Source organism: Monodelphis domestica, chromosome 8 (assembly GCF_027887165.1).
Source record: "Monodelphis domestica isolate mMonDom1 chromosome 8, mMonDom1.pri, whole genome shotgun sequence".
Classification (NCBI taxonomy): domain Eukaryota; kingdom Metazoa; phylum Chordata; class Mammalia; order Didelphimorphia; family Didelphidae; genus Monodelphis; species Monodelphis domestica.
The window spans coordinates 232,440,544-232,501,491 of record NC_077234.1 but is presented as its reverse complement, the minus strand read 5'-3'; the positions used below and the strand labels follow the sequence as shown (position 1 = coordinate 232,501,491).

The window sequence follows — 60,948 nt, the reverse complement described above, 5'->3', positions numbered from 1 at the left end:
AATCAGGGGAAGCAGTCTCTGGAAATCTTTCACATCTCCAAGCAGGTTTCCAGCTACCTAGGACCCAGGCATTCACTGAGGACATGCCCCTAAGACCTGTGCCCACAACCTTTCCTTCCCTGTTTTCAACCCTTTTTACTTTAGCTCTTAACTACCTGGCCATAGCTATTTCTTTCCTTAAATTTTGGGTCTTCTTCTATGTTTTATTTGTAACCTTGTCATCTCTTTAGTTGCTTCTAGGGTAAAAGCACTCACGGGAGTCACCCAGATGCCAAATGCCACCATAACCTTGGCAAACATCCCAGCCTGATGCTCTGGACACAGCCTACAGTCAATACCTCTCTCTCTTAACTTTAGGCAGGGACAACTCTACGCCCATCCTCAGCTGTGAAGAAGTTACAGAAGACAGAGACCACCGTCCCTTTTCCCTTACATATTAGGAGAGGGGGGAGATGACATGGGCACTGTACCCCAGAAACCAAAGCTAACTATTATCAGGGAAACTCCCTTGCTTTGCATCCTTGTGACTTAACCTAGAAACACCCAATGACCTCACCCAGGGTCCTGAGATGTTTACCCTCTTTTGTCCTCTAGATTTAAGATGGAGGAAGAGATGAATCTTTATGCCTCCAGGCAGACCCCAGTCAGATGACCACCCCACTCCACCAAATGCCTGAGGGACTAATACTCTAGGTCATGTCCACACCAGGACATAGCATCTAAAGAGTATTAAAAACCCCAGAACTGATGTCCTCTGGGGGACAGCCTCTCCACCCATGCTGTCCCCATGGAGGAACAGCCTTTCCATTCATGCTGTCCTCCCAGGAACTGCTCCCCATCTTCCTGTTCCACCTTGCTATCCTCCTGGCCATTCTCAACATTACTTTCTAAATTAATACATTTCTCTTTTTGTTTTTAAGCTAAGTTTTGGAGTCTTGCATTCTTGCAAAAGTTTTCTTTCCCGAACCCCAAAGGTATCCCTCCCACCCATAACAAAAGGAGCAACTAAGTGGCACAGTGGATAGATCTCCTGGGTTCTAATCTGGCCTCAGACACTTCCTAGCTATATGACCTTGGTCAAGTCACTTAATCCAATTTGCCTAGCTCTTGCCTTTCTGTCTTGGAGTCTTTACTAGGTTACTAGGATAGAAAGCAAGGGTTTAAAAAAAAAAGTCATCCAAGTTGTCAACTAGGAAAAAAACACAGAACTATTAAATAGTCAAAATCACTCCTTAATCAAGGGAAAAGGGGTTAGCACTACTAGGTTGCGACAACAGAGCTGCTCCCCGAGACTGCACGGAGTCTGGACGCCCTGGTCACTGACCCCTGGGAGTGCCATTAACTCAGGATGGGAACACAAGAACTTGGGGATCCTATATACCATTTGGGGAGTCCAGGGACAGAGAAAGATGATTGACATCACTATAGCTACAAGGAAATGGGAGTGTTCAAACTACACTGACAGGAAAGAATCCTAGCTAGAGGATAGGGTGTAAGAGAAGGGGCTGATTACAATGGATACTAAAGGATGGTTCCTGCTCAGGGGTGGATCTTTCCTGGGAAAGGTTCTAATACAATAGGGGAGACTACCTAAAACAAAGAGGGTCCTTAGCATATGCTTAGTCTCTCCCAACCAGGATTGTCATTTCCCTGTGGGTCTCCCACTCAGTCTGAAACTGATAGCTTGGGATTCCCTTCAGGGTAAATTCCCATGAGAACAGGGAACAAGGACAAGCTTTGGGGTCTCCAATCTACAAGCTAAATCTGAAACTTGGGGTTCATTAGATCTCACTAGGTAACAAGTTTGGGATTCCTAAATTCCATGTTGACAAAGCCCACCAGGGAGTCATGTCATTTGGTGTCTTCAGCCAACTTCGTGGAATCAGTTGGTTCTCCTTTGTCCATCCTGCAGGAGAAGGAGTTTGGAGACCCATCAGAAGTGCTCGTCCTTCCTGGGCCTCTGGGTGACACCACAGTGCACAGAACACTGGCCCTCCCTGCCATCAGAGGTACAAATAGTCCCTGAACAGCTAAATGGCGCCCTAGTGCACAGAACACTGGCTTTCCCACAAAGGTGCTAATACTCCATGGGCTGCTAGGTGGCGCCCTAGTGCACAAAACACTGGCCCTCCCACCAGAGGTGCTAGTCCTCCTTGAGCAGCTAAGTGGCGCCCTAGTGCACAAAACCCTGGACCCTCCCACTAGAGGTGCTAATACTTCCTGGACGTCTAGGTGGCGCTCTAGTGCACTGGCTCTCACTTCCGTACAGCTGAGAAGTTGGACGACTCAGAAGACCCTTCCAGTTCTAGGTCCTCGAATTTTCTGCTACTGGTTGGAGAGGAGGGAAGCTTCATCCATTTACACAGTGTTCCACATAAGCTCTTTGTCAAAGGGTTCTATTCTTTTGAACCTGATGGGCTCAGTCAGTCGGTCAACAAGCATTTATATCACAGGCATCATTGTGCTAAGCTCTGAGTCTGGAGCCACACTCATTTTATTGCATTTTGCTTTACTGCACTTTGCAGATTTTAATTTTTTTTAATTTTTTACAAATTGAAGGTTTGTGGCCACTTCGTGTTTAGCCAGTCTACCGGCGCCATTTTCTCAATAGCTCATGCCCACATTGTGTCTCTTGGTCACACTTTCACAATGCTCGCCATTTTTGAAACCTTTTCGTTGTTATTCTATCCTTAGGGTGATCTCGGGTGAATTGCTTTGGGGCGCCACAATCCGCGCCCACAGAAGCTGCGTGTTCTCACTGCTCCCCCTACAGGATACTCGTCTCTCTCGCCTCCTGAGATGCAACAATATTTAATCGAGGCTGACTAAGGACCCAACAATGGCCTCCGAGTATTCAAGGGAAAGGAAGAGTCTATCCACGTGACACTCTTCACGGTTGTCTTATGTTAATTGCCGCAGCCTCCCCAACCTTGAGCAACTACCACCCTGGTCAGTCAGCAGCCATCAACGTGGAGGCAAGACACCGGCAAAAAACATCACTTGCTAAAGATCACGATGAGGGCTAGCATTTTTTAGAAACAAATATTTTTAAATGAAGGTATATACATTGTTTTTTTAAAGAAAATAATACTGTTGCACACTTAATAAATCACAGTAGAGTATTGGGAAATTAAACCATTCAAGACTCATTTTATCTTTTGCAATATTTACTTTATTTCTGAGTCTAGAACTGAACTGTTAATAGCTCCAGGATGCATCTGTTCAACAAAAGGGGGACTATAAGCCCTGTTCTGAAGGACCTCACATTTCTAACTGCAAGCAACTACAAGCAAGATATATGCTATGTGATAGGATGTAAATTTTTTTTTAATCCTTACAGGCTTTCTGAGAATCAATGCTAAGTATTGGTTCCAAGGCAAAAAGGCGGTAAGGGCTAGGCAGCTGGGGTTAAGTGGCTTGCCTGGTTCAAATTTGAACCCTGAACCTCTTAACTCCAGGCCACTGAGCCACCTCCTACAGCCCATGGCTCTATCTTCTATATCTTTATCATCCCTCCATCTATCCTTGTCATTTCTCTCCCCTTTCTGTCTTTTTCTCTGTATATCTATACCTTCATCATTTGTCTTCTCTCTATCCATATCAGTTTTTAATCTATGTATTATCAATCAACCTGTATTTTTATCACTCCCCCATGGAATGGGAAGCCCTCTGCTAACAGGCAAATTGGTACAGTCCTGGCAGGATCCACCTGTGAGGATCAGGAAATGCCCCATGTAGTAGGATGTAGTACTTTATTTTTATTTTTAAAACCCCTATGGGTCTGTCTTAAAATCAATACTGTGTATTGGTTCTAAGGCAGAAGAATGGTAAGGGGGAAGTGACTTGTCCAGGTAGGCAGTGCCTAAGGTCAGATTTGAACCGAGAAAGATGAATCTTTCTGACTGTAAGCCAGGCACTCAGTCCACTATGCCACCTAGGTGCTCAATGAGGAGTTTGATTAATTAAGAGGCTATTGAAATAGTCCAGGAAATTGCTGATGAAGATCTGGTTAAGGATGATCTATGTATAAGTGGAAATTTTGTATCCTTTGGACTTCACCTCCCAGAATTCTTCCCTCCTCCCAAAATTCCTTTTCCCTTTCTGTTTACATGCATCTTTTACGTTATCGTATTTAAGTTTTGGGTAACTCCTCCCTTCCCCTCTTTTTCACCTGCAAGGCTGGGTGAGCTCTCCCTGCTTCTCTAGCTTTTTAGTTTCCTTTTGCTTCAAGTTAAATATTAATAAATATTATTAAATACTTGGAGTATTGAATATTAATTTTTTTAAATTTACATCAACCAATGGAAAGGAAACAAAAGTGAGAGATGTTGAGGCATACAGGTTGAGTGTTGGCAACCAACTGGCTATGCAGGAAGAGTTAAGAGATGACAGGAAGGTGAAGACTCTGGGGGACTGGAAGGATGCTGGGATCAGTGCCAGAAATAGGGAAAGTCCCCCCAGAGAAAGAGGATGAGTTCTGTTCTGGACACGGTACCAGTGAGACAGCCATAGGCATTTGGTGTTGCAGGACACTTCCTTGCCTTACCTCTGAGGCTCCCATCCCCTAAGCCATCTCTCCAACACTTATCTAAGAGTTCTTCCATTTCCTCCCAGGTCATTTCCCCTTCTGGATAGGTTTACTCCTAGTCTCTATGGCTCAGTGAATGTCATTCTTCCCCCGTGGACTGAGATTGCTTCTTGCTACCCCTTTTGGGCTGATCCATGTCCAGCTTGTTGTTCAGTTGTTTTTTGATCCTGCCTGACTTTATGATCCCGTTTGGAGTTTTCTTGGCAAAGACACTTGGAGTGGTTTGCTATTTCCTTTTCTAGCTAAACAGGCTTAAGTGACTTGCTCAGGGTCCAATGGCTCATAAGTGTCCCAAGGTTGGATTTGAGCTCGGGAAAATGAGTCTTCCTGACTCCAAGTCCAGTACTCTCCCCAGCATACCACCCAGTAGCCCTTCGAGCCATTCTTTCTCTAAATATGACCCCAGACTGACTGATGACAGGAAACTGCTCTTGACCAGCCCTGTGGGCTTGATCCCTTCTCCACCTATGATGAAGCCACTTTGTGCTGTAGTGTTTGTACTGTTTCAGAGGACCATGGAATTCGTGTTGCATACTGTAGTGGGGCCCTGAAAAACCATCTACTCAGGGGCATTGAGGAGGCTCTGCAGATAAGAGCCTGGAAAGCAAAGGTCTGGGTTCAAATCTGCCACTTCCTAGTTGTGTGACCCTAGGAATGTCACTTAACCCCCACTGTCTAGTTCTTACTGCTCTTCTGCCTTGGGATTGGTGCTCAGTATTGATTCTAAGATTTAAGAACTATGACCAAGGCAAGGATCCACCATCCTTCCAGAGTAACAATGAAGCATGTTACCTACCTATCTTGCCGAAGATACATTTTCTATTAACATGATTAATGTTAAACTTTTTTATAAGGGCTTTTTTTCCCTTCTTTTCCATTTGTAGTGGGGGAAGATGGAATAGGATGTGGGTCCAGTGGCAGAGTTGTTTGGGAGAAAAAAGGTGTTGTTTTTTTTTTAATGCACTGAAAATAGAAGGCCAGAAGAAAACAACAATGCCGGTGATATGTACTTAATCTAGTTAGATATAGTAGAAAGTTTCAACAAAAAACCCTTTTTTTGGGTTCTGATTTTTATATAGAAATACTAATTTTATTTGGCATGTAAGGTCCAAAGTAAAAGAAAAAGAGAAAACATAACTGTTGCCTGAACTATGGCATTTTTTTTATAGTTCCTTTTCTTAGAAGTAGGACTCTGGAGGCCTGTCTTAAGTTTCAGTGATTGTTTCTGCAGAGAAGCCCAGATTTTCCTCAAACGCTGGTTGAGTTTAGTGACTGATGTATTGAGAGACTGCTGTGTTGATGAGACAAAGTGACTAATTGGGAGCCTGCATCAGGGACTCCTGTGGACACACATAATAGAGGCAGCAACTCTATGGGGATACGTTCAAAGTTGTTTTAATACCTGATTAAAATCCTCATTTTTGCCAAATTATTCTACTTCGTTACCTTTTTTTTGCTTTGAATTCAGTTTGCTTTACTTTGGATTAGTGGGTAATATTTTGGGGGGCAGCTAAGTAACACAGTGGATAGGGATACAATTTAGGGCATTGTCAGGCCCACAGTTGGAAAGACCAGGGTTCAACTCTGACCCCAGACACTTCCTAGCTGTGTGACCCTGGGTAAGCCACTTAATTCCAACTGCTTAGCTCTTTCTGCTCTTCTACCCGGGAATGGATCCATTCTAAGACAAGTTGAGGATTTAACAAAAGATTTTTTTTTAAGGAAAAAAACAAAAGGGCGCAAATAATCCATTAAAAATTAGCAGAGGTCCAAAGGGGCCCAAATTGGATAATTTTCTTACTATCCTACTAAGTTTACTATACACGTAAAGAACTACAACTACAAGGGTTTGCTGTTTTAGATGCGATTCCGTTTTTAAAATTCTTCTTTGTATATTGAGATGTTTGCGGATGTTTGTCGAGTTTGTAGTAAGTAGAAAAGAAAAAAATTTAAATACTAGTTAGGGATCCTGAGTGAAGTATTCTAGCCAGGGTTCCGGTTCATGTGAATGATTTCTCTAAAACTCAACTTGAAATGACTTGCCAGCGTCCTTATAACTACATTATATCTGGCACCAACAAGGCACTCTTGTGACTAGCACTTAACATCTGAACTTGTTTTTAAACAACTATTTATATTATGTAATACATGCTTTATTCCTATATATCAACATATAATTGTTTTGTTTCTATAATATATGGAATACTTATTTCTAGTTTGATATATAATTTTGTCATCTATATTCTATGAAACATAATATATCATTTATACAATGTATAAGCTTATTACTATAAGACAATTATTTTATGAACATGCAACATAATATATTTTAAATTTACCTTCCTAAAATATTTTTATTTCCTTTGGAGCAATGCTATGAGACCCGGAATGCTTGCTTGACCCTAACGGTCCACCTTCTTTTTCTGCCCGCTCTGCCCTATGCCTGGGAAGCTTTCCCCCTCCCCTCTGCTACCCTGGTGCTCGCATCACTCCAAGGCCTCCATGGGGTGCTGCCTCCTGCTCTAGACCCCCGGCTCGTGCAGACTTCTCCAGAGGAATGGCCAGACGAGAATGCTTCATTTCCACACCAGGAAGGCGGCTGAACAAGAGCCGAGCAAGGCTTTGAGCTGGGTCAGGCGCCGAAGACCCCGAGGGCAGCCCAATCGCCCGTGGGTGCCTCTGGAACCACCTCACTGGAGTCCCATCTAGGTGGAGGGCAAGGCTTCAGTTTGGGACTGTCAGGGGTCCTCCTGGACTGCACCCTCTGCTTATTTGGTGTTCCCGTCTTTCTGGCCTTCCCTCGGTCAAGGCCCGAGGGCAGAGGCCTGCTTTCATCTTGTATCCTCGGGGCCTAAAACACAGTGAATGGGACTGTACAGAATTGACCCTGCTGCTCTTTTGCCTTTTCTTGGGATGCCCTTCACGAGTCACATTCTCCAAGGAAGGAGGATGCCGTGGATTCTTCTTTTTAAACTCTGCCTTCTATCTTAGTAGCAACTCCAAGCAGAAGAGTGGGAAGGCCTAGGCCAGGGGTCCCCAAACTGCGGCCCCCTGCGGCCATGTATCCGCCCCCGCAGCACTTCCGGGAGGCTCTTTCACTGGTGGTCAGTGAGAGGAGCTACTTCCGGTGACATCATCCTTTGTGTGGCGCCTGGTTCTGAGAGTAACTGAACGAGAACGAGGCACCTCAAAGGATGATGTGGCTGCCCCATGGTAGACGTCGAGGTGTGACAGGCCCGTCCCAGCCAGCGCTGCAGCTTCCACTCCCAGGCAGCGGGATAGTGTCACAGGCCCAGCATCATCTCATTAGCCAAAAGCAGGCCCATAGTTCCCATTGAAATACTGGTCAGTGTGTTGATTTAAATGTACTTGTTCTTTATTTTAAATATTGTATTGGTTCCTGTTTTGTTTTTTTATTTTAAAATAAGATATGTGCAGTGTGCATAGGGATTTGTTCAGTTTTTTTTTTTAATAGTCCGGCCCTCCAACAGTCTGAGGGACAGTGAACTGGCCCCTGTGCAAAGTTTGGGGACCCCTGGCCTAGGCAATGGGGGTTAAGTGACTTGCTCAGGGTCACATAGTTAGGAAGTGCCTGAGGTTAAATTTGAATCCAGGTCCTCCACAGGACTACCTAGCTGCTCCTGGGAAGTCTTAAATAAAAAGTTTCTCCTAACTAGGTGGAACAGTGGATAGAGTTGGGCCTAGTTGGGAAGACTCATCCTTCTGTGTTCATAACAGACCTCAGACGCTTACTTGCTGTGTGATCTCGAGCACGTCAAGTAGCCTTGTTTGCCGCAGTTCCCTAAAATGTAAAATAAGAAGGAAATGGCAACACTGCTTGCTTCAGCCTCTGCCAAAAAGACACCCTAAATTGGGTCATGAAAAACTGGATTAAAAACAAAAAAAGACCAGCAGCTCCGTGACCAAGTGAATTGCCAGGACGTACAGCATTCGGCTATGACGGAGGGTTTTACAAAACCGATACAGGACATTCCAAAAGTTTTTGTAGTTTTTAGCGACTGAAGCTTAAAATGCTACTAAGGCTTTTGAAACACCCCGCAATATAGCGGCAGAATAGGAAAGTGGCCAGAAATAGCACATCCTAGGGGCTTCAAAGTATATATAACTAGCTTATTTTTAAAGCTTAAGACTGTTATGGAAGAAAAATGAACACAAAGAAATACAAAAGGACAGAAAGAGAATAAGCATTTAGATCGGGCTTACTCTGTGCCAAGGGATGGCAGCCTACCCAGGAGAGACCAGGAGACAACAGTGGCACAGGCTGGGGGGCAGGACAAAGAATGAAGATGATGGGAGAAAGTCTGAAAGGCTTCCCATTTCCCCAAATCCCCTCTTCGTTTTTGTTTGATGAACAGACACTTTAAAAAGACCGTTTTTTGATGTTTTTAAAATATCACCCAATTCTCCCCCTAATATTTTTTATCTTCCCCCTCCTAGAAAGCTATGCCATATAATATACATTCATATAAATATATCTGCAAATATATATTTGTCATATAAATATACTGTACACAGCATATAAAATATAGAACAGTGTATACGAACATTTAAAATATATAATGTATACACGTATAAAATGTATATAACTATCAGTCATATACAAATAAATCTCCATTACATTTCTAGAATCCCTCCGTTCTGCCTCAGGATCACTTCTGAGACAGAAGAGAGGCAAGGCTGGCACTCAGGGTTAAGCAAGCTGTCCAAGGAAGCGTCCGAGGCCCGATCTGAATCCCGACTCTCGGCCTGAAGCTCCACTCGTTATGCTACCTGGCTGAAAAATGATATTTGAAGACAACGCGCACACACACACACAAGGAAACAAAACCAGAAACATGTTAAAGACGTGCATGTTGTACTTGCGCAGGGAGCGTTCTAATCTTCTCTATACAATTCCAGTTTTATGTACGTGCTGCTGGATTGAGCACACCAATACTTATATAATCATTTGGGGCTTTCCCCTAACGTAGGCAGCTATTTCACCCTCATTTTTGCTTTGTCAAGGTCTGTCATGAAGCCTTGTCCTACACCTCTGTAAGTCCATGTTAAGCAAAAAGAAATGGGGAAAGCCTAGGGTTCATTGGGAATACTGTGAATTTAAATAGGTCAGGGATCTAAATATCTGCCCGAGTGTTCGGAACTTTTCTGAGGGCTCTGAGTTCACTTTAAAACAACTTTTATCTTATTAAAATTCCTAACCTAGAAAGGAAAGTGGCCCACTTGGTCTTTGGGCCATTTCACCCGTAGACCAATTTACTGAAAGTTTATTAGGGTGGTGCTTAGGAGACTCATGGATTGAGAGCCAGGTCTAAAGGGGGGAGGTCTTGTGTTCAAATGTGACCTGAACTACTTCCCAGCTGTGTGAGCCTGGGCAGGTCACTTAACCCCCATACTTTACCACTCCTATCTTTCATTGATTCTAGGATGGAAGGTGAGGGCGATGTCCCAGGCCCTGTGCAACTAGTTTGAGATACAAAGAAAGGCAAAAACAGGACTCTTGCCCTTTAGGAGTCTATTTTAACGGGTGATACAAAATGCAAATAATTAATTATAGACCTACAAGATACAGAGTAAACGGAACGTGATCTCAGAGGGAAAGAACCAGCAGTGAACGTGTTGCAAGGAGAAGAACTGGAAAAGCCTTCTTCAGAAGGGGAGATTGGGGTTGAGGCTTTAAGGAGGCCTGGCGAGAGGGAGACAGAAAGCACTGTGGATATGGAGGACAGCAATATAAATTATATACATATATAAAAACATTTGCATAGGAGTCGGAAGATGGAAGACCATGGAAGGAACAGATAGTAAGACTGGCTCAGTCACACCTTTTCACTTTCTGCCTTCCTTATTAGAACACTGTCCCAGGCTCCGAGGTCTTTACTGCAATGAGAACAAAAATCAGACTCATCTATACAAAAATATTTATATTACCTTTTTTTGTGGTGGGTAAAGAACTGGAAACTGAGGGGAGTCCATCCACCAGCCATTGGCTGAACACATTCTAGTATATCATAGAATACCATTATGTTTTCAAACAATTCTTTTTCTGAGAGAAATCTGGGAAGACATTTTATGAACGGATCAGGAGTGAAGTGAGCACGGTCAAGATAATTTTGATCAACATTATGACTAACCATAACACCGAGAATTCAGCATGAAACATGGAACCCACCTCTTGGGAAAAAGTGACAGAAATACTGATGGAAACATTTTCTGGAAATGACCAAATGAGGAATTTTTTAAAAGAAAAAGGTTTTGATTTGGAATTATGACCATAAAGCTACTAAACTATGCAGACCCCTTTGATCCCCAAAATACCAATATTAGGTTTATACACTAACAAGAGATTTTTTTTAAAAAAGGAACTTACAAAGAATGAACAGAACCAAATAACTATTGTGTACAACATTTTACGGTTGAACAAAGAGCTTTGAAAGACTTCAAGAACCCTGACCAAATAAAATTCCAGGGGAATGACTAGAGGAATGGATGGACTCAAGACAAATGAATGAGAGCTATATGCCTATATGGACAATGTAGTCGTCTGTTTTAATTTTCACATTTAAATGGGAGGAGCAGGGGGCAGCCAAGTGGCTCAGTGGCCTAAAGACAGGAGGTCCTGGGTTTTAAGTGGGCACCTTCCCAGGTGTGTCACCTTGGACAAGTCACTTAACTTCCAAATGCCTAGCCCTTACCACTCTTTTACCTTGGTATGAATATCCAGTATTGATCCTAAGACAGAAGGTAAGGGTTTTTAAAAATAAATGGGATTAACAACAAACCTAATTTTAGATTTCTATAATCAAGACCTACAAAGGTAAAATAGACCAAAAGGCAGGTAAAATCTGTGCTTTGAATTAAAAGGAAGCTTTAATTTATTACCAAGCAGAGATGATGCAGGAAAGTCAAGTTAATGAGTTGAAATTTGACTGTACTGTTGAACTGGATCGCTGAGCTAAATAAAAAGCTTCATGAGAGATCATGTCAAACAATGGCTTAAATTCTTAAGACATATCATGAGATTAATTTAATTGTGAGGCCCTTTCATTGTTTCTAAGGATATGGCCTTCCATGGATGTACTGGCTGAAGCAGTGTGAAAGGAAATTCTAGGTTTTGTCTATTCTGTGTTTGCCTAGAGGAGGTAACATGTTGGAATAACAGTTAACTGAAGTACCCGTACTTAGTACCTCACTAGGCTGAAGACAGGATTAACTCTCTTGTCTACTTTTGAATTAATCAACAAAAGCGAATCCACCCATACTTAACCGCAAAGTAAGGGAAGTCCACTCCACAAACTTACCTTCAGAGGTGAGAAGCCAGCAAGATACTTGGAAGAGCTCCACCCCTTTTTCTAACTTCAAGAGTTCACACTCAGAAACCATAAACTTTTTTCTCTTTCACATTTCTCTTTGTTTCTCCCTCTATTTTAAATAGCCCTGTTTGTAACTTGTAAGAGAGGGCAATGTTGGAAGGATAGTGCATTGCCAAAGTTTTAATGAGACTCAAAACTGTCTTATAAAAAGGAGCAATTTGCAACACAATTTTATTGAAAATACTTTAGCACAATATTAGCGGAAATAACAGGAAATTCATTTTGTAACAGTGAATTTTACAGTGAAAATGATCAACACAAGCACCACAAACAATATAATTCCTGGACATTAACAATAGCTAATAAAGGAAAAATATGGTATAAATACTTACTGATTAATATGACATTTTTGGGGTGAGCAACTTTGGTATGATCATGGTTCCCTAAGTCATATTATTTGGAATGAGACTGATTCTACATGCATGTAGCAGAACTGGATATAAATGAAAGATTTGGCTAGTTTAATTTTCTATGGCCAATCTAGACAGACCCACAAGAAACAAAAAACCAGTATTTTCTCCTCTTGAGGCACAGACTATTCGACCTTCCACATGGTTCTGTATTCTACTGTATATATGTAAACAGCCATATTTAACATCATAAAATTATTTCTAAAATAGACAAAAACTAAAGTAATATTAAATAAATGACAAAACAATGATTTCTCATAAGAGCAGGCTATGTAGATTTCACCCTGTTTTGTGCTAGAGGATAAAATCAGTTCCGGATATTTTCATTTCAATGGGCTTCAAGTATTCTGAAGAGTAGCTACACTATTCCCACTGCATTCCAATAACAGTAACACAAATAACTGTACAAAGTCTTTTGAGATACCTTATATAAGTAGCCAAAGAAGTGTATTAGGTCCCTTCTTTTAATCATATTAGATGAACTTGCTATATATGTAGCCATCTGCTCATACAATGTGCACATTTAAACTTTTTGCATAATTACCAGATTACTTTAGAATTCTCTTTTGGAAGGTATGTTACTGCATAGAAAAATGCAGTAAACTTGAAGTCAAAACTTAAATGTTGGATACATCCTTTTTAGACCCGTTAACCTGAAAGTTAGTGCTAGAATCCTAAATAATGCTATTAAAAGAAAAAAAAAGATAACAAAGTTGGTTATTTTTAACTAAAAGACTGGAAAATGGTATTCCCCTAACAATTTAAAGTTGGTCTGCATAACCATGTGGTTTCTTCTCTCTTTTTTTTGGTCTGAATTATACAGATTCACTATCTAGCCAAAGTGCATTAAGAAATAGGACCAGGTTGTTTTGTTTTTGCAAGATAGGGTGGTGCTGTCTTAACATCAAGTTTTCCTTTAACTTCTGAGTTAGTAAAAAAAAGTTTAAACAGTCATTTTTCATGTAAAAAATATTAGTTCAGTGATTTCTTCATTGACACTCTTGGGAATAATCAGGTATTGTTTTAATCAAACATTTAATATTTATCTACCAATACTTTTTCCCCAGATTTCCTTTATTACTGCCTTCCAGGTAAATGTTTTAACTCTAGGATGATTCAATGAAACAAGTGCTAGAGACTTTTAACAATTTTAGACTACTAATAACACAGATATACTAACCACAAAAAAAGGGAAAAGGGCATTATATAAACATACATTTAAAAGTCCTGATGATTCCAAACTTCTTTATTCATGTCAAAGAGAAAAATTAAAAAAGACTGAATAGACAGTGGATTTAAACCCTAAAAATCCTCAGTAGAGTGTGAGAGCATACACTCCTATGTATCTTAACGAATTGAAAGTCCAATGATTAGGAGTCCAATCATTAAAATGTCAATTTTTCTTAGCTGCAAAAAGTTGAAAAGCAGAAGTTGCAGCTAACTGCTAGATAAAGGAATACTACAAGACAGAATGGAGTGTGCATTTTTGAAGAGTTGGGATTTACTGTGCAACTTCCCACTTCAATTTCAATGCACTACTACAGTCAGAATGTCAGACCAGTTAATTCAGAGATTAGAGTCTGACACAGATTGTATCTAGATATTTCTAAATAATTCCAATGTGTTAAAGATTCTGGAATTTCCCAGTGTGGAAATATTTTTCAGAAGCTCAAGCATAAATTTACAGCAATATGACAACCAACTTAGATGTGATACATAAAACTACATTCATTTATACTACACACTGTCCTTAACTGATTTGTCTACAAATTTTCATAAGCAAATTGGTCAATGACCATCATTAAGCTAATCAAAACTTTGTTAAACTAGGTCAAGTCCAAGACATTTTGAACTCCCAGCTTAAAAAAAAAAATCAACATTCAAGGTATCCTACAATTCTCTAAAATCATATTTATTCTAAATAAAAGGTCTGATTCTATATAACAGGGGTTTTACCCAAATGCCCATGGACATTTTTATTAAATAAAAGTATTACAGGAAATGTGTTAATACAGGGCTACCTTTGACAAGCCCAGATATATATATATATATAAAAAAACTTCTGAAATGTAATGATACTCTTACGATTGTAGCTCCAAAGTAATGTTAGAGAGTACAGGAAAGTTATCTGCCAGCCCAAATCAAAATGCAGACATTTCCCATAGAAGCCAATTTATTTTTTAAAAAATGGGGGAAAACGTGGGGAGGGGGAATTAAGCAGAATGTTGGAAAGGCAACAACAAACAGGTTCAGGAGAGGAAAAAAGAGCTCAAAGCACACACAATTGAAGCTATAATAACATTAATTATTATACTGTTGAGTCCCATTAAAGAAAAACATACTGTAGCTGTACACAGCCTACAGGAAAGCAATGATCTGGAGTTATAGTGGAACATGACTGAACAGATAAGATACAGATTCACCATTGTGTGTTCTCCGTATTGCTTCAGCCAGTATCATTGAAATGTCAATAACCTAAACAATGAGAAACAGAATGAAGAAGATATGGGTAGTCAAGTATCACAGAATCAGGATTACTTTCAAATCAGAAAATATTAATGTAAATATATCTATAAAATGTTTTTCACTATATAGAAACTTCCTGGAAAGTTCAATCTAATTTAATTCAATTTCCTAATGACACCTTTTGTGTTTTTTAATTAAAAGCTAACATTTAAGTTGCACACATTTTTTAGGAATTAACAGTTTTGGGGGGAGGGGTGGGGTACACAGGCAAATCACAATCTTAATCAATCCTGAAAGTAAATCTGTATGGAACCCTAGTAGCAAGATTTTAGTTCCAATTAATAAAAGATGGAACATTCTTCTCCTAGATTGCTCTCCTAGGTCAACTCAATTTCACTATTAATCTAAATGTGAAAGTGTTTCCTCTCCCATGAAACAATATGCCTAACAATTTATTGCTACAGGAACAGTAACAAAGTTTTAAAGTCATGAAAAAATGTTAAATGGCTTAACAAATATGGCTTCTTTCATGAAATAAGCATTAGTCATAGGATTTTCTAAGAAGGGACTAAAGAATTTGAAAAGATCAATTCCTTCTTCCCTTCTCCTGATAAGGTCCTAAGACCATGATGGTGAACTTATGGCATGCATGCCAAAGGGGGCAAGTAGAGCCCTCTCTGTGGGCACACCAGCAATCATTTTTTTTTAACTAGAAAGCTGGAGGGACTGGGATGGAGCTGTTCTCCCCCCTCTCCAGGGACCTGAGGACATTCCTCACTGCCCCTGACCCTCTGCCCAGCAGCCTAATGGGAGTGCTTCCTCTCTCCCCTGTTGCTAGAGTGTGGGGGCAGCCTCACATGATCGTAGGGTGTGGCATAGGCTTGGTGATTCCCATGATGGATTTGAAGAGGAGCTAGTTTTGAGAGAAGCCTAGCTCACAGCGTGGCAGAGCTGGAGGGGAGCGGAGTGCTCGGGCTATTCTCCTCCCCCTCTCCACAGGGTCCTCCATCACTTGTCCTCTGGCCAGCAGTCCAATAGGAGTGCTGCCTTCCTCCCCTGTCCAGGGACTTGGTTTTTGTGAGGGATGGGGGGGTGGGGGGGTGGGGGGGCAGTGTTTGGGGCATGGCCTGGCACTCCATCTCTAAAAAGTTCAGCATCACTGCCCTAAAAGAATAATTAAGTGGAGAGATCAAACACCCAAGCATCAGATTGGGATTTGAACTTGAGCCCTCTGACCCCAAAGCCAGTCTTTCCATTCTACCTGGATTTTAGAGCAGTGCTTCATTTTGTCTTCTTGTGGAATTGTATTTGTGACCACCACAGCCTCAAATGCCGCATTATTAATCCTAGAAATAGCTGGCCCAGAGAAGATTCCATGAGTCAGAATTGCATAAACTTTGGTGGCTCCAGCAGACAGTAACCTAAAGAATGTCAGGAGAAAAATAAAAACAAAAACATACAGTCACAAATCATTGGTCTAGATGGTGTTTACCTTATAAAAAATATATGCCATCACTAAGGGGAAAATGTTTGGATCCTCACCCTGCTTTTTAATAAGATAACTGCATTACTACTCAAAAGATGACTTGGCCCTCAACAAAAAAACTTACAAAGAAATCTTAAGAAACACATGAAAACAGGGGCAGCTAGGAAGCATACTGAATAAAATGCCAGGTCTGGAAATGGGAGGGCCTGGGTTCAAATCTGGTGTCAGACCCTTCCTGGCTGTGTGACACATCACTTAACCCCATTTGCCTAGGCTTTACCCTTCTGTCGGAAGAGTTGATACTAAAACAGAAAGAGAGTAAGGGCTTAAACACACACAAGGAGATTCTTTCCACATGTCAATTGGTACGTAACTCTACAACTTATGCATGGGCGTGGAGATTTACCAAAAATAATGCGAGCTTCAATGTTGTGCCCAGGGCCAGACATACATGTCAGAAGAGCAACGTGACCCCATAAGGACAGCTCTCTAGCCACTGTGCCAAGTTGCTTCTCGAGCAAGCAGATTAACAGCTACTAAATAGCATTAACTTAATTAAATCAATTAAATGAAGTTTTTTTTTAGAAATTAGACAAAAAATATAAGCTTATGAGGAAAATGTACTTTGAAAAAGAAATGGAGAAAAGGCTGTTGGGCATTGTGTACTGAGGCAAAATCCTTCTGTGAAATGTTGTATTTGGGGTATCTTGGGACATGACATTTAGTCTGGATTGGCAACTCATTCTTCCTCATGAGTCTGTACACCAGGTTGGTTACTAGGTAGTGCTTTTTATAATGCTTTTTTGAATGTGTGGGGGTGTTGAAGGAAACTCACAAAGATCATTAACAGGCACAGGAGCTTTGTGATTTGCATCAGTGGAAGAAATAAAATCACAGATATTTGAAATAGGTCAAGATTTACCATTTATATTCAAGTTTGATTTTTAGTGTTGAGATTTAATATGCATTAGTCATTACTATCATATTTTTTGTAGTCTTTTGAAAATAGTGTCTTATGGGTGATGCCATTTTAATAATTAACTCCTTGAGAAGGATCATTTATACTTCTTTTGTATATCCCTATATAAGCTTAATGCTGAGCATTGAGCAGGTACTTATCAAATATTTGTTGATTAGCTGATTAGCTCAATTAGGCTGTTTCTGTTACCATATGAACCAAGAGATGCGAAACCCTGTCTCATCCGAGAGACTTGGGAGGATGTAGTCATGCCTGGCATGCAACAAGGAAAGGAAATACCTAACTCAAAGTAACTGACTGGGAAGGTTTGGTGCCGTAGCACTGTGAACCAAGATGACAAAACCCCACATCTCAGATGGAACTGTAGGGAGAGGGCCTGATACTGAATCTACTTAAAAAAACAAGGACAAAGAAGAAATGGATGGTGAGATTCTAATGCCAATAATCTACTGAGTATCGAGGCAGGATCAAGCCAATTAGTCCATCAATAAAGATTAAGTGTCTGTGTGCCAAGTACTGGAGACAGACGAAAAGACAAATGAAATGGTCCCGAAGTTCACATTTTCACATTCCCAAGTAAACTACTGGGACACATGCTAAGTGTTGCAACAAAATACAGAAGGAAAATGAGAGGTAATTTTCTGGGGGTGGAGGAGGTCATACTGGAAGGCCCTAGGGAAGGATCTCCTGTAGGAGATGGTGCTTTAGCTAAGTTAGGAAAGCAGTTAAGAACGTAGTTCTATATTCATAGCTGCACTCTTTGTGGTGGCCCAAAATTGGAAAACGAGGGGTTGCCCTTCCATTGGGGAATGGCTGAACACATTGTGGTATCTGTTGGTGATGGAATACTATTGTGCTCAAAGGAATAATAAAGTGGAGAAGTTCCATGGATACTGGAACAACCTCCAGGAAGTGATGCAGAGCGAGAGGAGCAGAGCCAGGAGAACATTGTACACAGAGACTGATACACTGTGGTACAATCGAAGGTGATGGACTTCTCCATTAGTGGCAATGAAGTGTCCCTGAACAATCTTCAGGGATCTAAAAAATACTATCCACAAGCAGAGGATAAACTGTGGGAGTAAAAACACCGAAGAAAAGCAACTGCTTGACTACAGGGGTGGAGGGGATATGACTGAGGAGAGACTCTAAATGAACACTCTAATGCAAATACCACCAACAGGGAAATGGGTTCGAGTCAAGAATACATGTGATAACCAGTGGAATAGTGCATCGGCTATGGGAGAGGGAAAGGTGATGGGAGGGGGGATGGGGAGGAAAAGAAAATGATCTTTGTTTCCAGTGAATAATGTTTGGAAATGACCAAATAAAATAATGTTTAAAATTAAAAAAAAAAAAGAATGTAGTTCTATTTTTATGTGATGACATTGGAGAGGATGGAAAGGGTTTACGGGGGATTCTCAGCATTTGTTCCCATATTTGAGATGAGAATAGCTGTGATTAACTATTGAAAGACTATCTACAAGCACAAGAAAAAAAAGAAAACATTTTAACAAAAATTGAAAACCAACATTATTAACTCATCAGCAAAGAACAAATAATGGAACTCCAAAAATGCTAATGTTTAAAGTTCCTTTTTTCTTTTTTATATCTCAATTTCTAAAATTTCCACTCACTTGTCTGCAGCATGGCATATTGTGCCACATGTATCAGCCATGTCATCCACAAGGATGGCTACACGATCCTTCACGTCACCAACCAAAACCATCCTGTCTACTTCATTTGCCTTCTTTCTTTCTTTATGAATCAAAGCAAACTCCACATTCAGTCTGTCAGCAATTGATGTCACTCTATAAAAAGGGGAAAAAACAGATAAATGGGTTAAATGGGTTTAACAGATAAAAAAACCCGCAGATAAATGGGTTTAAAAAAATTCAGTTCAAATTCTAATCAAATCAGGGTAGAATGGAACAAAATGTGATATATATGCATATTGTACAAATATGGTAAAAATATACATGATATAGTGGTGGGTGATATGCTGATCAGAGTACTTGGAATACTTCATTACCTACTTATTTGGGAGTCAAAATCAAACATTAGTTAGGCTTTTTGCCACAGCTTTAGATAAATGACATAGATGGCTACACCTTAAAAAACATTCTTGATATCTTTTAATTTTACATATTTATTTTCAAATGCATTATTTTCCCAACTTCTAAACAAAAATAGTTCGATAAAAATATCAATAGCATATATAACACTTTATACCTATAGTCCCTTACCTTATAGATGAAGAGCTAACTATTGTTATGTTTTCTGATTTAAATCTGTTTTCTTCTACATTATATTTCCTCTCTTGCCTTTGCTAGCCGTTATTTTTTGCTAACAATGCATTTGCCTCTCTCTTTACATTTTCAATCTCTCCAACATCTCTCTCTCTCACACACACAAACTGACTCCCCTCCTCAGAATTGTCTTCATGGAGACAAAATTTTGCTCTAATAGCTAACTTCCCTTCCCCTTCTTTCTCTGCTAAGAACCCAGGTGTTTATTAGGGAACTTGGAGCAAGAGAAGCAAGAATCAAACAACAAGCACTTATTAAGCACCTACTATGTAAGAGGTATGTGTTAGGTTCTGTAGATACAAAGTCAAAAATCAAAATTATTTTCTGCCTTCAGGAAGCTTATACTTTATTTGTTGCATACAACATGTTCATGGATGGGTGAATATAGGTTACATATCAATAAAGACAAGTTGATTCTATGGTTTTGTGTAAGGGCTTCATCAACAATTGAAGGAAGTCCAGAAAGAAGTCTCTTGAAAAAGGCACTTGAATAAAAAAGTCAAAACTACCAATAATCACACAAAAGTTCTAAATCCCTCCTCATTAGAGAAATGCACATCAAAACAATGCTGAGGTATCACCTCACACCCAGCTGCTGATTGGCTAACATGACAGCAAAGGAAAATAATAAATGTTGGAGTCAATGTGGCAAAATTGGGACCCTAATACACTGTTAGTAGAGTTGTGAATTAATTGATCCAACCATTCTGGAAGGCAATTTGGAATTATGCTCAAAGGGCTTTAAAAGAATTCATGCCCTTTGATCCAGCCACACTACTGCTGGGTTTGTACCCCAAAAGATAATAAAGGAAAATGTGTGCAAAAATATTTATCTGTTTTTTATGGTGGCAAAAAAAAATTAGAAAATGGGGGGTATCCCTTGATTGGAGAATGGCTGAACAAATTGTGGTTATCAGATGGTGATGGAATACTATTGAGCTGAAAGGAAAGATGAAGTGGAGAATTTCTATGTAAACTGGAAAGACCTCCAGAAATTGAGTATTAGTTGGTCAGTTTTCTAATGAAAAATAGCATTATCAATCAATTCAACCAACAACTCACCACCTTATTAGTCCTTACAGCAATTTGTTCCTCACCAAAAATACTTTAGACTTAAGAAAAATTAATATTTTTAATACCCCCTTCACCTATATTCTAAAATTTAAAAAGCTGGTGGTACCATCATCTCCAACTCTTTTATTCAAGACAGGAAGAACATAAGATGACTGGAATACCAGCTATCTTTATAAAACTTTTTGCTACCTGGGAACAGGATCAAAAGAAAAAAAATCTAGATTAAATCACTCACTCTCTCTCTCTCTCTCTCTCTCTCTCTCTCTCTCTCTCTCTCTCTCTCTCTCCATATGATTCCATATGGACTTTTAAAAAGATTCCATTATGAGAGAAAGTCCATATGGAATCTTAAAAGACTTCTGCAAAAATTTTAAAATATGATACATAAAGAAGCAAAAAAACCCTTCCAAACACAAATAAGGCCCTCCTCATACCTCAACTCAATTGTTGACTATTTAGAAACTTGTCTACTAAAGGAAATCAACTAATAGGTTAAAAGTAATACCTAAATTTAGAACTGAACATGTTCAAGAGATCATTTAATTCAATTTTCTCATTTTACTGTTGAAGAATCAAGTTCCAGAGTTTTAAAGACTTGTTCAAGGGGGCAGCTGGGTGGCAATACATAGTATTGACTCCAAAACAGAAGGTAAGGGTTTAAAAAAAAAATCTGGCCCCATACACTTCCTAGCTATTTCATCCTAGGCAAGTCACTTAAATCTCATTGGCCAGTCCTTTTGTCTTGGAACCAATACTTAGTATTGATTCTAAGATGGGAGGTAGGGACTTTAAAGATAAATACACACATACATACCTAAATTAAAGACTTGTCCAAGGCCTTGGCTCCAAATCCAAGGCTCTTTCCATTATACAACCCCTATGCCAACCTACATTATATATTCTAGGGTCCTCAAAAAATTGTAGGACTCAAATGATTAATTTAAGCAATATCCTAACTAAATAATAATAATTAAAAAAAAACTTTTTTCAGAGGATAGGAGTAGTAGAAGGAAAACAGGCAAGTCCAAAGAAAAAATGAGAAGCTTAAATGAAGGAAATAAAATATTAGCAATGATTTTAAATGAGAAATTACATAAAAAGGCCTGTAGCTTTTTCACATAGGATTGCAACTTAAAGATCAAGTATGATCAAGCAGGAAGAGATACAAAAAAACTCCCCCCCCACCTCATTCCTTTATAGAAGTGGGAGGTTTACATGTTTTTAGAATATTTCAATGTACTGATAAGTTATTGTCCTTATTTTTCTGATCTTTAAAAATACTGTTATTTGGGATTTCTCTCTGGGAGAGATATGGAGAATCATATTAGAGAAATGATGTGAAAAACAAAAAACCTATAAAAACTTGTAAAAAATAAAAGAACTGTATGTAATCCATTGAAATCTATACCACCGTAGCACTTAATTAGCAAAATAACTTTTAAAAATCCACTGAAGAAAATAATTAAACTCTAGGAAGTTATGTATACTCCTTCATAGTACCTTTTAGCTCCACCAGCATCTGGAGACACAATGATACAATTCCTCCATTCTGCAATATTTTCTCGAATCCACTGTAAGACTGCAGGTTCTGCATACAAATTATCCACTGGAATATCAAAAAATCCCTGTGGTGGGGATTAAAGCAATTAATAAGACCCAAGATTCTTTATAAAGTAGTTTATTAAAGATTGGCAGCAGAGCATACTGGAAAAAGAACAGCTCTTGAAGCCAGACACAAGTTCAAAATACTGGCACTGGATTGGCTAAGTGACCCCTGGGGAAGCCACTTATACTCTTAGTGCAACTGTGAGGCTATATGGTATAGTTGAGTGATCTATATCTTTGTAAGGAGTTCCCTATACTGCTGAAGCCACATTTTCAGATTTAAAAAAAAAGGACATTAAGAATTCATTTTCCTCCATATTACTTTGGTACTTCATCTTCACTTAGAGGTTGGTCCCAAGTTTTTGAAAATTATTTCAACTGAATAAGTTATCATTTACTGTTGCCTCTGGAAGGTCCTATACAAAGTTAGAAAGACTGAGTATAGTCAGATGAGTGATAAAATATCGTGCCTCTATAGAATGTAGACTAACCTAGAAGTTCAGAAAAGGTTCAAAAGGTTGATGATGAATATTTTGGGGAACAGAGAGGCTTTCAGTTTACCTTGGCAGAGGTATGAAAATAACAGATTTTTCAGAATCAGGTGCTAACATATATTCTAGAGATGAAAAGTAGTTCTAAGTTTGTTTTAATAAGCTTTTAAATTGATGGAACTGAAAGAAGTTAACTTTAAACTTAAAATCCTGGTCTCTGAAACAAAGATTTACAGAATCTTTAAGGTGAAAAGGATCTTAGATAAAACCTCAAATTGGAGTCCCATCCATTTGTTTTCCTTGCATGGTAAAAAATGTTCAGAAATTTTTTCATAATTTACAACTACATGCTAGGAAGTTCAATACTTATGTTAGTACCTAGAGTTATAGTTAGTGACATATGAAAGAAGCATAGACTGTACCTGTATCTGAGAAGCATGGAGATCCATTGTAATGATATGATCAGCCCCAGCCACGGAAAGCATATTAGCCACAAGTTTTGCAGAAATTGGAGCACGACTCTAATTTAAAAAACAAAGTTACTATTTCACAACGAAAAAGAAGAAAATATTGAAAAATTTGGAATGATAAATGGCTGCCCTACATTTCAACTGCAAAGACTAAAATCAGACTAAAATCTAAGGCTAGGAAAAGCAAACAAAATCAGTTATTCTAAGCCCATAATTATATATTCCTTAAGTAACCTTAACTGAATACCAAACAGTACAGAAGATGGAAGGGATCACTGTAGTCTACCTCTTCATTGTAAAGATGAAGAAAACTAAAATAAAATTCTATTATCAGGCTGTTTGGAAAAATACTGAACACACAATAATGGCTCTTAGTAGTAGCATATCTGGCCATTCATTACATCCTGGAAGGATATAAGAAACAAGGGGCAGGAATAGAGAAGCCTTGTGAAGGTGGGGGCAGCATTTGAAGACATCAAGGTAACTAAGGAAAGCACTAACAGATGGAAAGTGGGTAAGTGGGGAGGATCAGCTTTGTATAAAAGCCAATTTGAGCTGCCTTTAAAGAAATGAGGGATTCTATGAGGTATGTGAAGTAAAAATATCCAGGTAACAAGAGATAACCAGTGCAAAGGCATGAAATGGAGGAGAGGAAATGAGAATGTTCTGTAATAAGGAACAGAGAGTCTGGACCATGGAGTTCAGGAAAGAGGTGAATATAAGATGCATCTGAAAATGTAGGCTGGGGACAAGATATAAAGGGCTCACAAATATAAACAGGAGTTTATAAACCATTTTAGTGGCAATAGGGAGTCATCACTAGAGTTTACTGCACTGAGGACTGACCCATAAAATCACTTTTGCGGCTATGTGGAGAATGGACAACAGGGAGAGCCTAGATGGCATGCAGGGCAATAACACTATATTGCACCAGCCAACAAGTGATGATGAGAGCAGATGAAAGACAATGGGTTTTTAAAGACATGTAGAGAAAAAGTGGCCAAGATCTGGCAACTGATGAATATAAGGGGTAAAAGGGAATGATGGATAATGTAACAAATCAGAGAGAATGGAAGAAAAGTGGTACCCTGAATACAAAATGGGAAAAGGTTTTGGGGTAAAGAGAATGAGTTCAGTTTTATACCTGATGAGTTTGAAATGCCTATGAAACATCTAATTTAAAATGTCTAACAGGCTATATGGGGAGCAGCAATTCTCAACCTCTCAATTTGTAGCGATGAGAATACATAATACATATCAGGTATTTACATTCCAAATCATAACTAGCAAAATTACAGTTTTGAAGTAGCCACCAAAATAATTTTTTTATTTGGGGTCACTGCAACATGAGGAACTGTATTGTGGGGTCATGGCATTAGAAAGTTTGAGAACCACTGGAGAAGGGGAAGGAAAGGAGAGAATCTAAATCATAAAATGCTAGAAAACAACTGCAAAAAACTTTCTATATGCAATTGAAAAAAGTCCAATAGGAAATTGGTGATAAGGAACTGGAACTCATTAGACTAGGGCTGTTGATATAAATGGAAATGACTTGGGTGGAGAGTAATAATTAATGGTCACAAAGGGCAAAAAAAGAAAATGCCCCCCAAAAAGAACCTTGGAACATATCCACAGTTTGTGAGCAGTCAAATGGAAGAACGAGGGGAAGAATATCACAAAAACCAGAAAAGAGAATATTCTGAATATGTGGCCAGAGTCAAATGTAACAAACAGATCAATGAGGATGAAGCCAAAGAAAAGGGGTATCAGAATGGACAATTAAAGAGATTATTGGTAAGTTTGAAGAGAGTAGTTTCAGTTGAGTGAAGAATGTAAAGCGATATTACAAAAGGCTAATAACGAAGTAAGACAACTTATGGAGACAGTTTTTTATAGATTAGTTTCTGTGAGAAAGGAAGGTCTCATTAGTACCATAAAGTAGAGCACATTTTCTGATAGCAAAGGACAAGACTATATAGAGGCCTAACAAAATATGGCTAACCAAATTTTCGTAAGCAAATGTAAAGGAACATTCCTTTGCCTAAAGAGAGGATTTATAAGAATCTAGAGAAACACTAGAAAATATAAATGGAAGCAAAATGAATTAAGCACAATCAGAAAAACAATATGCAAAATTATTACAAGTGTAATAAGAGAAAGAACAACCTTCCCAATCTCCAGATTGAATGCAAAATAATTATAACAAAGATAGCTCCTGGAAAAGAGCTGAGAAAAACACTTTCCTTCCTTCTCTGCAGAAATAAAAAACAACTATAGGTATAGAATATTATCTGTACTGTTAGAATTTGCTCCTAGAATGTCTTCAGTAACTACAGAGATGTCCTCACTGGTACTATGAATTGGTCTCATGGAAAACTGAGTATCTTTAGTTATCTGTAACCATACAAACAAATATAGGATGCAATTGTGAAGAATTCAACTTCAACCTTGTTGGCAGGGCTATGACTCAAAAGAGAAAAGGATAAAAGTAATAGAAAAATGGCATTTTGTTCCATAAAGAAATTGGGTTTTAGGGATAGGTTAAGCAGTCAATATTAATATTAGTACAAGAGAATCTCAATATAGCCACTTTTTTTCTAATTCTGCAATTCTAAAAACATTCTATAGCTGATTTGACTAAAATATGAATTGGGTCTGATACACATATATAGTTCATATAAGTAGCTAAAAGTGGTATTTTGGGGTTCCCTGTCATTTTGGTGATCTGCACATCTAAGTGCTATTTGAGGAGATAGGGCAGAAACCCAAGAATCAACTATTCATTTTGAATTACTTATATGTGTACATGTTGTCAATGGTTTTCCCCAGTTGAATGTAAATTCCTTGAAGGAAGAAACTTTCTTTAAACTGTTGTCTTTATAGCCTCAACACCAGGCACAAAGATGTTTAATATTAAATGGTGAATCACAGAATAAGTCCTTATCTATTTTTTTTACTCTAATGGGATCATTACTCTCCTCCTACAATACAGTTAAACTGAAATAGTAGTGAAGACCTAAACAAAGATTTTGAGAATTAAGAGGGCATAAATGTGAAAAATGTTTTCAAGGTAGAATGGACAGGACTTGGCATCTGATTGAAAAAGAGGGAAAAAGTCAAAGATGATTTCCTTATTAAAAATATGGGAGAATAGAAATAGTTCTGTTATACACAGGAACTAGTAGAAAAGGTTTTGGGGGAAAGGCAATGAACCTAGGTATGTGGGATGCTCATTTTCAGGTACATGGGAACATATAAGGTGATGTTGCCTTGGATCTATATGTAGATGTGAGCATATAAAAGAATCCAGGGCTAGAGATCCAGATTATTGTCATAGAAATGGGAGTAAGATTGCCCAAGGACAAAGAAGAGAACCAAGGACAAACCCTTGCAAAACATCAGGATTATTAAAATGAGTCTTAGGCAAAAGACTGATTATATTTAAAATAGGCTAAGATTTAAAAAAAATTTAGGGCAAAATAATATTAAATTTTTATTTAAATTTTTTTAAATTTTATAATATTTTATTTGATCATTTCCATGCATTATTCATTAAAGACAAAGATCATTTTCTTTTCCTCCCCCCGTAGCCAACGCGTGATTCCACTGGGTATCACATGTGTTCTTGATTCGAACCCATTGCCACGTTGTTAATTAGAGTGTTCGTTTAAAGTCTCTCCTCTGTCATGTCCCCTCAACCGCTATATTCAGGCAGTTGCTTTTCCTCGGTGTTTTTACTCCCACAGTTTATCCTCTGCTTATGGATAGTGTTTTTTCTCCTAGATCCCTGCAAATTGTTCAGGGACATTACACCACCATTTATGGAGAAGTCCATTACATTCTATTGTACCACAGTGTATCAGTCTCTGTGTACAATGTTCTCCTGGTTCTGCTCCTCTCGCTCTGCATCACTTCCTGGAGGTCGTTCCAGTCTCCATGGAACTCCTCCACTTTATTATTCCTTTTAGCACAATAGTATTCCATCACCAACATATACCACAGTTTGTTCAGCCATTCCCCAATTGAAGGGCATCCCCTCATTTTCCAATTTTGGGCCACCACAAAGAGCGCAGCTATGAATATTCTTGCACAAATCTCATAATAGATAAACAATATCAAAATTAGAAAGGCACAAATTATATTAGTCCTTTAAAAAAAGGGTTTTTTCCTATCAAAATGCTCAATATATGTTTTATGAACTAAATATGAAGAATCAAAGGCAAGTTGATATTTAAGATGGCTTTGAACTCGGCTTCTCCATTCAACATAGAATTAAGTTTAAAACTGTCCTTTAGAAAACCACCCTATTTTTTCAAATTCCTTCAAAAAGTGACTTCTTAATGAAATTGCTTTGCTAATATATAAATCAAATCTTGTTCTCAGAAATATCCTACTTATAGAACAGGAACATGAGATTGTCTCTGCCTCCACCCATCCCAATAGTTAAAAAATGGAAGTTAGCCTTAAATTCATACACAAGCACCATATAGTGGCCAACAATGGAAATTATGAAATAAATGGATTAAGATAAAATGGCAGGGATTCAAAGTCAGGAGTTGTATGTAGCTCCAGTTTAAAACAACAATCTATTCGAAGATCTACAAAAAGAACTAAAAAATAAATATATGTAAACTTCAAAAAGAGACCAAAGTTGGAGGGAGATATAGTGACAGAAAAATGTAAAGACTAAAAATTAATTGTAAATTAGGCCTGAGAAAATAATAATGACTTTTAAAAACTTAAAGCCTATCCGCATTGTGCACTAATTACAGCTTTAGCATCATAGGGGTAGAAGTGGTGTCAGAGGTAATCTAGTCTAACACTTTCATTTTTACAGATGAGGAAACTGAGAAAAAGTTGAAGTGACAAGGTGAGCAAATCTAAGATTAGAATCCGGGTCTTGTGAGTCATTTACATTGGGGGTGAGGGGGGAAAGAGATTCTTAGGAGAAATAGTAAGGAGTCATTTTAACTTTAAAAGGTCTTCCTTTTCAATTAGATAGGACACTGAAATCTTCCCCTAAAACACTCACTTTATTATAAAGCTATTTTTCAAAATCATTCACTTATTATCTCTCTTTTTTTAATCCTTACCTTCTGTCTTAGAATCAACACTGTGTATTGGCTCCAAGGCAGAAGAGCACCAAGGGCTAGGCAATGGGAGTTAAGTGACTTGCCCAAGGTCACGCAGCTAGGAAGTATCTGAGGTCACATTTGAACCCAGGATATCTCCCACCTCTAGGCCTGGCTCTCAATCTACTGAGCCACCTAGCTGCCTCTATTCACAAATCATTAATTCATAAATGCCCCAGATAAGATCCAAGATCTTCAGCCTAATATCCAAAGTATCCATAGGCTGGCTTTAGTCCCCCTCCACACTATCCTTATTTCCAATCATTTTTCTTCACTGTTTCTGCTGGAAATTTTCTCCTGACTTATCCTATATCACCATAGGACTCATGGCATTCCCCCAATGAAGAATGTCTAAATCACTACCCTCCTCTCCCCTAAAAAACAAAAACAAAAACCCTATCCCTCAAAGGCTCTTTTTTGGACTCCCTCCAGCCTTATCTGAGGTGAAAACGATCTCTCTCCCCTCTGAACTATTACAACATTAACTCTATCACTGACTGAACAATTATAACTATTTTTCTGACATTTGACTGGTTTCACTTATTTCATGTGGGTGATACCTTCAGAACTAGGCCCTAAACTCTATGGGGGAAAAGAGGACACCCCGAGTCTCTCTCCACACTGCCTACAGAATCTAGCATAATGCCTTACACAAGCAGGCTAAAAATATTTGTTGAATGAGAACATTGTTTGAATATAACTAAATGATACGCCTCAGTCAAGAGTCCATGGAATTCTGGGCTCTAGTGTCATGAAATATAATCCAATGACAATGGAAGTTCAATATAACGGGATTTATAGCAGTGATCTAGGCAAAGGTTCTTTACATAATCTTAAAATTGATGATGCAGGGGGCAGCTGGGTAGCTCAGTGGATTAAGAGCCAGTCCTAGAGACGGGAGGTCCTAGGTTCAAATCTGGCCTCAGACACTTCCCAGCTGTGTGACCCTGGGCAAGTCACTTGACCCCCATTGCCTAGCCCTTACCACTCTTCTGCCTTGGAGCCAATACACAGTATTGACTCCAGGACAGAAGGTAAGGGTTTAAAAAAAAATTGATGATGCAATAACCTGCATTTTAATATTTCCCCGGTGGAACCTTGACTTTGGATTTTTTCCTACTTTGTAAAATTAAACTTTTCCTTTTCACCAGATCTTATTTAGAAATTTAGCTCTATACAGGAAAAGTGGCTAATAAAATTAAGGAGTTTTAATTACCCAGCTGTAATAAAACTGAGAGTATTCAAACACAAACTCATAGAAGTAAAAATTCTAAAATTCAAAGAATAACTAGTCAAAATAAAATATTACAGCTTACAAAAATACAGATATATAAAGGAAAGCTATTTTGAAATTTATCCAAATAATAATAGGATTCCCAATCTTAATCTTTATGCACCTTTTACACCTTGCAGAACAAATGCATATTTGGAAAGAGTTCTTTGGGAAGAAAAAAAAAAGGGCATGTCCATAGATTTATCCTTTATATGTTACATATTAAAAAACTAACAACAAACAACTGGTTGTAATCTTTTTTTTTTTTAAGTTCTTACCTTTTATCTTAGAGTCAATAACAAGTATTGGTTCCAAGGCAAAAGAGTGATAGAGGATAGGCATTTGGGGTCACGTGAATTGCCCAGAATCACACAGTTAGGAAATGTATGAGGCCAGATTTAAACCCAGGATTTAAAACCAGTCTCTTAAAACCTGCCTCCTATTCCACAAGCTTCCCCTTAACTGGTTGTATTCTGTAATAAATTATTTCTTAAAATGACAGCACCAATTACTAAACATAAAATAACCATCCAATTGTTTTAGTCCCTTTCAGATAGTTTTAAGGTACTTATTGTATGACTAAATAAGTTCAATGACAAAATCAGGATGAACAAGGTGTTTTTACATGATTTAAAACCTGCTATTCATGAGATTCTTTACATGATAAGTTACATGGAAGAGCTTTTTCAGACATCCTAAACAATGGAAACTCAGGTGTAAGTGAGGTCTGGTCCATGCCCAGGATATCTTCGATAGCCTCTCCTCATATGCTTTGGGATAATTGTAAAGATATGGAAAAGGAGAGACAACTACAATTTCTTTTGGTCAGTTCAGTAAATGTGGAAGAGAAGGCTTTTGGGAGACAGAGGAAACTCAAGCGTCTCACCAGATTTCAGCTACTCTTGGGGGAGATGTCTGATGGGTCCTGCAGGAGTTCAGATGAGCCATAAGGCTCCTAAACATCTTGTCATTGAGTTCAGCAGAGCATCAACGTCTCCAAAGTTATGAGGAGAGTGAAGTCTACTTCTGCCCCTGAGCATAGCTGGAGGTCCAAGTTTGCAGAATCAGTGCTAAGGAGCAAGGAATGAATTTAAGAGGCCTTTGAAATCCCAGCCAGTGAGTGACAGATGGTCATAAGTTTGGTGGATGATGCTATATAGGAATGAAGATAAACTTGAGCTTTCTCACACCTCACCCTCTGGAGAGAGTAAGGCAAAGTATACCCCCAAGGGGTTGAATTGGGGGTAGGAGCAGGGAGCAAATAGATATTAAATGGCTAAATAGATCTATGCTGGCAGCCAGTGAACAAATGCAAGAACACTGCTAGTGAGTGGGATCTCAGTTGAGAGAAGGGATCAAAGCTATCTCAAGCCTGATTCTGGGAGAGAAGGCCAGTGCTACCATGTGATACCGGATGTGATACCGGGACAGAAGAGTGGATGAAGATATAGAAAGGAGAATAAGAACCTGCAGAAGCCTCAAAGATGAAAAGTAGAGTTAATAATCTCTATGGTCTGGGTTGACTGAATAAAAACCAAGATGAAGCGTAAAAGATAATTGCAAAGTACTGAATTTAGATTAATGGACAGATAGAGTCAAGAGGGAACATTTAGTAACTTCTAAGAGGGATGTTGGCAAACTAGAATATGTTCACTGGAGGGTGACTTGGAGGGTGGGAGGGTCTTGAAACAATTAGCAATATTTTAAAGACAGAATATTTAGCTCAGAGAAGAAAAGCCAAAGCTAACATGTTATTAATTATTTTCACACATTTAAAAAGTTAACATGTGGAGGAGGGAAAAAACATGTATTTTGAAGGAAAGAACTTGAACCAATGATTGGACGCTGTAGGGAGATAGTTCAGCTCAAAATATGTAATAATTTTCAGATAATATTAGCAGTCTAACAATGCACCAGGATGCCTTGATAAATGAATCCCCCAATCGAAATAGCATTTAAAAAGAAATTGGATAGATCACTAGGGGTAAAGAAAGGATTCTTACATAAGATGGGAGGTTACATTAGTGTTAATTATAAGGTCTTTTCTAAATCCTTAATTCTATCATTTCCTGAATGGCTGATCTATTTTATTTCTTTTATATCCCTTGTGGTATCTAAAGCAGTTAAGTATATACCACACGTGTCAAACTCATAGAAAGTGATCCCTGAGAGCTGCATTTTGACTTAGAAAACTACTCATTAACAATAGCTATGTTGCATTTTAGTATTTTGCTAAACATTTCCCAATTACACTTTAGTTTAGTTGCATAACTAACAATAAATGTTCGAAACACCAAGTTCACTTCATTCATTGTAAATATATGGTCTTCTTTTAAAGAGAAAGATTGGGAAAAAATTTTAAATGCATACTAAAATTCACTCCCCGCCCTCCCTTCTGGGGTTAAAGGAATACAAATAAATAGTCTGTTTTATCTCCTTTAAAAAATACTAAGGTGACCTAATGTTCAATGACAGAATGATGCAGAAAAATCTTTGAAAAAGGCAATTAGAAATCAAAGAGTTCATCTGTTCTAATAACTACAAAATACCTCTAAACATTTTTCAATGGTTAAATGTAGAGAATTTTTTAGAAAATAAAACTTGAACAGGAATGTACAACACCTCTCACTTACCTTGTCTTTTTTATCTTGTCGGGCATATGGAAAACATGGGATCACTGCAGTCACCCTGGATGATGATGCAATTTTGCAAGCATTGATCATAATGAGAAGTTCCATCAAGTTATCATTAATTTCCCCACAGCCACTTTGGATAATGTAGACATCTTCCCCTCTCACACTTTCACCGATTTCTACACTAAAAGGAAAGATGTTATTTTATTAATTAAAAAAATGAGATTAAGGATTCAAATTATCTTATTAAAAAATGTACGAGATTAGGGGCAAATGAATTCATTAAATGTGGTTTCAGAATAACCATTTAGATTCCCTATAAATGATACTTTTCCTAGTCCTAGAGAACTAATATTGCCGTTTGTTTACATTCAATAAATTTAGAATGGAGAGGGCAGCCTAGTGGCTCAGGAGTTGGAGTGAGGCCTAGAGACAAGAGGTCCTAGGTTCAAATCTGGTCTCAAATCACTTTCCAGCTGTGTGACCCTGGGCAAATCACTGCCTAGCCCTTAACACTCTTCTGCCTTGGAGCCAATACACAGTATTGGCTCCAAGGCAGAAGGTAAGGGTTTACTAAATAAATAAATTTAGGATGAAAGCATTGAGCACAAGCCTGGAAGTTGGGAAAGACCTCAACCACTTGGAACCCTAATTAGTATTCAAGTCCTACTATATTCATTGTGCGTAAGTACTTCAGGATACAAAGCAAAGGAATTCAGTCTAATAATATATAAAAACAAGGCACTGGTGCCCACAGACTTGTTCACAGAAACATAAGAGATAGGTGAAGTGGAACTTAAAGCATTATAACAAACATGTAGAGAAATTCACTTAAAAAAGCAGAATAATTTATTAACTATTGAAACAGGGCAAACTGGAAAAATCGTGACACTTTCTACTTAAGATATTTCTAAACTTTCCTAATCCTTGGTGTCTCTCAAAGAGTTCCTATTAAAGAACTGATGGAAAGGGCAGCTGGGTGGTTCAGTGGACTGAGAGCCAGGCCTAGGGTCAAGAGATTCAAATCTGGCTTCAGGCAGAAGCTGTGAGACCCTGGGCAAGTCACTTAACCCTCATTGCCTAGCCCTTACAATTGAAGGTAAGGGTTAAAAAAAAAACTGATGGAGGCATTTTCCCATACACATCTTAGTACTATAAGGAGATGTCAATATTTAGGCAAAATGCCTTAGTCAACACCAAGAAAATAGCAATTTAAGTCACTGACTTGATAATGCTGAAATGCTGGCACTGTAATGAGGGCACACATTAATGGCTTTCATCAAGAAGTAATGTCCAAAAAAAATAAATAAACAATAAATAAAAATAAAAATAAATAAATAAAAAATATAAAAAATAAAAAGATGTGATGTCCATACCAAAAAAAAAAAAAACTTCCTCAGCAATTCCTTTCATACAAAGCAATCTATATATTTACTTTTTTGTTAGCAAAATGCTAAGGAATTAACAATGCAGAGTTCAAGTTGTAGTCACTTGAATGACAACACTGTTTAGTTTACTGGCATTCTTCTTACTCCCAGTTCAGTGTCTTTTTCTCTTACTTGTATCAGCATTCCGTAGTTCATAAAGTGCTTTCATACACCACTGTGCCATTAGATGTTGACAAACTTAATAAGTAGGCAGTGTGTATTTTTTATTCCCAGATTTTTACAAATGAAGAAAACCAAGTCTTGAGAAATTAAGTAAATTGTGTAAGATTTGTTGACCAACTGGCCATCTGACTTCTTGTCCAGTTCTCTCTCTAGTCTAGCACTTTAACATACTATTTGCTGACTGTAAACTGGACAGGATATGGCTTCTTGTTGCTATAGCAAAGTATTAAGTACTATTCACAAGAACTTATTAAGTGTCTGATGTATGCAGGAGCTTTTCTAAATGGGGATTAGAAAGATAACAGGTTCTTAATGTTTGGTGGTTGATGAAATAGAGACCAATTATAAAGAAAAAAAAGAAATGCAATTGGTTTCTAAGTCTTACAAGTTAATACCTAGATCAAACAGGTCATTCATTACCTTTCCTAGTAGATTTCATTAGTATAGAGCATTAGACAATGTGTGCCCCCCACCCCACCCAGGGAAGGAAGGAAGCACTCCCATTGAGCTATTGGGCAGAGGAGGGGCAGTGAGAAATGTCCTCAGGTCAGTGGAGAGGGGGAGAAGCGCAGCTCAGTAGATGTCCTTCTGGTTTTCTAGTAATGGACTCTGGCGGGCACCAGACATGCCCAGAGGTCTCTGCATGTCCTTTCTGGCACATGTGCCATAGATTCACTGTCACAGGTACAGAGGATTCCTGATGAGTTAACTCCCTATACCGAGGCTGACAGCCAGTCCTAAGCTTCAGAATTGCCTCAGGCACTGAGTTCAAGTTGGTTGTCTCTGGAACAACCAGGATGATGATTGTCTTTGTGCGTTTTTGTGCACAAAGACACCTGTGCATGAAGATTTAAGTGGAAAAGTCGATGCACAGAGACAGTCCCACTCTCTCGGCGTTGGAAGCCTGGGTCCAGTGGCATGAAAAGTCGTTACATCTGGAGACTTCCTCAGCTGCATTGGATGGTCTTTTGTGCTCCATCACGCCCTAAGCACTCCACAGTGCCTTGCTGCATCGCCATCTCAGCCGTTGAACCTTCTTGTTGGTTTCTTCAGGCATTGAAGTTAAAATTAAATGACTTGCATAGGTCACAGGGAGATCAGACTTGAACTCAGGTCTTCTTGACTCTGAAGCTCACATATTTATGGGTTTTTTAATAGACATACACCAACTGTACAAAAGAGATAAATGCTTCTTATGTGCAAAGTACTGTGGTAGGATAATAGAAAGTTACAAAAATCCTCACCAACTTCTGTAAAACTGAATATATCCCAAGATTTTATCTAAATTGAATACATGTATAATCCCAGTGGAATTGCTTGTCAGCTATGGGAGGGAGGAGGAAAAGAACATGAATCATGTAACCATGGAAAAATACTTAAATAAAAAAATAAAAACAAAACCACAGGTAAAAACTTAATATAAATTGAAATTAAATGACTCTAAAAAGATTTGTTTATATTTACATATACTAAACATAAGTAGGTTTGGGTTGGGTTTTTTTGTGCTTTTCAATACTCTTTTCAGGTGTGTTCAACAATAACAGCAATAGAAACTATTTGTTCAGTCATTTCAGTAATGTCTGATCCCTTATGCCCCCCAATTGGAGTAACCTTGGCAGAAACCCTCAAGTGGTTTGCCATTTCCTTCTTCAGATCATTTTAAGGATAGACAATGGGGTTAAGTGGCTTGCTCAAGGTCACACAGCTAATAAATGTCTGAGGCCAGACTTGAACTCTGGTAGATGAGTTCCTGACTGATTTCAGGCCTAGCAACTTTCCCACTCCAATTTCTAATTCTATAATTTTATGAACATCATTAATGACCTAAACTGAGCCAAATCAGCAGAATGAAATATTTCAAGAACCCTCCCACGAAACTACAAACAGACTAGAAGATACCCCTGGACCAAATCCCAATTGAGAAAAAATTTTAAAGGAACAAAAAATTTTAAAAGAATCATTTTTTTCTAGCTCAGGTCAGCAAACAGACAAACAAGAGAGTCTGTGGATACTGGAGCCTGGGTCTGGCTAAGGCACATGGAGCCCAAAGGCTCAGAAGTCCAAGACTGCACCTGGGCTCAATGAGGTTCCAGATCCATACAAGAGCAACTTAATCTAGTGTTGAAGGCAGAAACATATGCCAGCTGGTAGCTCTGTTGTTCACTAGCCATTTCTGATTCTAGGAAGACCTATGGTGGCAGGGGTGTCACGGCAGGTCTCAGGCTGTGGACTTATGGAAGAACAAGCAGAGAAGCAAGCAGCAGCTGTGTGGCACCAACTCCAGGAGCAGAGCCAGGGGCAAAGTTCCAATTTCTAGGCCAGCATCAAGCTGCTTCAAATTGTACATTATTATCTAAAACTCAAGGCCAAAATTTTCTCTCGTATTGTTTTAAAATTTTTTGCACAGTGCTTTTGAGTTTCAATGATTTTAAATATGTACAGGGACATGCACATTACAAAAGAACACCAATCTCATACTGTCTTCTAGAGAAATCTATTCTAAATCAGGAAGGTATTTTTCTTAAGAATTAATGAAAGTGGGGGCAGCTAGATAGAGAGCCAGGCCTAGAGATGGTAGGTGGGCTCAAATTTGGCCTGACACGTCCTAGAACAAGTCACTTAACCCTCACATTGCCTAGCCTTTATCGTTCTTTTGTCTTGGAACCAATATACAATATTGATATCTAAGATAGAAGCTGAGGGTTAAAAAAATAATAATAAAGGGAAGAGGGGCAGCTAAGTGACTCAGTAGATAGAGATTCAGGCCTGGAGACAGGAGGTCTTAAGTTCAAACTGTTGCAATGGAAGTAGTGCATAAGCATGATTAGCAAGCCCTTAGGACAGAGCTGACAGGGGAACAAATAGCTTTGGAATCTTTCCCTTTTAGGATTATTTAGTCAGTCAATAAACATGTGTTAAGTATTTTAGTATAAGCCAGACACATAGTAAGGGGGGAAAAATACACAGAAGGGCAAAAACAACTTATCAAGGAGCTCTCATTCTAATGGGGGACATGCCTTGTAAATATAAAGGTACTTACAAGATATATACAAAATAGAAGGGGGGAAGATAGCAAGTAAAAGAGCATGGGGAGAAGGTAAGAAAGGGACTGAGAAGTCTCCTTCCTAAACTGGGACTTGAGCTGAATACTAAAGGAAGCCTGAGAAACTAAGAGATTAAAAGTGAAGGAGAAAAGAATTTCAAGTATAAGAGACTAATAAGGAAAAAGCACAGACATGGGAGATGGAGTATCTTGTTCTTGATTATGGAGTGCAAGACTGGGAGCAAGTGAGTAAACCTGGAAAGGTAGAGCCCAGGTTATAAAATTTTAAATGACAATCAGATGGCTTTATATTTGGTTCAAAAGTGAAGGTAGAAATGACAAGATTTGGCTAACAAAAGAACCTTAGAAATCACCTAATTGAATCTTACAGAAGTAAAAAATGAAATTAGGCCATTTTGATTTAGTTAGGATATTCTGAATCTGAATCCAGAAATTAATCCATAAAAGAACCTACCATTTCCCCTATCAATAGGGAAAATATTTCAAAGTGTGTTTTGAAATTTCAAAAGAAAACTGATTACCTTTACTTAAAAAAATGATTCACCCATTCCCCAAATGACAAATGGTCAAAGGATATGAAGAAGCAATTTTCGGATGAAGAAATAAAAGCCATCAATTATCATGTGAAAAAAAGTTCAAAATCAAGCCTGATTAGAGAAATGCAAATTAAAACAATCACCTCACACCTATAAGATTGACTATCATGACAGTAAAGGAAAGTGATAAATGATGGAGGGGATGTGGCAAAACTGGGTACTAATGTATTGTTGATGGACTTGAGAACTGGTTCCAACCATTCTGAAGGGCAATTTGGAATTATTCCAAAGGGCCATAAAATTGAGCACACCCTTTGATCCTATACTACCACTACTGGATCTGCATCCTAAATAAAGGAGAAAGGACTTCCTTGTACAAAAAAAATATTTATAACAGGTCTTTTTGTGGTGGCAAAGAATTAGAAACAATAGGGATGTCTATCATTTGGGAAATGGCTGAACAAACTGTGGTACATGTGATGGATTTCAGAAAAAGCTAGAAAGATCTACATGAACTGACACGAGTGAAATAAGTAGAAACCGGAGGACATTGTATATAGTAAAAGCAAATTGTACGATGATTATTTGTGAAAACTTGGCTACTCTTTAACAATATAATCATCTGGGACAATTCTGACTTATGACAGGGAATGCTATTTATCTCCAGAGAATTGTTGGAGTTGGATGTAGATCAAAGAATACTATCTTTCAAATCAGTTTATTTATGGTCTTATTTTGGGGTTTGGGTTTTCTAGGAGTGTTCTTTTATAACAATGTACAATATGGAAGTGTTTAGCACAATAATGCATGCCAGTTCATATCAAATTGCTTCCCATTTTTCAGTGGGGGGAAAGAGAAGAAAGGGAGAGATGGTTTGGATATTACAAATTTGGAAAATATGTTGAAAACTATTATATGTAATTGGGAAAATAAATTATCTTTGAATTTAAAAAAATAAAACACTTTACACATAGTGAAGAAGGTGGATCCCAAAAGACATAAACTAAAAGATCCCAAAATACAAATATCAATATCGGTGCCATACCTAATGAAATTAAAGCATATAGTCTTCCCTTCCAAGCTATTTAAGACCAGCTCTAAAGTTCCATTTATATAGCTCATATATAATTCCACTTATATAGTTTAGGCTCAGAGCAGCTCAGAGCTGCCCAGACTCCTCAGAAGTTAGGCCTCTTGACCAGGGTCACAAAAGCCTGTGAAGAGGTTGAACTAACTTTCTATTAACACTCAATAAATTAAAAATGTGGAAAATGACATGTTCTATAGTTAGATTTTACTTAGCTATTTGTGTAGGAGTGGTGTTTGGTGTTTATTGTAAAAGCACTTACTCTGTCAAAACAAAATATATCAATTAAAAAAGAAATTAAAATGAAAGAAATAGTATTTATGTACATGATGAAAACAAATGAGAGTAGCAATGCTCCAAAAAAAGTCTAAAATTACAGAACTAAACTGTGATTAACAGGAAATCAAACTGGGTTTCAATGGAGCATTTAAAAATGAACATGCTGCCTAGCCAAAAAAAAAAAATCTAGAAAGTTTTTAAAAACAAAACTTAAAAATGCCCCACAAAATACTGGCATTTGAGGACCTTTCGAAGGAATTGGGGATATTTTTTAAGTCTTGGGTTGAAAGGAAACCCCGCCCCCCAAGATAATTATCTTCAAGATTTTTGAGGGGACTCATAAAAAGAGATTAGACTTTCTTGGCTTGAGACCTAAGAAGGGCAGAACTGGCTAATGGGTAGAAATCTAAAAGAGGAAAATTTAGATTTAAGATAGCTATCCAAAAGTGGATAGATTGCCTTGGGAAGTAGAAAGTTTTTTCTTACTTGGAGGCTTTCAAAGCTAAGGCTGGATGAAAATTAGCTACCTAGCAGCTGCCACCTGCTATCCTCATTTTTCAATAACAGGCATATGGGGATAGTTAAAGGTGTCTCAGTGGACTGAGAGCCAGGCCTAGAGACAGGAGGTTCTGGGTTCAAAAATGGCCTCAGACACTTCCTTAGCTGTTTTATCTTGGACAAGTCACTTAGCCCAATTGCCTGACCTTTACCACTCCTTCTGCCTTGGAACCACTACACAATGATTCTAAGACAGAAGGTAAGGGTTTAAAAAAAAAAAGATAAAGTAGGTGATACTTAGGTATCATAGTGATAAGGCTTAAATCTAAAAGGAAAGTAGTGAAATGATTTGCTAATAACATAAGCTACTGGGAAATGCAAATCAATAATTACAAATCTTACCTAGGCCTGCAGCTTTCCTCTTCTGCAAAGAAGCTATCTCCTTTTATGCTGCCTTTTTGTCATTCATTTAATGAACAGTTCACTGGCCATCTGTTTTGCACTTGCTACATTGAACTGGGTTCTTGCAAACAGTAAGGACAAATAGAAATTTTCTGTATCTTCTAAATTTTTCATGGATTGTCTTTCTTCTCTGACCTCTTTGCTTTTCAAGTCTCTGTGCTTAAGTCTTTGATGGTTGTTCAATTATTTATTTTGTTTTTTTTCTCCTCTTTCCTTTTTTGTCTCTTCAATTTTTCACTTTTGCTCTTCTTTCCTCTTCCTTTCTTCTCACCCTTTCCTTTTTCCTCCCTCTCCCTTCATTCCTCTCCTTTTCCTCCCTCTTTTTTGTTAAGTATCATTTAGATACAGTATCTTATAGTCTGTTGTTTTTCTTTCTTCCTATTCTAGTTCCTTCCTTTCTCTCTCTTCTTTTATTTATCGTCTTCATTTTTCTCTCTGGAACCTCCCCAACTTGGTCTCTGAATTTCAGTCTTTTTCTCTCTTGTTTCACCAAGTATACATGTTATTAAACTCATCCCTATCTAACATAAAACCAACCCTAAAACTTTAAAAAATTAGTCTGGATGCTTTCCTGTCTGCTTCTCAGGGACTGGTCCAGCTCTTCTACCTGCTGAAACTTCTATGCTCAAAACAGTTGGACCTCCATTTTCTTTCATATCTTACCCTACTTCTTACTCCCTACACCTAGGATTTTAGTCTGAAATCCCCCCCATAAGTCACTAATGACCTAGGCAGCCAAACAGAAACTCCCATTAGGGCAATCAAATTTTTGAACAAAGGCCTGGAGGAAAGAAATCAATTTCAAAGAAGAGAATTATAAATTCATATATCTAACAAGGCTATCCAGAGAAGGAGAATGTCTGCTAATACAGGATTTTCAGGTATGGATTGGATTAAATTATAGAACTTCTGAGATTTCAACTCTGAAATTCTGAGACTGAAAGGTTACTAATCCAGAACATAAAAAAAAAAAAATTCATGAATTGAGAGTTCTAGATATACTTCTGGTAAAGGCTGAATATTCAAAATATTTACTCATTGAGCAGCAAGGTGTTTCAGGGGATAGAGCCAGGCTTAGAGACACGGTTCAAATCTGGCCTCAAACACTTCCTAGTGTGCGATTCTGGCTAAGTCACTTCACCTCCATTGCCCAGTCCTTACTGCTCTTCCGCCTTGGAAATTATTGTATCGATTCTAAGATAGAAGTTAAAAGTTAAAAAAAAGGGGGGGGGGGGGTATTTATTTAGTGCTTACCACTGTGTGAAGGAAATTGAGGAGATTTTGATCATGATAGAATGGAAGCTTTGGTACCCCTTGTAATCAGCCAGAAAAGGTAGCAATAGAGATAAGGGATCCCAAGGCAGGAAGCAGAACAAATGTCCCTGGACTGCCTTCCTGGGTGGGCCTAGGCGGAAGTTGGCTCCAGAGGCTTGACATGTAAGAGTCAGTGGGTGGAGAAAAAATTTGATAAACTGAGGCAAGAGGATTTTCAGGGTCAGGACTTTTGTGTTCAGGTGGACTGTGGAGCCTACATGGCTGCTATGGAACAGCAAGGAAGCTAGATTAGAGTAATAGCTTTTCTAAGTGATCTCGCTCTCATCTTCCTTCCCTTCTCCTGTTGATCAATAAAATCATAATATAATCATTAAATTTATGCCCAATTTCATACTTTTCCCCCTTACACCACATACAAATAACCAAAATGTGCTTTGAGGAACACAAATAATGTATAACATAGTATGCATGAAATTTTGAAAAATCTATTTCAATCTTTCACATTTTAAAATAGATGCTTCACTAAATCTGTTTCACATGAATTTTAGGATTCCCCTGTACCCATGGTGGTGAACCTATGGCACGCATGCCAGGGAGGACAGGGTACTCAGTCTGGCACAGCATACGGTCTCCAAAAGGTTCACAATCACTGCCCTATATATATGTTCTGCTTCCTCCTAATCTCCTCCCTCCAAGTGGAAGATGACTTCCAATAGTTTAGAATAGTTTGTTACCTGAGTTTTTTTTGTTTTCGTTTTGGTGGGGGGAAGGCAGAGAGGGATGTTGAGGGGAAGAAGTGGAAATAGAATTTGTGATTTGATCTGTATTGGGACCTGCCCATGTTAAAACTCCCTCCAAGGTATCAGATCTACAACACAAAGAGGTAAATAAAATGACCAGTTAAGGAACCAGTGTGTGTCTGAAGTGGGTTTCTAATTCACCTCCTGTCGCCTTTACCCTAGGCAAGGCCAGGTCAGGGTCTAGATATCTACCCTTCTGAACCTTCAAAGGTTGAACAGCAATCAACAAGCATTAAGAATGTTTCTGATTTACTAGTTACTGGGATGCAAAGACAAAAAAAGACAGTTCTTACCCTCAAGAAGTTTATACTCTTAAAGAGAGAAGGGCATGCATACAGATAAGTACTTAAAAAATAAATTCAAGGTAATAGTAGAGAAGAGATAAAACTAGAACAGGAGGGTAATTGATAAAGTATTCAAGTAGCTTGGTGATAGATAAGTAACTGCTCCTTAGAAGATATATATACTATGTATTGGTTCCAAGGCAGACAAGTGACTTACCCAGGGTCACACAGCTAGGAAGTGTCTTGAGGTCAAATTTGAACCTAGGACCTCTTGTCTCTAGATCTGGCTTTCAATCCACTGAGCTACTCAATTGCCTCCTTAACAATGTATTCCTCAATGGCAGTCAGTTAACTTCCCTGATTATCACCTCCAACTTCCATATATCCATCCATGTCAGTCCTATTTCCAATGGTCTTCTCTAACTCTTTCTTAAATTTTGAGCCTACTATTAATAACTGATCTTCTCTCCCACCCCATAAATTATTTAATTTATTTTGATTCACTTATATGTGTACCTAATGTGTCCCCAGAAAAATACAAGGGAGGTTACTATTTTTGTATCCCCAACATCTGGTAAAGCACATGGCTTTAATACAGAAATTGTTGAATGCTTATTAAACTGAATCGACCAAACTTCAAACCCGGTGAGCAGGATCTAAATGCTTTCATTATGAAGTACATTCAAACTTTTAAATAAAATTTTAAGCCTAGAAAAATAGCTAGTTTAATGCTTACCCTTCAAACTACTGTAACATTTAAATTGTATTGTAACTTAAATGACTTGCCTGAAAAAGCAAAGCTTAATTAATAACACCAAAATCAGATTATCCATCTCTTTTTCTGGCTAAAGACAAAAGCTATCTTCACTTGCTAGGAATTTTGGGAATGCTCGTTTTATGAGTCAGAACAGAATAGTTGGGCAGTTAACTTGGTAAAGGATAGGACTGGCTAATAGTTTGGAAGTATATGCCAAGAAGAGGAGGAGGAAAAGAGAAAGTTGGTGGCTAAAAACATGAGCAAAGAATGAGAAACTTTGGAGATTTAATGCAATCAGTGCTGGGAAAGTGATAGCTTGAATAGTATGTCCCCTTATATTATTGTGTCAATCTATTATGTACACATATCAGTAAATACAAAATAGAATTCCTATGGGGAGCATCAGTTTGTTAACAAACAAGGGGAACAAAGGAAGGATATGGAAGAGTGAGAAAAAGACATCAGGGAGATGAGGCTAGAAGAACAGTTCAAAAAGTTCAGGGTGTGGGAACCAGAAGAAATAGAGCTGACTGTTTAGGTGAAGACAAATTTCAAGCTGAACTCTGTCACATGGAGAACCAAGTAAAAATAAGCTTCCTATTTTCAATGATGTATAAGGACACAGAAAAAGGCTGAACTTGTTTCAAACCATACAAGGCTGTTTGTAACTCAGTGGACACCAATATTACAATTGTTTCTTCTAATACTAAAAAACGTCAGCAAGCTGTTATAAGTGTTCTTGTTTTTCTTCCATCCTCCCCCCTTTTAAAAAGACTTACCTTTTTCTTAGTTTCAGTTCTAAAACAGAAGAGGCAAGGGCTAGGCTGAGGATGTGGCTGAGGCCAAATTTGAACCCAGGTACTTCCAACTACAGATCTGGAGCTCTATCAACTACTTAGCTGCCCATGGTTTTTCTTTTTCAATGGGAGTTGGAGGAAGTTGAGAAACAAAATAAATGTCAAGTGAAAAAAACCACTAAGTAAAAGGTACAACCTACAAACCTGTATAACATAACTGTGCACTAGCATCATTAATAACATCATGTAATACATTTTAATTAGTTCACCTTAACCTATTTTAATCTTATTAGACAGATTGTCCAAGGTACAAATAGATCATTTCCAAAACTTAACATTTTAAAGCAACTGAAAGCAGTGGGAAGGGCCCTATATATTTGTATTTACTGGCAGTGTATGTGTTTTTGGTAGTGAGAATGGTAGTTAATAGAATGTAAGCTTCTTGAGGACAAGGGCTATTTTGTTTGCACAGAGGCATTAATTTGATATGAATATTTGACATATTAATTTGACATACCCAGAGTGTATCAGAAATGGGCCTTGAACCCAACCTATTCTCAAACAGTACATTAATGCATGCTTCTTGGGTGATGTTTTCTTTACAGTCTGGACCCAAGGGAACATTTTGGTCCTGTCAAAACAGCTGTTTCTCCATGACCCGGCTTGCCAGAAAGGCCTGGGTAGGACAGTTTGCTTTCTTTTGTATGATTCTGTGGGATGGTACACTTAAAACTGGGAAGGATCTTGGAGCCATCTTAGTCCAGTCAACTCATTCTTCAGATAAGGAGTGATTCAGAAAAGTTAAATGATGAAGTGTGTAAAATAGAGGGCCTTCATTTTAAGTTGAGAATAAGAGTTCATAAAACTTAGCTCTAGTTATCAACTCTTATTCATCCTGTCCCTTCCATCTTTTGACATATAAAAAAGGGTTTTAAGCTTAGGAGGTTGGAGACCCTAGAACCCAAGTTAATACTTTCACTTTGAAAAAGGTTGGAGAGGAGGGCTGAAAGGCAGAAGGCCAAAGCAAAGCAGTCAAGAAGTCAACAGTCATTTAGTAAACATTTGGCAGGCACAACCAGTTCTTGTTCTCCTGAGCTCAAGGAGCTCACATTCTAATGGCAAAGGGATAAAAAGAAAACACTAAAGGTCACACAGTTTGTAAAGATACAAACTGGGATGGAAAGTAATCTCAGAAAAGGTGGCACAAACAGCTGGAAGTGGGTGGGAGGACTGGGAAAAGAATCCTGCTTGGAAGTTAGAATTTGGGTAGAGGATTAAAGGACTCAAAGGCAAAAAAGAGGGAAGAAAGCATTCCAAAGCAAAGTTTTGTTTAAGCAATTGTAATCAGTGAGAGTGGGTGTGAATGAAGTCAGTAAGAACTGAGTTCAAAGCTAGCCTTAGATACTAGCAGTGTGATGCTAGGCAAGTCATTTTACTCTTGTTTGCCTCAGTTTCCTCATTTGTGAAATGGAGATAATAGCATTTACCTTGCAGGATATTTAAATTTAAAAAAAAGTATTTAATGCAGTGCCTGGCACACATAAATGATTACTCCCCCTTTCCCCTCCTAATAGGTCAATGTTTTTAGACTAGAGTGCACAAAGTAGAATAGAATCTAACAGTCTAGAAAGTTAGGAAGGGCCCCAGATTATAAAGAGCTTTCAATGCTAAACAGGGGATTTTAGATTTGGTTCATGAATAGGGAGCCACTGGAGATCACTAAGTGGGGAGAGGTAAAATGGTCAGTTTTTAGATTTTAGAAGTCACCTTGGCAGCTGAATGAAAGATGCTTTGGAATGTTTTGCAATGCTCTAGGTGATAATGATGGCTTGTATGAGTGGAGAAAAGGGGGAATATGTGAAATATGTTGTGAAGGTAGAAATGATGAAATTGAACAAAAAGGAGGATGTGTGGAGTGAACTGGAATGAAGGATCCAGAATGGGGGATAAGGGATAACAAGCAAGGTGGGAAGAGTTTGAAAGGAAGATAATGGAGAGACTGAAGGTCAAGAGAGATAAATAGATTTAATTTCTCTCCCCTGATCATACAATGCCTACAGGATCTCAAAGTGGAAGTCCCAGAGAAACCTCAAACTCAACATTTCAAAAATGACTTATCTTCCTCCCCAAACCCTACCTTTGGTGATAGGAGGCTGGAAGTCAGGAGATTGTGACTAAATAAATAGCTCTAAGAGGGCAGAGAGGTGGAGCAGTAGTATCAGGAAAGGATCCTGGTATCAAGAAGACTCATTTTCCTGAATTCAGATCTAGCTTCAGACACTTACTAGCTGTGTGACACTGAGCAAGTCACTTAACCCTGTTTGCCTCTGTTTAATGAGTTGGAGAAGGAAATGACAAATCACTCCAAATATCTTTGCAAGAAAACCCCAAATGGGTTCATGAACAGTCTGACCCAAAGGACTGGACCATAATATATAGATCTGAGAATGTAAACTGAACCTTGTTAAGTTCACCAAACTAGTACAGTATAGAAGGTGGCCCAAGATAGAGCCTTAGGGAGCACCCAAAGCATGATATAAAGATTCAGGAGGGGAAGACAGATGGAAAAACCAGAAGAAAGCAGTATCACAAGAATGTAGGGAGTTTCCAAAAAGGGGTGACAACAGAACAGTGTAAAATATTAGAGAGATGAAAGATGAGTTTGAGAAAAGGTCATTAGATTTGGCAAATAAAGACTTTTGGGGAAACTTCAGTTTAAATGATCAAAACAAAAGCTATATGACAGAAGAGCTAACACAACTACCACTGTTATATTCTGTGGAATCATAGAAATGGAAGGGATTGATAGAAGAAAAGACAACTGAAATCCATAAAAACAATGAACCTAGTATGATTCTATGTAAAATGAAGATGATAATAGAATCTATACCCTATTCGGCAGGATTATCTTGAGGATATTTGTAAATTTGTAAAGAGCTCAGAAAACCTTAAAGCTCCATAAATGCTAGCTATTCTTAGGGAATTGGGGATATTCATTAAGGCACTTATAACAGGAAGCCAATGACAAATGTATTTATACCCTTTAACCACTATTAGGTCAAAGAGAAATAGGGCCTCTATTTCAAAAATATTTACAGTAACTTTTCATAGTGTCAAAGAACTGGAAACTAAGAGTATATCAAATGGGGAATGGTTGAACATATAACATATAAGCATATAACTGAAAATTAGATTTCAGAGAAACATGGGAAAACTAATAGAAGTTAAGCAGTGTGTGAAGAGTACAAGAAAATTTACACAATAAGGTCACTGGAAAGATAAAACTTTTTTGACAGTCCTCAATACCTGGAATGCCTTCTCTCCTTATCTCAGTCTCGGGGCTTCCCGGTTTTTGTTGTTTTTAAGTCCGCCAAAATTCAACCTTTTGCAAAAGGCAGTTTCCTGTTTTATTCTAGTGCCTTCCCTATAAGGTTACTTCCGTGTTATTCTATACAAGGAATCTCAAATATCTTAAAACCGTACTAAACACTCTTGTAACACCCAGTACTTTTGTCTCCCATATTAAAGCGAGCACAGGAGGGGTTGGTCAGATAGAGAACCACAAAAATATAGATAGCATCCAGGAAGAGATGATCAAGTGTCCAAAGCTACAGAGATGAAGTTTTTAAGTTGGCAAATCTAAAGGGGTAAGTAAGGTGGGAGTGGGAGTTCCAGCTTGTCTTTGTAGTCCAAGGCCTTTGTGTCCTCAAGGTTTAGGGGAGGAAAAGCACACTTTTTAGTGATTCTCAATGCTTGATAACTTAATGATTCGGATCAAGGGCAAAAGAGAGGTCTCAAAATGAACTAGGCCATCACTTTCTAATAGATGTGGACTAAAAAGGTTTCAGAATGCGACCTACGATTTTGGACCAAGATAGGTTGGGAATTTGTTTTGCTCTGGCTACATACGCGTTTTTTTCACAAGGCTTTTTCTCTCCCCTAACCCCTTCCCGACGTGGTGTGGAGAGAGAGATTAATAACGGGGTGTGGGGGAGAGAAAAGGAGAGGGGGCTAAAAAAACCAATGCCTTTTCGTAATTTCCAAGAACTGACAACTAGAATATGACACCCGTGGTCCTCCACCACATCCTGGAAGGTGAAACGTGCTTCCAGGATGGGGGCCAAACTGCTCTTAGGAAAAGATTTTCAGGAAAACATTTAGCGCGGGATGTTTACAGTGACGCGAGCGGAAGCCAGCTGCCCAACCAGGCTGCGTCGCGGGAATCTCGCGACCAGCTTCCCCCTCCCCCTCCCTTTCCTCTCCCCACGAGGTCTCCGTGATAACCCGAGGAAGGGGACGTAGACGCAGAGGGCGGGACCGGGATGCCCCAGCCTCGATTCCAGCTAAAGAGAGGGTACGTTGCAAGCACATGCCTCCGCCTTCCCACAGAAGAGGCGGCGATGGCTCCGCCTACCCGGAAGGTGACTCCTCCAACCGAGGCTGGAAGGAGGGACATCCGCGACAGCCCGGGCCGCGAGACTAGGGGCACGCTGCGTCTGTTCCCGCGCGTCCAGGGCCTCTTCCGAGTCTCCCCCTCCCCTAATGTTCGGCCGCCACCCCCACCCCCACCCCGGGACAGCTCAAGTCTTCTACCCCCTAACCCCACAGCTTCGTGGGTGGGGAAATGCGTGATCACACACACCAGCACTATCCTCCTCGGGGCCCCTGCCAACACAGCCCAGGCCGAGTGGCCCCAGCGACTGAGGGGCCGCGTGGTTTCTCTGCCGCCGCCACAGCAGCAGCCGCCTCCTCCTACCGAGGCCCTCTTGCCTCCCTCCTCGCGTTAGAGCTCACCTGGTCTCCTGATTGCTGAATTTCTTAGTGACTACCTTGCCCAGTTCCAGTCCCAATCTGTCCGCCACTTTCTGGGACAGGTCCTGGTGCGAGCTGCCGCTGAACAGCACGATGTTGGGCATGGCTGGCGTTAGGCGGGAGACGGCGGCGGCGGCTGCTGAAGCTGCTGTTTCTGGTGGCGGGAGCAGGAGCGGAGGAGGCGGGAGACAGAGGCCACAGGGGCGGGGCTAGAACCTGGCTCCGCCTTTGCCACTGAGGGGAGGAAATGGTCTCGCAGCTGCCTAGAGTTAAATGCTGTGCGGAGGGTAGAGGAGCGTAGGGCTCGCAGCCCTGGAGGGGGCGGGGCATTTCCGCCCTAGGGGCGGGGCATCGACTTCTGGCGATGGTATTTAAATATACAGTGGAAGGGGCCAGAAAGTGGTGCAGTCATCTCTTCCCTTCTCTTTTCTTTATCTCAACTCTAGTAGGAATTTCATTTATTAAGGGCCTGGGGTGTTTAAATACAAGGAACCATTCCTTGCATTCTATAGACCCACCCATCCAATTATCTTGCATTTATTAAGCTGTCAAAGGTCTGATCAGGCATATAGTTGGCGCTTAATGTTTCTGAACTATGAAACAAACATGTTTAGGAACCCCAAGTTAAGGACGAGGGTCAGTAAGTAATTAAGCATGCCAGGAAAGCATGCCAAAAGTCATTACCCTCCCTCACTTCCCATTACCTTCAGGATTAAATATAAAAACCTTTGCCATTTGAAATCTGTCATAACTTTCCCCTACTTCATAATTAAAAAAACAACAAAAAACAGCAACCGACAACCCAGTGAGTAGTTCTATTTGTTACTCCACTAGACTCCAAGCATTTTCACTTTCCCCATTCCCTCCCTCACCCCTACATCCTGACTTCCTTTAAATCTCTCCTCAAATCCCACCTTCTACAAGAAAGCCTTTCATGCTCCCTTTCATTCTAAAGCCTTTCTTCTGTTGATTGTTGCCAATTTATCCTGTCCATACCTTGTTTATACATCGCTGTTTGTATATCGTCTGCCCCCTAGGACTGTGAGCTCCTTGAAGACAGTGTCTATCTTTCACAGTGCTTGCTTGATTAATGTTTATTGACTGACTCGTTCTTAACTTGAGGGCCTTGAGCTTGTTGGTTTAATATTGATAAACATTAAGAACAAACTATGTGTCAGGCAGTATGCTAAGAAGATACAAATACAAAAAATGAGAAAGACAGTCCTTTTCTTCAAAGAGATTGCCATATAATTGGGGAAAATAACACAGGAAAGAAAATTGGGAATTGGGATTGGGAGGTGTCTGGAGTATTGGGCATATTGGAAAAATCAGAATTTCCTACTTTGTGGAGCCAGGTAAGAGATGAGGACTTCTAAGGTGTTGGTGTATACTCATGGACATTATACTTAATTCTTACCTTGAGCCTTACAAGGTGCCAAGAGTAGGAAGACTAGAGAGTGAGGAGAGTCAGGAAATGCTTCATCTAGAATATGATTTTTGAGCTGAAGGAAATGGATTCCATTGAGGAGATGCATCTAGGAATAGAAGATAGCTATGGCAAAGCCAAGGAGATGAGAGAAGTGTCCTGTGAAGAACAACAAGTAGTTTGGCTGGACAGCAGAATATGGAAAGGAGAGTAATGTATTTATACAAGACTGGAAAGGTAGATTGAGGCTAGATTGGGAAGGGTTTTAAATGTCAAAAGGGTGATATGATACATCATGTTGTTGTTCATTGTCTTTGTAGTAGAAGAGGACCAAATTGCATTACTATTGGTGAGGTCTTTTGACTCTTGAGCATAAATTGGATTTAAGCCAGGCAAAGTTTCACAAAGTCCTCAGCCCCACTCTCTCTTCCATTCCAAGTCCAGCAGCAAGACAGAAGTCTAGACACTTAGTTCAGGATGAGTCAAACCAAGCTTTAAGCACTCCACAATGCTGCCTCCTCCACCTTCATGGCTATTGGAACAAATTGTTCTCACTTTGGGGAGGATCCCTTATTTTTGGATTCCCACAGAAATATCCAACCTTTTTTGAAACATTTATATCTATCTATCTATCTATCTATCTATCTATCTATCTATCTATCTATCTATTTATCTATCTATCTATACATATATATATCAATTTGATAGAAACAAACAGAAGTATAGAAGTATGATGGATGCTTTGCAGCAGACTGGAATTTTTTACTTTTTATTAGTTTATTATTATTAATACTTATTAAATGTTAGTTTAATTATATAATTATAGATATAATTATATTAATATATTATTATATATAATAATAATAATTATTATTATTAAGGCTATTGTGACAATTTCACCAAATTTTATCAGATAGAAATAGCTTTAAGTCCCAAAATGCATTTCTGTGCCCCTTATCTTTTGAGTCATATATTTTCTTAAGTTGAATCATTGAATTGAAAAGTTGGGACCTCAGAGATCATTCTAGTATAATCACTACCTGATGCATTAATGTCTCAATATTCCTGATAATTCATCTACCCTCTGAACACCAGCAACAGAAAAACTCTTTGTATCAACTTGAACATTTCATTTTTCTCTTTTTGGACATCTCTAATTGTTACGATATTTATATTAAGCCAACATCTGCTCCATGGTAATTTTATAGATTGTTCATGCTGGAAAGGACGCAATTTTGCCTTTTTTAGGCCAATGTTGAACAAACTTAAGCTCCGTCAGTCAATTCACAGGCATTTATTAATATAGTTGTTGTCAACATGGAATCTAGAAACTCCAAACTTGTAGCCAAGTTTTAGGACTAGATTGTAAATTGGAGACCCCAAAGTTTATACTTGTTCCCTGTTCCTTGGAGAATCCACCCTCAAGGGAATCTCAGGCTAGCAATTTCAGACTGAATTTGGATCCTGGGGTAAATGACAATCCTAGTTAGGTGGAACTAAGCTTAAGCTAGGTACCCTTTTGGTCTTGGGTAGTCTCCTCTATTGTATCAGAGACCCTTTCCCAAGTAGACCCACATCTGGGCAGGGACCACCCTTTTAGTATCCTTTGTAAGTAGCTCCTTCCCTTACACCCTAGCCTCTAGCTATGATTCTTTTCCCAGGCTTGATTGTATTCTGTCAGTATAGTTTGAACACTCCCAATCAATCTTATTTCCCAGTCTCTTGGTTTCCCAAATGGTATACAGGTTCCCTAAATTTTTTTGTTCCTTGGAGTTGTCAATCTAACCCAGTTTACTTTCCCAGGGGTCAGTGTCCAGAACATCCAGAGTTCAATCCTCCTGTGTGGAGGCCTATTATTACACTGAACCCCTTTTCCTTGATTAAAGAGTGATTTTTAGGGGCAGCTGGGTAGATCAGTGGATTGAGAGCCAGGCCTAGAGATGGGAGGTCCTAGGTTCAAATCTGCCCTCAGATACTTCCTAGCTGTGTGACTCTGGGCAAGTCACTTGACCCCCATTGCCTAGCCCTTACCACTCTTCTGCCTTGGAACCAATACACAGTAATGATTCCAAGATGGAAGGAAAGGGTTTTTAAAGAAAGAAAGAGTGGTTTTTCTGACTAATAGTTCTGTGTTTTTTCCCCCAAGTCAAAACTGTATTGTCTCTCTTGATGATTTCCCCAATTCCCATGAATTCAGTTAGATCTCTGCAGATGATTCCCTGATTGTCTTATCCAGCCCTACCTCTCTTCTGGGTTCCAGTGTCACATTACTCAACTGCCTATTAGATGTCTCAGTCCTTTAGACATCTTAACTTCAACATGTACCAAACAGAACCATTATCTACCCCCTCAAACTTGCCCTTCTTCCTAACTTGCCCTTTTACTGTTGAAGGCATCATCATCTTCCCTACGACCCATGCTCACAAAGTAGGGATCATCCTTGACTTCCCATTCTCACCCCACATGTCCATTTTGTTGCCAAGTCCTGTGAATTCTACCTTTGCAGCAAATCTTGTGTGTTCTCTTTACTCCCTCATCTAGCTGCCATCCTGGGGCAGGTCCCCATCACCTTATGCCTGGACTATTGCAGCAGCTGGCTGATTTGGGTTTTTGCCTCAAGTCGCTTCCCCATCCAATCAGTCCTCCACTCAGCTATTAAACTCAGTTAACTCCAGTGACTCATTGCCTCCAGGATGGAATAGAAAATTCTCTTTTAAAGCTCTTCTACACAACCTGGCCCCTTCTTACCCTTCTAGTATTCTTATACTTTGCTCCCTTCTTAGTGGAGTGGTCTTGCTTTCCCAGCATGTCATGATTTATCTACAATCTTCTCATCTTTTAACTGGCTGTAATGCTCTCCTATTTCACTTCCACCTCTTGGCTTCTCTGGCTTCCTTCAAGACAATTCAAATCCGTCAACCTTCTACCAGAGACATTTCCTGATTTCCTCTACTGCCAATGACTACATCCTATTTATCCTGTATATGTCTTGTAGGTTGCATTTATGCAAAAAATAAATCCCCTGAAGTGCTTCAGTTTATTCAAATTTGTACTACTCAAGGTTATAATTATGTAAAATATGGTAATTGGTTCTAGTCCAATGAAAGTATGTAGTATGAATTAGAATAATGAAACTACTTGGTAGCTCCACCAAAAAAATATGCAAGGCATACTTTTAAGTTTAGTTTACATTATAGACATTTTCTCTATCACATTCTTAAATCTAGATTGATAATCAACAAAACAATAAATTAGACCCTGATTTGTATAGATCTAGGTTTAAATGCTCAAACTGAAAATTTACCAATCAGCTTAGCTGGTTTGAGCTGGCTTCCACACATTGTGATTCAGGTGATTGTTCCCTCCCATTAACCTGGAAATCAGATTTACATAGGTGTTTTCATATTATCTTCCCTATTAGAATGTGATCTCCATGAGGTAGGAACCAATTTTTTCTTTTTCTTTCTGCCTTGTATTGTGTATGACCTTGGTGCTTAGCACAGCTCCTCAAACATTGTTATTGTTCAGTTGTTTCAGTTGACCCAAGCTCTTTAAGACTCCATTTCTTGGCAAAGATATTCCTAGATACCTAGGTAGCAAATGTACTAATTTCTTAATAAGTGAATGTTGACTGACTAGTGCCCACAATATAGGCACTTCAGGCACTAAAAAACATACAACACAACAAAGAAATAGTGCCTGCCCTGAAAGAGTTTATAGTCTATCAATAGAGGCAATATGTACATCTAAATAAACATACATAAAGTAAATACTAAATAAATAATGAAAGTAATTTGGGGAAGATAAACATAAGGAAGGCAGTTAGGTGACTGGGTGGATAGAGTGCTAGTCCTAGAGTCAAAAAGATCTGAGTTCAAACTGGGACGTTTACTAACTGGGTGACCCTGGAAAAGTCACTTAAACCTATTGGCCTCAGTTCCCTCATCTGTCAAATGAGCTGAAGAAGGAAATGGTGAACCACCCCATTATCTTTATCCAGAATACTCCATACTTGGTCATGAAGAGTTGAACATGATGGAACAACTACAAAAACAAACACATGTTTATATAAAATAAAATAGCATTTGGCAGAAGTTTTTTGTTTTGTTTTAAAGTTTCATGTACAAAGGTCCATCTGAGTCAGGCTTTGAAGAAAACTAGGGATTCTTAAAGGTTCAGGTGAGGAGGGAGCACATTCTAAGCATAGAGAACAGGTGGTAAATGGAATGGAATGTATCAAGATCAGTGTGAAAGCCAGTTTGGCTATGTCGAAAAGAAAATAAAGGGAGCATACCTAGAAAGGTAAATTGAAGCCAGGTTATAAAGGGCTTTAACTGACAGGCAGATAAATTTTTATTTTACCCTAGAGGCAAATGGGAAATGGCACGATCAGACAATGCTTCAGGGATTTCACTTTGGCACCTGTGTGGAGGATAGGAGGTCAGAATACTGGTAGGAGGGGATAGCACTACAATAATCCAGGTGAGAGATGTCAAGGCATTCTAAATTAGAATAGTTGTGGTGTGAATGAAAAAATATAGTTCAATCAACTGAACCATCAGCAAACATTTATTTAGAGATTACTAAGTGCTAGAACCTAAGCCCTGATTAGTAACTATGAAGGAAAAAAACCCAAACAAACAGTTCTTACCCCTGAGGAGTTTATGCACAAGATTTTTTTAAATTATTATTTTTTAAAGTATTTTTCCATGGTTACATGATTCATGTTCTCTCCCTCCCCTCTTTCCTTCCCTGCTCCTGGAACTGACAAGCAATTCCACTGGTTATACATATATATATATATATATATATATATATATATATATATATATTATCACTCAATACCTATTTCCATATTATTCATTTTTATAATAATTTTTTAAAACCAAAACCTGGCATCCTATACCCATATAACCAAGAAAGAACCACAGTTCTTTCTCTAGATATGGATAGTGTTCTTTCTCATAAGTCCCTCAGAATTGTCCTGGATCATTGCATTGCTATTAGTAGCATAAGTCATATTTGATCACATTGTTTCAGTTTCCGTGGACAGTGTTCTCTCCGTTTTGCTCATTTCGCTCCACATCAGTTCATGGAGGTCTTCCCAGTTTTTATAGAAATCAAACAGTTCATCATTCCTCATAGTAAAGTAGTATTTCATCGCCATCATAGACCACAATTTGTTCAGTCATTCCCCAATCGAGGGACAACCCTTCATTTTCCAATTATTTTAGCAGGAGATTTGGACGTACAATCCATAAACTTTGGCAACTTAATTGCTTTACTAGAGTAAGGGGGGGATCCAGGATAACTCTGAGATTATGAACCTTGGTGAATGGATTGCCTTGCTGAGCCCTTTTCAGAGCTGCTCTCCTCCTTTGGTGTTTACCTGCCACCCAGATCTCATCTGTGGCTCCAAGAAATTATAGCATGCTCAGCAATTACACCCCAGTAAAACTGTGGGCAGCCTCAAATCCATCCTTGAGTTAGTTAGTTAGTTAGTGGGGTGTCTAAACAGGTATTTGAAGACTTCTGGTGGAAGGGGTAGATGAGAGCAATTTGTTCCAACCACCAACGAAGGCAGCTGAAGCAGGCCCTGTGAAATGCTTGAGAGTTTAGTCAGACATGGAAGAAGTCAAAGTCATCCACTGCACCAGTTGTCCTGACTTTTGTCTTGCCATTGGACTTGGATGATTCTGGAAAAGAGAATGAGGCCAATGACTGTGTGCAACTCTGCTTCACTTAAATCCAGTTTATACTCAGGAGACAACATCATCAGTGATATAATTTTGGTCCTCTTTGAGTGTGAAGGACAACAACAATATTAAAATGTTTGAATATAGCTCTTTTTTTGTCTTCCTTTCTCTAGTTTAAACATATCTGGCTCCTTCAGTTGAGCCTTTTATAACATGATTATTCTCACAACATTCTCCTTATTATCCTATATATATTTCAGCTTGTCAATACTCTACCTAAAATGTGTACAGTCATACTGGCTCTTCTCTATATTATAAGACCAAAAGCATTAGATGGGAAAATGATCAGTTTTTAAAAGACCAAATTACATGTTTAAACCAAAACACATAATTTACATAAATTTGTATATAGCATTTGATGGCAAAAAGCCAGTTTCTGGGAAAACATTTAACTATATGATAAATTAGAAGGTAAGCTAAATATAATTTACAACCTCAAAAAAATAAAATAAGGAAATAAGTACCACCTTCTTCCTGAAGTTTTTCCTAATACCTCCCCCAAATGCTAGTGTACTCTCCTCCCCACCTTATATTTGTTTTATATATATTCTGTATATACTTATAATATACAAATTTTCAAATATACAAATACAAAATATAAGCCCTTTGAAGCTAGGGACTGTTTTAATTTTGTCTTGGTATTACCACAGCATGGTATAGTACTTTTGTATATAGTAGGCACTTAATAAATGCTTGTGGGTTGATTTTCAGATCAATTCTAAATTCTTAATAGAATTTATCATCTTCTATTAATCAGTCCCTTCTTACCCACTCAACCTTTTCTTAGTATTGCTCATCACTAATCCTCTGTCATATGTGAACCCTCAATCAATATTGATTTTAATTGACTAAAGTTAAGCCAGCCTTGCTACAGTAAAGATTAAGAATAGGGTGTCTGACATAGATTTAAAGCTTTATTAATCAGAAAGGAGAAGGGGAGGAAGATGAAAGAGAGACAGTCTGGAGGTAGGTTGCTCCAAAGTAAAGATTAATAGAAAGACTTCATTTAACTGACTCAAGCCCAAATCTTCTTACCACATCCCACATCAACCTCCTAATACATCTGATCTATCTCCATTCTGGAAGCCCAAGACCCTTACCTTCCAATTTCTCCTTTTTACATTCAATACCAGGCTGTTGTGGCTGCCATGAAGAGGGTGAAGCTATTTTTCCTCATACATTACTCTTACATAAAGTCAAACTTTCTCAGATCTCTGTAACTTCCCTTGTGACTTTTATGCCATCTAGAATACTATTTTCTCACTTGCACCCTCCTGAATCCAAATTCTATATATCCTTCAATGCTTTCAGTTTTAGAACTAGAAGCATAGGTGTATTAGAGCTCCATGGAACCCTCTGGAGCCAATTGTTAAACTTTTTAGGATACACATTTACTTCTTAGAAATCTTTAAACACCAGAGATCAGGGCTTGATTTATTGTTTTGTTGATTGTATAAACTTAAGAAAAGATGGATGAAATGTTAATAATGGAAATTAAACTTAAAATTAAATTCTATCTCAAAGATTTTTAAATTTACCCCAAATTTCTCCAACAATTATCTTTATTATCAGCAAGGATAAGGAATCTATTCACTCATTCAACAAATACTTATGGCAGTGGAAAATTAATATTGAATTAGGATATCTTTTGTGAAATCATTTCCCCTTCAGCCCTCCAAGAACATATTAATTTTAAAACTGAAACAGTTTCTTCCTCAGGCTATGAAATTGAGTTGGTTGCTCCCTTTTGCTGAAGTCTTTGTAGAGGATAACAGGATTTGGGGCAGGCCTCAGCAGCCACTTAACTCATTTATAAGAAAAATTAAATCAGCAAGCTCTAGTCACCATGTGCTAAGCATCCATTTGAACCAGCCACCTGGTAGAGAAAGAAGCAGCTTCTTGGTATTCTCTTCCTGTGATGCAGTAGTGAGGGAGGGGCTGAGGTCTCTGAGTCTCCTCAGTGATTGTTTTCCAATTAGAAATGTCTTGGGGAGAGACTGAGGGGTGACATCATAAGGGGTATAGAAGACATATGCTAGTAGGTTAGGTCTCCCCTTTTTTTCCCTCTCTTCTTTTGCCTAACTCTTTTCTGGCTTCCTGGGCTCAGACTTGGTTCTCATACTCAGCTGCTCTCAAATGTCTGTCTAGATTGTGGAGGGAGTGGATTGGCTAGTTTAGATTTTTAAAAGTGGCTGATTAACAAACTAACTTAAAAATTATGAAATACTGCCTCTTCAGAATTTCAGTAATTACATGGCTCTCCTAACAAGTGTATATAGCATTATTCATATGCATAACATATAACAAGTATAAATAGCATTAAATTAAGACAGTGATGGCGAACCTTTTGGAGATTGAATGCCATGCCTGCTCTCCCCCTCCCCCCAAGTGTTCCCATTGATCTGGGCAGGGGTGACTTAGGTGTGCTGAGAGGTGGAGGGGAGTGGCTTGAGCACTCTATTCTCCTCTAGCTCTGTGCCATGCTGTGAGCTATGCTCCTCTACAACACCACCATGGGAATCACCTTCATCACAGACTCAACAGGCTGCCCTTTGCACTGTACTCTCATGCCTCATGTGAGCTCCCTCCCTTACCCCAGACAGGGGAGGAAGCATTTCCATTGGCTGCTGGGCAGAGGGGTGGGTTGTGAGAAATGTCCTCAGGTTCTGTGGAGAGGGGGAAAGAGCAGCTCTGCCCAAGTCTCCCTGGCTTTCTAGTAATGAACTCTGGCAGGTGATGGTGCACATGCCCCTGGAGAGGGCTCTGCATGCCCTCTCTGGCATGTGTGTAATAGGTTTGCCACCATGGAATTAGGGGATAAAGAGATATTAAGACATGTTCTCTGCCCTCCAGGAATGTACATTACTGTCTTCCTTTGCTTCTATTATTGAAAATATTAACTTACTTTTATTCCTTTTTATTTTTGGTGGGAGGGTGGGATTAGGGCCATTTCTCCTAGTTGGGAGATTATTGAGATGGCTGAAACCTCTTCCACAGACTTGAAAATTTACTTAAGGTCCCAAACATTCCTCAGATAAGAAACTAAAAGGGAATTGAGATTTCCTAAATAATTTGACTTGAAGAGATTTTACCTTGATTCTATAGGCATACAAATCTCCCCTCCCGATTTTACCTTTGATTTAATCTAAAAACTGACTTTGTCTGATCCTATAGAGCCTATTTAATTAGGTTTGTTTCTGTAGAGGATGTATGAGATTATGACTGTTTGACTAACTTTGTTCCACTTTTATGATGTTGAAGGAACCATGGGGATGATGACTTTAATAATATATAACATTTTAAATGATGTGTAAACACATAAAATATGTAGTATAATTCTGAAAATTTTGGTAGCCTAAAAGAATATACAAGATTGCAGTATGTAAAAGAATTGCTTTTTTGTCACTATAATTTTGTCCATAAAAGGCCTCTTTAGAATTGGAGTTCAAGTTTATTATTTTTTTCTCAGAGGCTGACCTGGGCTTAAGCTTAATAAAACCTATGTTTTTACCTTATAATTTCTTCACTTTGGTAGTTTTATTTTGGTAGCAGTTACCTACCACATGAACTCAAAGGAGCAATGTTTCTCCTGTTCTATCTCCTTACCCTTAAGACAGTGAATACAGAAGCCATACAACCTATTAAAATAAAACAAATTTAACAGGCATTGTCTGCAATGCCAGATACTGTGCTAGCCTTTGAGAACACGTAGGCAAAAGTCATACAATCTTTGCTTTTAAGGAGATTATAGTCTAGGGGGTTTGGGGAGTAAAGTTAGTGAAATTGTATATATGAATATACCAAATATAATCACTATAGATATAATTTGGTGTTCAAAAGAGTATTTTTCATTGAAATTCTTGGCTCAGTTTCCTCATTTGTAAAATGGGGATATTAGCACATACCTCCCAGGATTGTTGTGAGGAGAAAATAAGATAATATTTCTATAAAGCTCTTGGTAAAAAATTTGACCTCAAAAACTTACTAGCTATGTGACTCTAGGCAAATCATTTCAACTCTGGCTGCCTCAGTATCTTCAAATGTAAAATGGAGATAATAATATAATAGTACCTACCTCCTAGGGTTATGAAGATCAAATGAGATAATATTTGTAAAGAGATACGACAGTGCCTGACACAATAAAAGCTTAACAATATTAGTTCCCTTTCCCTTGAGCAATCATCCTCGTTATGTTATGCATCTTCAGTTTCTCTGGCCTTTATGAGAGAAAAAAAATCTAGTTTGTATCTGAACTCCCTAGTTTAACTCTCTTCAAGGAATAATTGGTAAATCTCATTTTGTATTGTGTACTTATAGCCAATGTCACAAAGTTCCCATCTGTAAAATGGTAATTGACAGGTGGCCTCTTCAAATTCATAGCCAATATAAAAAATAACTCCTTTTTGTCTGGTAGTCATTTCAGTATTTGGGACAAAGTCCCTCCAAAAGTAAAATAATTGTTCCATTTTTTTTCTTGTGGCCCCATTTTTGGACTTTCCCCCTTTATTTTGTACTGCTCCATCTCTTTGTTTTTCCCTCATGGAGAACCTTGAAGTAGCTTTTCTGGGTTAAGCTGATACAGTATCAGTCAGGAGCAGGTTCTTGTGGTATCTGATTTCTTGTTTCCTTTGCTGAATTTTTAAAATTCTCCAAGAGTTCAATTTTTTTTTCTTACTATCATTTTCAAGTCATCTAAAACAGGGCAGGATACTGTTCTTTTTCCTTTCTTAAGTTTCCTGTACTTACTTGGACTAAAGGAATGGTTGCTCTGCTTTAGTTACTGAATTGGCCATTGAAAAAGATCTTGAAAAAGAAAAGGAAACATGAACATAATCATAAAACACTTCTTACACAAATAAAGTCAGATCTAAATAATTGGAAAAATATTAATTGCTTATCAATGGGCAGAGCCAATGTAATTAAAATGACAATCCTACATATACTAATCCGCTTATTAAATGCCATCCCACTCAAATTATCAAAAAATTATCTTATTAAGCCAGAAACAAATAACAAAATTCTTTTGGGAGAACAAAAGATCAAGAATGGAAAAAAATTAATGAAAAAAATGGGGAAAAAAAGCAGATCTAGTAGTAGCAGATTTTAAACTGTATCATAAAGCAGTAATTATCAAAACTATCCAGTATTGGCTAAGAAATAGAAAGGTAGACAGTGGAACAGAACAGACATACAACAAA

The 60,948-nt window shown here is 38.5% G+C and overlaps 1 protein-coding gene and 1 non-coding gene across 2 annotated transcripts; both read right to left on the bottom strand.

Annotated features, from left to right (window-relative positions):
• Window positions 1–9,431: 9,431 nt before the first annotated feature.
• On the bottom strand, window positions 9,432–9,537 carry LOC130456064 (U6 spliceosomal RNA). Its single transcript, XR_008914335.1, has one exon. It is a non-coding gene; the product is annotated as a U6 spliceosomal RNA (small nuclear RNA).
• Window positions 9,538–12,120: 2,583 nt separating this feature from the next.
• PRPS2 (phosphoribosyl pyrophosphate synthetase 2) lies at window positions 12,121–48,869 on the bottom strand. Its single transcript, XM_001364973.4, has 7 exons — window positions 48,551–48,869; window positions 32,308–32,491; window positions 23,222–23,320; window positions 22,204–22,328; window positions 18,958–19,131; window positions 16,117–16,276; window positions 12,121–14,864 (listed from the first exon to the last, which is right to left on the bottom strand). Exons 1-7 carry the CDS (start codon window positions 48,670–48,672, stop codon window positions 14,772–14,774), a joined length of 957 nt encoding a protein of 318 aa, XP_001365010.1. The 5' UTR covers window positions 48,673–48,869; the 3' UTR covers window positions 12,121–14,771.
• Window positions 48,870–60,948: the final 12,079 nt, after the last annotated feature.

What these genes read in the sequence shown, in the direction of transcription:
- PRPS2 (XM_001364973.4), bottom strand. Translation starts at nt 48,672, where the DNA reads ATGCCCAACATCGTGCTGTTCAGCGGCAGCTCGCACCAGGACCTGTCC. An exon ending in GATGCTGGTGGAGCTAAAAG is followed by an intron (nt 19,132 to 22,203) that starts GTACTATGAAGG and finishes CCCTTTTTATAG; the next exon opens with AGTGACATCAATTGCTGACA. An exon ending in AGCACTGCTCTAAAATCCAG is followed by an intron (nt 14,865 to 16,116) that starts GTAGAATGGAAA and finishes CTCATTGTTTAG; the next exon opens with GTTATTGACATTTCAATGAT.